General features: G+C 56.7%; 3 protein-coding genes across 10 annotated transcripts in view; 2 read left to right on the forward strand and 1 right to left on the reverse strand.

Annotated features, from left to right (window-relative positions):
* The first annotated feature begins 21487 nt into the window (after window positions 1-21487).
* Window positions 21488-30460, forward strand: UPK3A (uroplakin 3A). Of its 4 annotated transcripts, none has more exons than XR_005529388.1 (7): window positions 21488-21606; window positions 22513-22668; window positions 23776-24055; window positions 25866-25948; window positions 28433-28565; window positions 28878-29191; window positions 30158-30248. XR_005529388.1 is itself a non-coding variant. In XM_039237613.1 (6 exons), the coding sequence occupies exons 1-6, from the start codon at window positions 21555-21557 to the stop codon at window positions 30318-30320; spliced, it is 867 nt and encodes a 288-aa protein (XP_039093544.1). In that variant the 5' UTR covers window positions 21489-21554; the 3' UTR covers window positions 30321-30460. The 4 variants fall into 4 exon arrangements, 2 of the variants coding, with proteins under 2 accessions (XP_039093544.1, XP_039093528.1); XR_005529387.1 differs by lacking the exon at window positions 21488-21606 and adding an exon at window positions 21658-21821; XM_039237613.1 differs by lacking the exon at window positions 28878-29191 and having other exon boundaries at window positions 21489-21606; window positions 30158-30460.
* A 9965-nt stretch (window positions 30461-40425) lies between these two features.
* Window positions 40426-64085, forward strand: FAM118A (family with sequence similarity 118 member A). 5 transcript variants are annotated; one of them, XM_039235473.1, is made up of 9 exons: window positions 40426-40618; window positions 51130-51185; window positions 51933-52188; window positions 54706-54927; window positions 56484-56612; window positions 57689-57974; window positions 59432-59464; window positions 59976-60059; window positions 62983-64085. In XM_039235473.1, exons 2-9 carry the CDS (start codon window positions 51139-51141, stop codon window positions 63000-63002), a joined length of 1077 nt encoding a protein of 358 aa, XP_039091404.1. In that variant the 5' UTR covers window positions 40426-40618; window positions 51130-51138; the 3' UTR covers window positions 63003-64085. The 5 variants fall into 5 exon arrangements, with proteins under 5 accessions (XP_039091404.1, XP_039091396.1, XP_039091411.1 ...); XM_039235465.1 differs by having other exon boundaries at window positions 40427-40622; XM_039235480.1 differs by having other exon boundaries at window positions 40427-40622; window positions 51936-52188.
* Window positions 64086-65369: 1284 nt separating this feature from the next.
* The window catches only part of SMC1B (structural maintenance of chromosomes 1B), a 72456-nt gene continuing 69785 nt past the window's right edge, over window positions 65370-68040 (reverse strand). Inside the window, exons 24-25 of the mRNA XM_039234502.1 lie at window positions 67066-67176; window positions 65370-65914 (exon numbers count right to left, since the gene is read on the reverse strand). Coding sequence (XP_039090433.1) covers window positions 65813-65914; window positions 67066-67176 — 213 coding nt within the window. The 3' untranslated portion in view covers window positions 65370-65812. The remainder of the gene's footprint in view (window positions 65915-67065; window positions 67177-68040) is intronic.

Consider the following 68040-nt stretch of genomic DNA (forward strand, 5'->3'; position numbering starts at 1 on the left):
CGCTTCACGCCTGCCGGCGGGAGGGAGCTCCGCCTCCTCATCTTGGGGGTCTGTGCCCAGAATTCAGGAGGTCTGAGGACTTGGGTGGGAGCAACATCGCGTCTTTATTTTCACTCACTTCTGACTTCGAGTCAGCATCCCGTCCATCACGACTGCAGGCTGCAGGCCACAGAGTGTCACAGACCCAGGCAGTTATCTACAGCTTTGCCGGCAGCGCCCACACAGAGCCAGGGAGGGGGCGCCAGACGTGGCCCGTGTCCTCCCAGAGCTGTCCCAGCAGCCCAGGGAGCCCCCCAAAGGGACACGATCTCAGATTTGACAGTGCCAGGATGCGGTAGAGAATGGGAGTCAGGGAGGCCCCTGAGGGCAAGGAGGTGGCTGCATGGGGTCAGGGCCAGGAATCCTGGGCTGGGGGTGTCGCAGGAGGGAACAGGGAAGAAGACGGAGTCCGAAGGCCATGAGGAGGGCACGGCGGGAGGCCTTGGTGGCCCGTGTGATGTGTGGCCTCAGCCCCTGCCCCTCACCTCACCCACCCCTAGCTTTCAGGACTCCGCCCTGGCCTCCCCGATCAGCCCTTCTGGGCCCCGTCCTGGGCCCTCCTTCTCACTCCCATGCCGCCAGCCCCCCCCTTGAAGCCCTCCTTGAATGCAGCAACTGCCGGCGCATGCGTCACATCGCCCTGGGCCCAGCCGACTTCGGGACAAGTTCAGTGCCTGAAACGCCCGGACCTGTCCGTCTCCTCCTCCGCCTGCAGGCTCCACCCCTCAAGGCTGAGACCCCGGAGGCTCTGCCTTCCCCGCCCTCCCTCTCTAACCCAGCTGGCGACCTATCTTTCGCTCCACCCAGCTGGCACTGCCTCCGTCCACGCTGCTGCCTCTTCCGTCTAAACTCTTCTAACACGTATTTGTTTCCTGCTGCTGCGTAACAAAGCATCACAAACTTAGTGGCTGGTGGCCTCACAGTTGTCGTAGGTCAGAGGTTGAGGCCCGGCAGGCGGAGATCCTGGCGCCGGCAGGAGCCAAGGTCCCACCTGAGGCCTGTTCCTGTGGGCAGAATTCCTCTCCTCGCGGCTGCAGGACTCACGGAAGCACTGTCCCCAAGGCCACAGGACTGCATCCCTCTGACTTCCCTGGTCTTGAAGATGCCCTCTGAGAGCTCACCTGATTAGGTCAGGCCCACCCGAATAATCTCCCTTTGGATTAACTCAACTGATTAGGGATCCGATTTACACCTGCAAAATTCCCTTGCGACATCCAATGTAACAAATTACGGGAGTGATATCATCTCGTATCTATAGGTCTCGCTCACACTCAAGGTGAGAAGATTACCCAAGGGTGCTGGTGGCCATGTTAGAGTTCACATACAGCAGAGAGCCCTCCACCCCAGCCTCTGCTGGACCAGGGTGACCTCGCCTGTCTGTTTGTCCGTCTGCCCATCTATTCATCTATCTATTATTGATCTATCTTTCCTACTTTGCTGTTCTTTTTCTTTTTTTCAGTTTAACATGAAATATTTCAAATGAATCCCAAAACAGAGAGAACAGCATAATGGACCCCTCTTATACCCATCACCTAACTTCAAATAATTATTCACACCTTGCCTTATTTTCTGTGTTTTTTTTCCTTAATATTTTGAAGTCACTTTCGGACGTGGTGATCGTTCAGTTATAAATGTTTTAGTGTGTGCATCAGTTTTTTATTTTTTAATTTTAAATGTATTTAAATTCAAGTTAGTTGACATACAGTGTAGTATTTAGAGTTTAGTGGTTCATCACTTACATATAACATGTGGTGCTCATCCCAACAAGTGCCCTTCTTCTTTTTTTTAATCTTTATTTATTTTTGAGAGTGAGACAGAGTGAGCAGGGGAGGGTCAGAGAGAGAGGGAGACACAGAATCTGAAACAGGCTCCAGGCTCCGAGCTGCCAGCACAGAACCTGACGCGGGGCTCGAACCCACAAACCGTGAGATCATGACCTGAGCCAAAGTCAGACGCTTAACCGACTGAGCCACCCAGATGCCCCAACAAGTGCCCTCCTTAATGCTCATCACCCACCGAGCCCATCCCCCCACCCACCTCCCTCCCAGCCACAATATCATCACCTCCTCAATAAAATTAACGTTAACCGTCTCTTATCCCCGGACACATTCAAATTTCTCTCCTTGTCCTCCAAACATTCCTCACCAGCTGCTCGGAGTCAGGACCAGGCTGATCCTTCCAACCTCCAGTGTGAAGGTCTCACCTCCGGCTCAGCACCCCGTGGTGTCCCCAGCCCTGCCTGAAGCTGGTGGCACCCACCTGCCCCCCACGTCTCCTCACTCACCCCTGCCTCCTGCCCACCGGCCCTCTGTCTGCTTCTCAGCGGTACGTCTCCTTCCAGCCGCCCACCTTCACAGCCACTGTTTCCTCCACCTGGAACTTTCTCTGTACCTTCTTCTCTTCCAGTTCAGCCACCGTCCCCCCGGGGGCCCCAGAAATCTCTGAACCGGGTCCAATCCCCGCCTCCTCTGGTCTCTTGGAAGGAACCCTGTTTTTGCCCTGAATGAACCCCTGTCTTTCAGGGTACCCACCTCGGTCCATGATGACCCACTCACGGGCGTGACTTCTTGACTGCTCCCACCCCCCCGCCCAGCCTGGGACACCGGGGACTGAAGGCATCTGCTCGCTCACCGTGACATCCCCAGACTCTCAGCTGTGGCTCCAGTGGTTTGCGAGGCTCTAACAGCCCAGCACGCCCCTCCCCCCCAGGACCTCCAAGGCCCTGGAGAGAGAGGCCAGCGGGAACTAACCTTCTTTCTCTCGGGTGCTGCTCTTGGGGGTGTGTGGGGGAGGAATGCCTTGATGAGGGGGGCGCAGGCCGGGCGGGGGACTGGCACGGTCCGCGTGCTGGCCGTGGCCCCCAGGCTGCTCCCTTTCAGGAGCCTGAGCCACACTCCCAAGGCGCCTGCTGACCTTCCCCATCTCCCCCAGAACCAGATCTACAGAGAGACGCCACGGAGAGCAGGGGGCCTCCCTCTCGGAGGAGGAGACGTGGAAGGGGGGCAGCCTCAGGGCAGAGGGTCCCCGACCGGGTCGAGCTGGAGCCGAGGCCTGGAGACAGGAGGTGTGTGCCGGAGACCAAGTCGGGGAGAGGCAGGGCCCAGAACAGGCGGCTCCCAGGTGGGCTTCTCTTCGGTCCGCATGGCATGTTAAAAATACTTGAGTTTGCTGGAACAGAGCTGACAATCCAGAAATAGACCCACACGCAAACGGTTCAGTGGGGAAAGAAGAGGGTTCCAGCAGAGAGAGAGCACTGGATCAGTTGGATGTCCAGGTGCAAAAGCAAAACCAAACCAAACCTGGTTTTTCCCTCTGACCCCACACTACATACAAAAACTAAGTTTTGCGTCTATGAAATGGATCGTAGACCGAAAAAGAATCCTTAAAATAGGAATCGGCTACAAGAAAACCTAAGAGAATATCTTGGTGGCCCAGAAGGCTGCACACAGAAAGCACAAGCTGTAAAAGGAATGATTGATAAATTGGACTTTATCCAAATTTAACATTTTCCTCTCCCCAAAGCGTGTACCCGGCAAGGGCCCTGCATCTGAAGCCGTGTTTCCCAGCCTTCTTCCCTCCCCCCGCCCAGGACCCCTTGTCCACATTGCTCTCCCAATCACCCTTACGAGTGTTGAATCTCACAGACGTCTCTTTCCGTCCTCAATGTGTATCTGTGCTCTCCACATAAAAATAATGACTTTTTTCCCTCCCCAGGAACAATTTTCACCCCTGTGGGGGCATGCGTTGAAAATGTATGATCAAGAACACAAAAAGAACCCTTATAACTAGACAGTAAGTAGACAAACAACCTCACTTTTTTTTTAAGGTTTTATTTTTAAGTAATCTTTTACACCCTACGCAGAACTCGAACTCACAACCCCAAGGTCAAGAGTTGCACGCTCTAACCGACTGAGCCAACCGAGCATCACCCCTCCCCCCACCCTGCCAACTTCCTTTTTTACTTTTTTATATATATATATATATTTTTTTTTATTTATTTCTAGGAGAGAGAGAGAGAGAGAGAGAGACAGCGTGAGCAGGGGAGGGTCAGAGAGAGAGGGAGTCACAGACTGAAACAGGCTCCAGGCTCTGAGCTGGCAGTCAGCACAGAACCTGACGCGGGGCTCGAACCCACGAACCGCGAGATCATGACCTAAGCGAAAGTCAGATGCTTAACCGACTAAGCCACCCAGGCGCCCCCCAACTTTCTTTTTTAAATAAACCATTCACCAAGGAAGAGATAAGGATGACAAATAAGCCCTTGAGAAGAAGGTCTGAGATCTTTAGTCATTAGGGACTCCAATATGAGACATCACTACAGGCACACCAGAATGGCCCAAACCGGAAAGCGGGACCATTCCAAGTGTCCGCAGAGATGTGGAAGAACTGGAATTCTCACACGCTGCTGCTGGGGAGTAAATGTGTATCCACTCTGGGAAACAATTTGGCAGTTTCTTAAGAAGTTAAGCATACACCTCCCACAGGACCCAGCCATTGCACTCCTAGGATTTCCCCCAAGGGAAATGAAAGCACATGGTCATACAGAGAATTCTCCTGAAACATTCATAGTAGCTTTATCTGTGATAGCTAAAAGAGAAAAAGTGGAAGCAATCCCGTGTCCCACACAGGTCAGCGGATCACCAAGTTGTACATCCTTACAATGGAGTAGTACTCAGTGATAAACAAGAATAACTATTGATACAGGTAACCACGTGCATGAAGCTCACGATAATTACACTGAGTGAAAGAAGCCAGGCAAAAAAGAGAACATATCTTCGTATGATTCCGTTTATATGAAATTCTAAAAAAAGGCAACCAAATCTGTAGTGACAGGAACAGACTGCTGATCGGCTGGGGACAGGGTGGAGGGGAGGGGGGATGAAGAAGGATGGATTACAGACGTGGCCTAGGAAACTTTTGGGGGTGTTGGAAATCATTACCTTGATTGCAGTGATGGACTCAAGGACTTATAGATATTTATGTCAAGCTTCATACACATCACCAAAACACATCAAATCATACATTTTGAATAAGTATGGTTCATTCATTATACATCAATTATAACTCAAAACTCCATAAGTCAGTCGCCAATCTTAAAAATAGGATGATTCAATTAATAAAACAAAAGGCTGTATTGCTGGGGCGCCTGGGTGGCTCTGTTGGTTAAGCATCCGACTTTAGTTCGGGTCATGACCACATGTTTGTGGGTTTGAGCCCCACGTCGGGCTCTGTGCTGACAGCTCGGAGCCTGGAGCTGCTTCGGATTCTGCGTCTCCCTCTCTCTCTGCTCCCCAACCCCCGCTCATGCTGTCTCTCCAAAATAAATAAATGTTAAAAAAAATTTTTTTAATAAAAAGAAGAACTTTAGGGGCGCCTGAGTGGCTCAGCCAGTTGAGTGTCCAACTCTTGATCTTGGCCAAAATCTTGAGGTCATGAGATCGAGCTCCAAGTGGGCCTAAGAGTCTCTCTCTCCCTCTGCCCCTCTCGCCCATTCACACATGCGTTTTCTTGCTCTTGCTCTTTATCTCTAAATTAATTAATTAATTAATTAGGAGGAACCCTAAACACCAGGCTTTGGACTTAATCTGAGAAGCGTGATAGCTCGTCAATTCATGACGCACATCATACGTCGGATGTTAGGTCACCATCCCGTTCTACAAGGGGGGACAGGTGAGGGGTGAGGAGGGCGGCAGAACTTGTGTGAAGACTCCTTTGTACTCTTTCCGTGCTGGGTCGTCGAGCCTGTGGCTGGCCTGGAGCTCTCTGCCCACATGCCCCTTCTCCCCCTCTTGCTGGGGGGGGTGGGGGACGCACTTTACTCACATCTGTAGCTCAGCACCTCAGTCGGTCCAGCTGATGTAAATATTTGCAGAACTGACCCAGGCAGCATTAGCTACACGCCTTCCTCTTTTCCCTGCCTCAGTTTCTCCACCTCTAAAGGGAAGGTAGCCTTGATTCTCAGAGGATACACTTTACCCTCTCAGCCCGTCCCTCTTCGGAGCTAATAATTACCAGGATCGGTTAGGAAACACGAGATCTGAAGGCTCTAGAAATCAGTTCCATCCTGCGACCCAGAGTTTGCCCAGAGGTCTGTGCTCTTGTAGTTCAGCCAGATCTGGGGGACATTTGAGACCCCAGAAATCTCGGGGGGTTAGAGGAATCTTTCACCTTTGACTCCTCACTATTCTTGTGCACTGAAGCTGAAAAAGTAGATGATTTCCCTTTGTGCCCTGGCTTCCAGGAAGCTCACAGGCACTCCTTGACTGTAGAATGGTGGGGGACAGCCCCGGCTTTCCTACCTATGAGCCCCGGGGAATGAGGCGCGATGCTGGGACACGGGGGGCCACCTGGGAGAGAGAAGGGGCCCAAGGCAGGGACGGAGGGGAGGAACACACCAGGGAGTGGGGGCGCCGCGTGGCTTCCTAGCTGGGCTCCCTGCTTGCGCCCCACGGCCAGGGAGCCCCCGCTTCCAGCGGAGGAAGAGCCCGGGTCCGTCCGAACGGCGCGCAGGGACGCCGCCAGGGGGCGCCGGACACCAGCGCGCGGCTCCCCCGCGAGGTCCCGCTCTGCGCGCCGGGGCTCCGCCCACCGCACCAAAAGCGCACCCTGGGCCCCTCACCGCCTCTCTTCCGCCTTCTACACCCAGATGAGGTATCATCGCCTCCAGGAAGCCTTCCTGGGCTTCAGGCTGGACCAGGCTTCTCCCCCGGGCTCCCAGAAGCCCCTGGGCTCTGTCCACGCCATCAAGCACCGCTCCCTTCTCCGGGGGGGGCCTGGGTCACCCGCGGCTCCAGAACGGCCACCGTGGCTGTGGCACTCGGGCGAATGAAGATACGTTCAGGCCCCGCGGCGCGCGGAGCCGAGAGCAGAGCCCTGCGGCCACCGGCCGAGCGCCCGCGAGGCCGAGAGCGGGAGCGAGGAGCAGTTCTCCCCGCAGCCTCCAGGGGGAGCCCGGCCCCGCCGGCCCCGGGCTCCAGGCGCGGGCTCCGGGCGAGAAAATTAACCTCTGCTGCTTTAAGGCACCAGTTTGCGGTGATTTTTTTTTTTTTTTGCAGCCCCAGGAAACAAACACACCCACCTTTAAAATGGGTATAATAAGAGCTTCGAGGGGCGCCTGGGGGGCTCAGTCGGTTGAGCCTCCGACTTCGGCTCAGGTCATGATCTCACGGTTCATGGGTTCGAGCCCCGCGTCGGGCTCTGTGCTGACAGGTCGGAGCCTGGAGNCGAGCCCCGCGTCGGGCTCTGTGCTGACAGGTCGGAGCCTGGAGCCTGTTTCAGAGTCTGTGTCTCCCTCTGTCTCTGACCCTCCCCTGCTCACGCTGTTTCTCTCTCTCTCTCTCTCAGAAATAAATAAAATATTAAAAAAAAAAAAAAAAAGAGCTTCGACCACAAAGGATATGGTGAGGAACAGACCCAAGGAATAAAATTCTTTGAACAGCAGCTACTTAGCTCATAGTCGGTGCTGAATGCGTGAGGCCCTGACTCTCTCCTGGCCACCTTCTCTGCTGGGGGGAGGGGGCAGGGGGGATGGGGGCTGGGCGGGGAGGGGGGCCTGGGTAGGGACAGGCTAAACGAGACCCGACTCCAGGGACGCAGCAGGTGAGCAGGGAGGATTGACCCTAGGAAGCATCTCCTAGTCACGGTGACCTCCGCTCCGGTTCCGCAGGCCGACTCAGGGCCCTGCACTAAGAGGCGTGCACTCTGTCCCTTGTTCATCTAAGGCACTGCACCAGGCTCTGCAGACGTAGGGAGCCCAGTACAAATGGTTTTCGCTGCAGGCAGGGGTGGGCTGGGTGGGGGACAGACAGCTGAACACGTGAATTAATACACTTTTCTGAAGCCTGCGGATGGAGGGTCAGGAAAGGGTCCCCTGCTGGGGTGAGGGAGGGACATTTCAATCTCGATTGTCAAAGATTAGTAGGAGTCGGCCAGGGGAGGGGGAAGGGACAGGCGGGCTCAGATGAGGCCAGCAACCTGATGCAGAAGCTATGTGGCTGGAACTCAGCACGGAGGCCACTGTGGTGCAGGAGGGACCCGCTTTAGGGGCGTCCAGGGTGGCAGGGCCCACGCACCCCCGGCTTGGGGGGTCAGGGGAGGACTCTGGAATTTTCCGGAGATGAATGGAAAGCCATCGAAACCTTCCAACCCGAACAATGTGACCGCCAGAGTTTTAATTTTCAGAAACCTCTCTGCACAATGAAATACGTTTCGTGCCTAGGAGGGAGGCTATAACAGAAACGACAGACATTGGATAAGGCGTGTGGGTGAGGACATGGGGACAGCGGAACCCCGTGCATTGCTGGTGGGAGCATAAACCAGCGCAGCCGCCGTTCCTCAGAGGGTTGAACAGAGTCACCGTGCGTCCCAGCGGTGCTACCCCAGGTGTCTCCGCGAGGGAAAGGCGCACCCGCTTTGCAAACACTTTGCCCGGATGTTCACAGCAGCGTCTGCGCGCGACGGCCCCAAAGCGGGAACAACTGTCAGCGATGAGTGGATGAAGGCTGTGCGGGCTGTTGTGCAGTAACATACGGTCATCAAAAGGAACCGAGTCCTGACAGATGCCAGGACATGGATGAATCTTGAAAACACTGTGCTCAGTGAAAGTCACAAAAAGCCACATATTATCTGATGCCGATTGTGCGAAACACCCAGAATAGGCAAATCCCTAGAAACAGAGACTAGACCAAGGAGAAGGGGGGCGCGGGGTGCCTGGCAAAGGGCAGGGGGCTTCTTCCTGGTGTCATGAAAATGCCTGGTAGGGGTGAGGGCTGCACGGCTCTGGAAAGGCTGAGGACCACGGAACTGGGCCCCTTTACGTGGGACGGAAAGGTCCTCGGAGGGCTGTCTTCCAGCCTAGCCCACGCCGTCTTTTCTCAGACAGCACGCCACTGTGCCTTGCTTTTCCTAGAGTTATGATCATAATTCTGCTTTGTTTCCACGTCTGTTACCTGCTCGGCGTTCTCAGCTGACGTTTGCCCTGTAGTCCCAAGCTTAGGCCTCGAACCCACGTCCGTGAGCGCTCCGTGCTGGGCGAGCGGAAGACAGGACTCTCTTCTCGCACGGGGAGTTCACCACACCTGCACCCTCTCTGGCCGCCCCATTCCAGCCCTTCCCACTCAGTTCCTGCCCTGCGAGCCCTTCACCTTCACCCCAGCACCGACCCCGGGGATGCCAGCATCATTGATTCCTCCTGCCCTCCAGCTCCTCACTCCTACTCTCCCTCACTCCTTCCGTGGCTCCCCACTTCATGAAGGCTCCCCTTTATTTGTCTCCCCTTCCTCCCCTCCTGAGCTGACGCCCCCAGTTCCGCATCCCTGGGGCCTCAATGACTCTGGTGGACACTGGTCAACCCCGAGTCGCACGCAGTCTCTGGCAGTCCTGGACACAACCGATCTCCCTCAGCCCTCCAGCCCAGGACCCCGTCCTCTCCTGATTCGGCACCACCCCAGAGCGGCCCCGGAGAGCAGACCCCTTCTCCTCCCGGTGCTGTTTTTTGCCCCCAAGAAAAGGCTCAAAACTGAAAGCTACCCGGAATTGAACCATTATATTATCCACTCAAACCGAAAGCAAAAGGGAACAATCAAACTCACTGTTATTCATTAAGTGACTGCTTACACACCGCTCAGGGCGGGGTTGGGGGGGGGGTGTGGTTGACAAAAAAAAAAAAAAAAGTGCCCTAAGAGCTGAGCTCCTCGGTTCTGTGCTGCGGGCACTTGGGGCTGGATCATTCTTTGCTGCGTGCAGTTGCCCTGTGTTTCTGAGCACTAGACGCCAGCACCGCCCCCCCCATCACCTGGCTGGGACAACCCACCGTGTGTCCGGACGTTGCCACATGCTGGCCAGGGCAGAATCGACCCCTGCGGGAGGGAAACCCTCTGCTCTGGACCAAAGGCACTGGATAGCGCATCCTTGGAAGTGTAGCGGGGCCCTCCAGACAGACCCGGACACAGCAGGGTGTGTGTGTGTGTGTGTGTGAAGACAGAATGAGATTTTAATAAACTGGCTCAGTGGGGATGGTGGAGGCTTAGTTAAGTCCAAAGTTTGCAGGGCAGACCATCAGGCTGTAGACCCAGAAAAGATGCAGTTCAAGTCCAAAAACCATCAGGAGACAGAATTCCCCTTTGCTCAGGTGAACTGGTCTTTTTTAGTTCTATGGAAGCCTTCGACTGATTGGATGAGCCCCACCCACATCACGCAGGGTAATCTGCTTATACTCAGAGTCCACTCACTTAACGGATAATCGCATCCAAAGAAAAAAATGCTTTCACAGAAACATCTAGAATAATGTTTGACTAGGTATCTGGCCACTGTGGTCTAGCCAATGTGATGCATAAAATTCACCATTGCAAAGGGATGCAGGCTACCCGTAAACGGAATCACTTAGGAAATCTTGAATTTGATCTGGTAGTTTTCTTTCCTTCTTCCCTCCTTTCCTTCCTTCCTTCCTTCTGGTTTTTATTCTGGAAGAGTTATTTTGGAGCTACTTTGTTGTATTGCAAGCAAAAATACAACTAAGCATGTATGTTCGTGGGTCAGGAGTCAAGATTGCAGGTTAGAACATAAGTACCTGTTACAGAACCAAATAATGTAAGAATGTTAGAACTACATTCGAAATATGGACACAGACTCGTGGTTTTAAATAACTACATCAGCAACTATTAATGATGATTCTCTCTCTATGTATGTCCCTGTGTCCTATGGGTGGGCCTCGAGCTGCCTGGGACCCGTAACACCTCGGTGAGCCACAGGGCACGAAAGCTTCCAAGGATTCCCAGGGTCATGTCAAGAGGACGTGAGTGCTTACTTACAGGCCGAAGTTCTGACGATTTGAAGCCCAAAAGAAGAAAACTGACTCTATTTGATTAAAGCACACTAATGCTTCAAAACACAAAGCCCAGAGTGACACAGAACATGAAAAAGTTACAATAATGGGGGTGCCTGGATCTCTCAGTTGGTTAAGTGCCCGACTCTTGATCTTAGCTCAGGTCATGATCTCACGGTTCACAGGATCGAAGTCCTGCCTCCCGTTACACACTGACAGCAAGGGCCTGCTTGCCTTACTCTCTCTCTCTCTCTCTCTCCCCTCACCCCGCCCCCCCTCGTCTCCTCTCTCTCTGCCTTTCCTCATGCTGACTGACTTGATCTCTCTCAAAATAAATAAATAAATGTTTAAAAAAAGTTACCATAATGTCCTACAGAACGTGACCATAATAGAACTTGCTTCTGCTATCTTATCATTCATGTGGTTATTGTATCAATAAAGAATACTTTTGTTTGGGGTGCCTGGGGGGCTCAGTGGGGTAAGAATCTGACTTGTTCAGGTCACAATCTCAGGATTTGTGAGTTCGAGCCCCGTGTGGGGCTCTGTGCTGACAGCTCAGAGCCTGGAGACCGCTTCAGATTCTATCTCTGTCTCCCGGCTTGTGCTCTCTCTCTCTCTCTCAAAAATAAAATAAACATTAAAAAAATAATAATAATAAAAAGAATACCTTTGTTTGAAGACAGTTTCTACCCGGAGGCAAGGCCTCAGCAAAACAATCCAGTATTCTGTAATTTTCATAATGTAAATTAGGACCTGTTTCATAATAATCTCCAGGGAGGGGCAGGTGGGTGTGAACACAGACAAAGTAAGATTAACATAAGAGTCAATCATTGTCAGCGCTGGGGGATGGGCACAGAGATCCGTTGTGCCTCTGCTCAACTTTATATATTTATAATTTCCAGGATGAAATTTTTAAAAAAATTTTTATTTTATTAAAAAATTTTTTTAATGTTTATTTTTGAGAGAGACAGACAGAGCGCAAGCAGGGGAGGGGCAGAGAGACAGGAAGAAAAAGAATCCGAAGCAGCTCCAGGCTCCGAGCTGTCAGCACAGAGCCCCATGCAGGGCTCAAACTCACAAACTGAGATCATGCCCTGAGCCAGAGTCAGACGCTCAACTGACTGAGCCACCCAGGAGCCCCTAAAGATTTTATTTTATTTTATTATGTTTATTTATTTTTGAGAGAGAGAGAGAGTGTGTGTGAATGGGGGAGGGGCAGAGAGGGAGAGAGAGAGGGAGACAGAATCTGAAACAGGCTCCAGGCTCTGAGCTGTCAGCACAGAGCCCAACGCGGGGCTCGAACCCACGAACCGGGAGATCGTGACCTGAGTGGAAACCAAGAGTCAGAGGCTTAACCGACTGAGCCACCCAGGTGCCCCAGCACTTAATAAGTGCTTGTTGAATGCATATTCATTTGAAGGAAGGAATTAGTGAGGTGCTTTATCCTACAAGCAAGTGCACTTAAGGAGCTGAGTTTTAGTTTTATTTACTTTGGATGAACTGTGAAGAGCATGTGTCCAGCGCTATAGCGTTGGACACACGGGTCTAGAGAAAGCAGGAGGCTCAACGATATGGAAGGATTTGAGGAGCAGCCGCAGACCCGCCCCTCCCCCCCCAACCCCTCCTGTTATAAACCCTGCGGTGGGGTTATTTGTCTGGGGAAAACTCTGGTGTGCAAGATCTGCCCAGGACCTGCTTATTCAACATACACCGGCTCACTTAACCCTCACAATCAAGTCGTCTGTTAAATACATTACTTATTGATTTTATTATTTTTTAAGTTTATTTTTCAGAAGGAGAGTGAGAGGGGAGGGGCGGAGACAAAGGGACAGAGAATCCCAAGCAGGCTCCGAGCTCACAGTTCGGGGCTCGAACCCACGAACCGCGAGATCATGACCCGAGCTGAAATCAAGAGTCTGACCCTTAACGGACGGAGCCCCCCCCCCCGCTCCGCCCCCGGCGCCCCCTTACATTAGTTTACTTCATCCTTCGAGCGGACCCGTGAGGGAGAGGGTATGATCATTTCCAAGTGAGGACATCGCGCCGGGAGGTCTTGCCCGAAGCCACGGCCTGCAGGGCGGACGTGTCCCTTGGGCTTAACCTGGATGCCTCCCGCCTCCCCAGGGAGCTGTCTAGGGGGCCCGAGGCGGTCACAGCTTCACAAGACCTAGTTTGTCCCGCCCTGTGGGGGGGCTGAGTTAGGGTGGGGACACGACAGAGAAAACTCACCTCTCTCGCGGGATATGGGCAGGGCGCTCACATGCAGGCCTAACACCCAGAGGCCGGTGTCAGAAGACACCAGGGTGCAATTGCTCTGCATCTGGGCTGCCAGGGGGAGCAGGAAGGGGCCAGAGAGATAGGGGCGCAGGCACAAGTAGGGAGGGCAAGAACAGCCTGCCGGGCCGGCTGCGAGGCTGGCTGTCTCCAGCTCCGGGACGTGGATGCACGCGGGGGGCCCCTTCCAGGGGCCGGGCGGCGCCTGGGACGGGTGGGCTTCGGGAGGGGCTGAGCAGCAGTTAGGTCAGACCGAGGCCTGGAGTCCAGGCTCCCGGTGCCCAGCCAGGTCTGGGGGTGCCCCGCACCATCCCTCCATCCACTGCCCCCTCCTCCCCCCACCCCAAGTCCTGAAACACACACTCAGTGTAACCGAGCGTGCAGGCCCGGGGCAGGGGAAGTCACTGCAGCCCGTAAGTCCTGTTTTCTCCCCTGTAAGGGTGGGGGGGAGAGGGGTGGGGGGGAGCACCACCCTCCTCAAGCTCCAGCGGAGAGGGAGGGAGGGCACGGGGGAGGCGCTTGGAGCTGGAAAGTCAGGGCTCTGACCCACCCAGGTTGGCTGGGGGTGAGGGGCCGGTGGGGACTGAGCCCCGAAGAGGGAGAGCACTTCTGAGCCAACACAGGCAATTTGGGGCTGGGCAAGAAAGGGCCCCCAGGCCTGCCAGCCTCCAGATCCCACAGATAAAGAGCGATTAATGTCTAATCCGGTCTTCATTCCAGAGATGGACAAACCAGTTTGCCACTGCTCAACCGGAGAAGCCTCACCTTCCCCCAGGGCGAGGGCATGGGAGCTGAGGGTCAGTCTGAACTTCCTCTGCCTCAGGCATAGCCCTTGGCCTTGACTCAGTGGCAGGAGGGGGGGAGCTCCAAGAGCTTCTCCAGGACCCAGCGGTCTGATTGCCCTCAGTCCCCTGTGCCCTAAGGAACTTGGGGACATTCGGTAAATTCAGGTTGTAGATCAGTCCCCTCACCTCCTGCCGCCCTCAGGTGGCACTGGGTGGGAGAAGCTGCCGCTGGCCCCAATGGCCCCAAGAGATCAAAGCTCTAGGACAGAGGACCAGTCTCACAGACCCCAAAGTGGACGCCGTCGGGAGCAGGAAGAACCTTGCGGATTGCTCACCATGCTGGGTTCTGAGCGCTGGGCGCTGGGCGCTGGGCGCTGGGTGGCGGGGTCTAGCCACTTTCCTTCTTTGGGCTCCAGAGCCTCAACTGGGGAAAAGGGATTTAAAGAGTCTAAAACCGACATCTTGATTCCCTGTCCCCTCCAGACTCGCTCTTCCCATGCCTCCCCTGTCTCAGTGTACGGCCACTCCATCCAGTGGATGGTGGAAAGTGGCCCAACCTTCAAAATATATCCTCAGGGTGAACATTCCTGGTGCCCCGCAGATGCCAACCTGCCCCACGCCTCTCCATAGCTCCTTCCAGGAGAGAATCTGATATGAACCAGGATGCACTGGGCACCTTGGAAGAGTGTCCTGTCTTCTACTTACATTCATTTAAAAATTCTTTCGCTCAATCATTCAACACTAATGGGCACGTATCGGGGGCAGGGCACGGGACTCACTATAATAAAGAAGACTCCATCTCCATCGTGGCTGGGGAGGGGTTCCTATCCTGGGGCCTTGGGGGAGCGAGTCACACCGACGGCTTGATGTCACCAAAGCTACACAGATTGTGTGCAGGAGAGCCACCGAAGGAAGGCTTCCGGGGAAAGATGGATTTGGGCTGGGCCCTGGAGGACGGGGGACCTCTGTGCAGGCTCATGGGCACACGGGGCAGCGGGCACAGGGGAGGGGCCTTTGAGAAAGCCTCAGTTATTGATATCAAAGTTGGGAAGCACAGAGAAAGCTCTCATTTTTGGAAACACAAAGGGCAAAAGAGAGAGCATGGTGACCTTGGGGACAGGCCAGTGTCCCAGTGGGGCTGGTGGCAGGGCTGAGGGGAGCGGGGTGGGGGGGGGAGGTTGGCGGGAGCTGACCCACAGGCAGGGGGGAGGGGGGAGGATGGAGGGAGCTGACCCACAGGCAGGGTCTTGGACCCTTGGGCGCAGGGGTCAGCAGTGTGGCGTCTCCTGAACACCGTCAAGGCCCCCAAAGGGGGTTTTGCATGAGGAAGGTGACAACCAGATTTATACTTTAGAAAGTCCCCTCTTGAGGGGCACCTGGGTGGCTTAGTCGGTTAAGCATCCGACTTTCGCTTAGGTCACGATCTCACGGTTCGTGGGTTCGAGCCCCGCGTCGGGCTCTGTGCTGACTGCCAGCTCAGAGCCTGGAGCCTGTTTCAGTCTGTGACTCCCTCTCTCTCTGACCCTCCCCTGCTCATGCTGTCTCTCTCTCTCTCCTAGAAATAAATAAAACATTTAAAAAAAAAAAGAAAAGAAAAGAAAGTCCCCTCTTGAAAAAAAAAATGTTTCAGAGAGAGAGGCAAACCGTAAGAGACTTAAATAAAAACAGAGAACAACTTGAGGGTTGATGGGGGTAGGGGAGCGGGCGGGAGGGGGAAATGGGTGCAGGGCAGCGAGGAAGGCACTTGTTTGATGAGCACTGGGTGTTGTATGTAAGTGATGAATCACGGGAATCTACTCCCGAAGCCAAGAGCACACTGTGCACACTGTGTTAGCCGACTTGACATTGAATTATATTAAAAAAAAAAAAAAAAAAAAGAAGGCCCCTCTGGCTTCTGGGTGGAGGTGCACTGAAGGGGTACGGGTTAAAGAGACCCAGGAGGAGGCAGGCGGCGTAGTGGTGAGGGAGTGGGTGCTGCGGTCCCATGACCTATGTTTTTTTTTTTTTAATTTTTAAAAATGTTTTATTTATTTCTGAGAGAGAGAAAGAGACAGCATGAGCAGGGGGGAGTCAGAGAGAGAGGGAGACACAGAATCCAAAACAGGCTCCAGACTCAGAGCTGTCAGCACAGAGCCCCCGTGGGGTCCGAACCCATGAACCGTGAGATCATGACCCAGGCCAATGTTGGACGCCCAACCGATTGAGCCCCCCAGGCGCCTCCCATGACCTATGTTTAAATTCGGCTTCTTACTTGTACCTGGGGGTCACCAGACACACCCATGTGTCCAGCATATCGGTGTCAGACACCGTGCTGGGAGCCAGGGTCCGAGGCTCTGCTCCGGCCCAGAGAGATGCTTACCTTCTCGCGCGCAGATCCTCCACCTCAGTTTCCCCATCTGTAGACTGGAGGCAAGAATCATACCGCCTCCCAGACCGGATGTGATAAATGACTAAATATACGTCAAACGCTTATCGGAGTCCCCAGGGAGCTCCTGCTCTTAGTTACTAGTCCAGGCAAGAAGGCACCGGCAGAACCGATCGGGAACTGTGCTCCCCCAAATCCACAGGCTGAAGCCCTGACCCCCGGGATCTCGGAAAGTGACTGTATTCAGAGCCTGGGCCTTTAAAGAGGTAATTAAGGCAAAATAAGGTCCTGAGGTTGAGCCCTAATCCACCCTGACTGGTGTCCTTAGAAAAAGAGGTCGGAACACAGACGCACGGTGGACACAGTGGGGAGGGGGGTCTGGGCGGGGGGGAGGGGGGTCTGGGCGGGGGGGAGGGGGGCGCTCATAAGGAACCAAATCTGCCCACACTCTGATCTCAGACTTCCTGCCTCCGGAACCGTGAGAAACAGGTTTCTTTTTTTCTTTTTAAAAATTGTTTAATGTTTTATTTATTTCTAGGAGAGAGAGAGAGAGAGAGAGAGAGACAGCGTGAGCAGGGGAGGGTCAGAGAGAGAGGGAGACACAGACTGAAACAGGCTCCAGGCTCTGAGCTGGCCGTCAGCACAGAGCCCGACGCGGGGCTCGAACCCACGAACCGCAAGATCATGACCCAAGCGAAAGTCGGACGCTTAACCGACTAAGCCACCCAGGCGCCCCGAGAAACAAGGTTTCTAAGGCTTAAGCCCTTAGCAGGACCGGACAGGAAGACACGAACATGAGTCACTTGGGGGAGGGGGACGAGTGTGCCCAGCACACAGTAGGCCCTCGTTATCTGTTGAATGCGGTTGGATTCAGCAGGACAGGACCCCGAAGTGGGGACTGAGCTCAGCCGGGAGAAGGCAGGATAAATCTGAGGGGGCTGGCCCGAGGGAGACGAGGTCTCTAATCTCCAACACCGCCCAGCCCCCAGCCACAGAGCAAGCACTTCATGCCTCTGCTCTGCGAGGGGCACCTTGAGACCCCACATTTACCGAGAAAGAAACGAAGGCTTTGGAAAGGGGCAGGGGCCTCCGGGGCCACCAGGGTGGGCGCGCTGTGCAGGAGAGGTGGCTGCAGCCTGGGAGAGAGGCGGGAGCTTCTGGAAACAGCCTGCAGCTGGGGGTGGATGGGCCAGCTCCCCAGGCTCAGGTTACCTTACTTACATTTCATTTCATTTCGTTTTAAAGTGACTGGATCTAGGGGCGCCTGGGTGGCTCAGTTGGTTAAGAGTATGACTTTGGCTCAGGTCATGGTCTCATGGTTTGTGGGTTCGAGCCCCGCGTCGGGCTCTGTGCTGACAGCTCAGAGCCTGGAGCTGCTTCAGATTCTCTCTCTCTCTCTCTCTCTCTCTCTCTCTCTCAAAAATAAACAAACATTAAAAAAATAAAGAAACATTAAAAAAAAGAAATAAAGTGCCTTGGTCTCAGCACGTTGGAAAGCTTGGCTTCAGGACGTCTCAGGTGTGGCGCACACCGAAGGCCAGAGCTTGCTGCGCTGAGGATTACCAGCGACTTCTCTGACTTCTGAAGAAAACAGTCAAGGAAACCGGAGGCCCAGGCCTCTCTGGTGCTTGAAGAAACATGTCTGGGTCAAGAATTTCCAACCCGTAAATTCCCCACGTTTCAGATTCAAAGGAGATCTGTGCAGGGCGGGGGTTTGCATAACCTTTCACATCCCAGCGCTTCCTGCTCCGTGGCTTCCTGACAAGCGCGTCGTCTGGGCCAGGGTTCACAAAGGTGGCCCGATGCACCGAGGCGCGCAGGCAGATGTGAAGTCAGACTGAAGGCTCGGGATCAAGCAGGGAAAGTTTAAAAAAATATATATTTTGGGGGGGCAAAAGCGGTTTTGGACTGCGCACCCCGGGGCCGTTGAGCACAGGAACCCCCTGTCAGGGCCTCCGGGCCCCCCACCCCGTTCCCTCTGCGACCAGCATGGCGGCTGCAGGCGAATGTGTCGCGATGACCCCCCTCCTCTGTACTTGTCCCTCTTCGGAATTCACCAAACAAAAGTCAGCATCTTTGAAGTGGAGGCTTGTTTATGAACTCAAGACTTGTTTTTTTTTTTCCAGAATGTTTTGAGGCCTTAGCCGATTATTATTTTAACTCTTTTCCCCAGATGTTCTTGCCATATTTGGGCAAGACAGAGACAGGAGGACTTTACTGTTTTTTCATGAGAAACTTCAGGGTCTGGGAGAAGACCAGGGGTGCCTGGATCTTATCCCTCTCGTGGGCCATTCTGGGCTGAGCCTTCACGGACGACTCAGCCAGGTCACGTTCAAGTCCAGGGACACAAACAATCGTCGGACAAGAAATGTCAGCCTGTAAAAACTCTTGGAGATCTCTTAGGAGACATCCCCCCACCCCCCCCGCAGGGCCTTGCCCAAAAGATCCCTATCTCTGGGGCAGAGACATTCTGTCACTTTCTGTCCCCAAGATAAGGATCTGATCATCCACTCAGCATGTCAGGGCTCCGGGCAATGTGTCTTCTGCCCATTTCACAGAGGGGAAAGTGAGGCTCAGAGAGTCGGCATGTTTGGTTTTTAAACACATCTTTACTTGGACAAATTTCAAATCTATAGACACATTTCAAGAACAACACAATGAATATCCATAATTTTTACCAAATATTAACATTCTGTGACATGTGCTTTCTCACTCTCTCTCTCTGTCCCTTATGTATCTGCTCTCGTTTCAGATGTGGTGATATCGTCCGGCATGCATCTCCTTCCACGTGACTGCGACACTGTGACTGCATTCTGGAAACGGGACACCTAACTCAGATTATTTTCCAATACACATTCCATAATCTGGATTCCCCTCATTGTCCTACTTGCTGTCAGAGGGCTCATTGTAGGTAGTTTCCACCCAGGAGTTAATCAAGGGTCACAAGGGCCCTAGTAGTTATGTCTCCTGCATATGTTATGTTCCCGGCCTCTTGTTTTGTGTTGTGTTTGCCTCTGCCTTCGCCGACATTCACATTTTCAAAACACCCAGGCCAGCTGGTTTGCAGAAAGTCCCTCAATTTGTCCAGTTGTTTCTCTTGATCTGATTTAGGTTAGACTTTTGGGACGGGAGCTCTGCAGAGATGGTCCTGAGCCATGACTCTCAGAGGCATGACTCCAGGAAGCACATGAAGTCAGTCCACCCATTATAGGTTACCTTATATCTGATCACTTCCCTAAGTCAATGTCCCCAGATCCTGCATATCTCGTTCCTTAAAAAATCTTTCATCTATGGGGCGCCTGGGGGGCTCAGTCGGTTAAGCATCCGACTTCGGCTCAGGTCATAATCTCACAGTTCATGGGTTCGAGCCACGCGTCAGGCTCTGTGCTGACAGATCACAGCCTGGAGCTGCTTCAGATTCTGTGTCTCCCTCTCTCTCTGCCCCTCTTCCACTCACACTCTGTATCTCTCTCAAAAATAAATAAACATTAAAAAATTTTAACAAAATCTTTCATCTATGGTTTTAACATTCATTGAGATGATTCTTGAAATCAGTTATCACCAAGATGTTTGCAAAACGGTGATTTTGGGTTTGTCATTCTTTGTACCTTTATGAATTGGTGTTCTCCGAAGAAAAATGCTCTCTTCTCTTTTGCAACATTTTTTTTAACTTTTTATTTTACATTTAAAAAAAATGTATTTGTCTTGAGAGAGAGAGAGAGCAGGGGGGGCGGGCAGAGAGAAACGGAAACACAATACTAAGCAGGCTCCACGCTGTCAGCACAGAGACCAATGCAGGGCTTGAACAAGAACCACAAGATCATGACCTGAGCTGAAACCAAGAGTCAGGTGCTCAACCGACTGAGCCACCCAGGCGCCCTCTTTTACAACATTGTTTAAAGTGCCAGTGTTTCATCCAATGGGCTAGATGTCACTTCTATTAGCAAACTTTCCACCTCGACCCTTCAAGTCCCTTCTGTGCCAGCACTTTGGACATAGCCCCATCGTCTTCCAGTACTTCTTTAGTTTCTAGGCTCCTTCTGACAGTCTCTGTCCAGCCCGGGAGATATGATCTCTCCCAGGGGCCCTGGTGCCTTTCACTGGGGAGTGCTTTTTCAGGACCCAGAGTGCTAAGTGGGCCCCTTGCCCCTTGGGAGCGAGTGCTGCCAGGCCCTTTGAGTAGACAGAGCTAAGGAGTTGCTATTTTTCTCATAACAATACTGCGAATTCAAAACTCCATAAGTTCTCCTTCCCCCTTCCAAATCTTCCTCATCCTGTATTGAGGACCTAGGTCCTGACACCAGTTCTGGGGAACACCAAAGTGGCTGCAGAACTGCTCTGCCCTCCTCACCCCTACTTCACTGCTGTGGTCCGGGGTTGGTCTAGAGCTCTCTCTGCCCTCACCGGGCTCCCTGCAAGGGAGTAGTCAGAGAAGCCTTGTCAAGCCTCTCAGTAGTTTTCTGCACAGGGTTATGTCGTTCATGCTATACCTCGACTCCTTATTTTCTGTTAAGTTTCCAATCCCCGCCCCCCACCGGCTTACTCATTTCTTATATGTAAAATATAATATTTCAGGCACTCTTGGAGATTCCTGATGCTGGCAGGAACCATCTAGTCCATCAGTATTTTCCAACGCTCCCCTGGGAAGCAGGCCTTAAACCCCTGTGTCGTACTTTTGAAATTTCTAGGGGGAGGTACTGTGTTCTGCCAGTGTGTGCGTTTCCGAGACTTTCTGTGCGTCCCTGGAGTGTCCCTGGCCGTCCCCCAAGGGTCACACCGGGGTCTCGGGATGGCTCACAGGCCCCGGGACCTCAGGGTCTCCATGGCAGCGCTTTTTCCGACTAGCCTGTTTCATCTTCACAGGAGCGCAGAGAGTATCTGGCACTTAGTAGGTCTCCGTAAGTAGCTGCAGGAGTCAGCGGCCCATTTCACAGTGTGGAAGCCGAGGCTCCTAGGGGCGATGTCTTGTCCCCGGAGGTCTGATGAGGGAAGGGGCGCTGTGAAAGCGCCGCCCAGCTCCTGCACACAGTAGGCGCTTCGCTGGGGGCTTGGGGAAGGTCCCGCGGGGCGGGTCTGTGCCCGGGGATCCAGAGGTCTGGGCGGCCGGGGCGGGGCGTATGCAAATATCTCGCGGGGAGGCCGGGGATTGGCCGGCGCCGGCGGGGGCGGGGCGCGCCGCAGCGGGGTCCAGCCGCCGGGTGCGCGGACCCGGAGAGGCACGGTGGCCCCGGGACCGCCCGCCTCCTCCTCCCGCGGCGGGTCCAAGGCCATGGCCCCGCTCTGGGCCCTGCTCGCCCTCGGCGGCCTGCGGCTCGGCTTGGGTGAGCGCGGAAGGGGAGAAGGCGCCGAGCCTCGGGAGGGCGGGCCGCTGTGACCTGGGCCCCGACCCTCCCACGGTCCTCGCACGGGCCTGGATGGAAAGGACCGTTGCGACCGGGGGACTTGGCTCCAGGAATGGGCATGCCTGGCTGCTCTGTGCCAAGCCCTCGGGTGCGATTGCAGGGCTCAGGGATCACAGAGCCCTCTGATGGGGGCTGTGAGTGACGCACGGGGGGCTGTGGGAGAGCAGAGAGGGGCTGGACTAGACCCTGGAGAGGCCTGGACTGGAGGCGGTGGAGGGGCATTTCAGGGGAAGGCGCAGCCAGGGCCAGTTAAAGGAGGGAGGTCTATCCTGGGACCCTCCCGACCGCAGCGAGGCTGGAGCATGGGATGGGGTGGGGTGGGGGCCGTGCTTTGGGGAGAGGCTGCAGACCAAGGAAGCAAAGCCCAGAACCTCAGGACTCTTTGCCCCTTCAGAGGGGCTGTGCTGTGCTGGAGTACCTTCAGAAGCAGTGGGGAGCCTGGGAAGGGGCCTAGGAGAGAGACAGGGTCAGATTTGCATGCTAGAGAGCAGAGGATGGGGGAAGGGCTTGTTTCTGGGGTCCACGTGAAGACAGCCGAACCGCCCGACTGCGCTGAGTTCATGAACAGATGCGTAGGAGAGGCTGAACAGAGACGGGGAGCAGTGGGCTGGACTGCTTGTCTCATAAGAGGGGGCTCGTGGGGGCAGGGGTGCTGCCTGTGTCTGAGACCAGTTCCTTAGATGACCCTTGGGGAGGGGGACCCCAGTGCCTGGCGCACTCCAGGTGCTCAGTAACCGAATGCAGACATGGGATGGGGGGCAGTGTGCCCAGGGGGTGTGGGCACTTCTACGGGGGGTCAGCTCCTGCCCTCACTGCCTCCTCTAGGTGTGAACCTCCAGCCCCAGCTGGCCAGCGTGACCTTTGCCACCAACAACCCCACCCTCACCACCGTGGCCTTGGAAAAGCCTCTCTGCATGTTCGACAGCTCGGCGGCCCTTGATGGCCCCTGTGAGGTCTACCTCTATGTCCTAGTCGACTTAGGTAAAGCTTCTTCTTCCCCGGGCGGCACCGAAAGGGGCTCTGACCTGTCTGCAGGGAGGGGGACAGGAGGCAGGTTTAGCACCGTAATGCAACCACCCCCATGCCCCTCACTGGCACACACCCGAGTGGGCTGTGTGCCAGCCGTGGGCGGGGAGCTGCAGCCACACGTACGGACTCGTCCCCGAGAGGGACATCCTGTCTGGCGGAGAGATAAAGGCAGCACCAGTCACTGAGCACCTGCGTCATGCTGGGCACTGCGCATACCTTAGAGCTAATGTTTACGACTGGCCTGCACGACGGCTGTCGGGATGCCCATCACACAGCAAGGAAGCGAGGCTCACAGACATGGAATAACTCATGGGAGCCCCCAGGTCGGAAGGCGAACCCAGATCACCGTGGTGGCTCAGACCCCAGCCCTTCCCCAGGCGCCCAGGGTGGTTCGTGATTGGGGTTTGCAGGGAAACCGTGCATTTGGACCCACGTGCTCTGGCCCCACCCTCCCCTTTCACCGGAGCGATCCCGGCTTCTGATCGAAGGAACCCAGTGACAACCTCTTACATTTCTGGCAGCCCATTCAGAGCCATCATTTTATTCTTTCAGCCAACATGTCCTGACTGCCTACCTGTGCCCAATCTGTGCACACGCAGGGGGCATTCTCTCCCATTTCACAGACCAGGGGCCAGAGAAGTAAAGGAGGGTCGTCCAAAGTCACCCAGCGAGGAAGAAGGGAGCTAGGACCCAATGCAGATCTGTCTGCATCCACACTACTCCCCCCCCCCCCCCCCCCCCCCCCCCCCCCCCCGCCCAACCACAGGACCCTCCTTTCTCATTTCACGGAAGACCCAGTGCTCTCAGGCAGGGAAAATGACCGAAGTCTGCTGGGTGGGGAGGGGCTGTGGGAAGAGGAGGTGGGTGGGAGCCGGGAGCCCTGCCCCTCCATTGCACAGGGAGCCCTCGAAGCAGGGCCTGAACCTACTTCAGCCTGGGAGCCCAGGCCCAGCACAGCACGGGCTCCGAGAAGCTGTCCGCAGGTATTGGGTGAATGGCTGACTGAGTGACTTTGAGCCGGGGTGGCCAGGCCTCTCACCCCCGACCTTGTCTCTGCAGCCAGCTCTAGGAACGCCTCCGTGCAGGATGCCACCAAGGCCCCGCTGAGCTCCACCTTCCAGCAAACCGAGGGGGGAAGGACAGGCCCCTATAAAGCAGCGGCCTTTGACCTCATCCCCTGTGGTGACCTGCCCAGCTTGGATGCTGTAGGGGATGTGGCCCGGGCCTCGGAAATCCTGGATGCCTACCTCATCAGGGTGGGCGCCAATGTCACCTGCCTGTCAGATCCCAACTTCCACGGCCTCTGCAACCCGCCCCTGTCGGGGGCCACGGAGTACAGGTGCGTGAGCGACAGTCATGCCCCAGCCCTGACTCAGGAAGGCCAGGAAGGGCCACCTTTCTCGAGCCAGAACTGTCACAGGGCTCCTGAAGGGTCTGCTTCCGGGTGTGCGACCACGCCAGGGCCTCATGCACTCACGAGGACCCCGGCTTGGCTTAATTCTCTGCCATTGTCACCTTGAAATTCTTTTATTTTTTTAAATCTTTTTTTTAACATTTATTATTTAAAAATTTTTAACATTTATTTATTTTTGAGAGACAAAAAGAAACAGCACAAGTGGGGGAGGGGCAGAGAGAGGGAGACACAGAATCAGAAACAGGCTCCAGGCTCCAAGCTGTCAGCACAGAGTCCGACGCGGGGCTTGAACTCACTGGCCGTGAGATCATGACCTGAGCCGCAGTCGAGCATTTAACCGACTGAGCCACCCAGGCACTGCATTGGAATTCTTAATTTTTAAATAAGGAGCCTGAATTTTTATTTCACACCAGGCTCCACAAATTATGCACCGGGTCCCGGCTCATCACCTATGTGGCCCTTCCTACCCAATCCACTTCATCCACAGGGGAGGAAACTGGTCCAGAGAGGGAAGGGGGTCACCTCGTGAGAAGCAATGGTCCCATATGAACTAGAGCCCCACTGAAGGTTTTTCCAAACCTCATCGTCTGCCTTCTTCTGGCACATCTGCCTGCGTCCCCCTCTCTGCACCATAGCGGTCCCTGATTCGTGTCCACGTATATTTCCCGAGCACCATCTCTGTGCAGAGCTGGGGGCTCAGCTCTCATCCATGGCCACGGGGTCTCGCCTGGTGCCAAAGCCTCGGGTCCACCCACTCCCGTTACCATGGAAACGCCTAGGCTGAAGTCTCTGTACCATCCAGGCCCACGCGGGGCCGAGACCATCAATTGCCTGCCTTCCGGTCGGAGGCCTTCTCCTTGCTTTGGTTTCAGCCCTTGGGCAGGACAAGAGCCTTAGTCTCCCCTTCCCCACGCTCGACCTCTTACCTCTGACCTTGTTCTTCACGTGGGAAAACCCCTTCCTCTTCCTAGATCCCCACACCTCCTACCTGGGGGACACGAGGCACAGAATCCCGGCTTCTGGAATTCTCCTCTTCCACCTAAAGAAATAGGAGATTAGGCAACACACTGGATGCTGTAGAGATTTTAAGGGTCTTTTTTTTTTTAAGTGTTAAACTAGAGGCTGTTGATTTTTTGCTTCTCAGAATATCCACTGTTTGAAACTGACCGTGTATGAGACCTTCAACAGGCTCTGGATATTTTGTGCTAATATTAATTTATGATTAGATACACTTAGTTGGGGTTTACTACATAAAAGTACAGCCCTGTCCCAGGAAAGTTGGGTTGGGAATGAATATTATTCCTTTTTTTTTTTTTTTATTTTAAAGTCTCTTTTGTGGTACCAAGGACCAGGTTGGGAATAGTGGAAGACAAAAATCCTACCAGAACAAATGGGTTGGTACTCAGCCAGTATGCTACACTCCTCATATAGATAATCAAGAAATGGTGTGTGTGGGGGGGGTCCCAGAGGGAGAGCTGACGGGGGGCCATGGATCCCTTCCCGAGGGCTTCCTGGAAAGAGTCCAGGGGCAGGAATATGGGCCGATGGCGCCAAAGCCAAGTCCAGCGCTGTCCGTTGCCCAGAACCCAGAGCCCACCCTGTGGCCGCCTAGATTCCCACCTCTTAGAAGTAACCCGTCCGTCCCCTACACCTGCCCACCCCCCACGCCTCCCACCTGCCCGCGGCCGGGGGCACAGGATGAGTAGAAGTCACTCTTGGCTCCGTCTCCTTCCAGGTTCAAGTACGTCCTCGTCAACATGTCCACAGGCTTGGTTCAGGACCAGACCCTATGGTCCGACCCCGTCTGCACCAACAGGCGTAAGTAGAGGGGGATGGGTGGGGAGTTGCCCTTGGGGGAACCCGGGAAAGCAGACTCAGTCCGTCACGCGGAAAAGTCTCCCTGGATGTAGGCGGGCGATTGGGTTGATGAGAAAAATGCATCTTTTAAAAATATTTCTTAATTTTTTTTTTGAGAGAGAGAGACAGAGTGTAAACGGGGGAGGGGCAGAGAGAGAGGGAGACACAGAATCTGAAGCAGCTCCAGGCTCTGAGCTGTCAGCACAGAGCCCGATGAGGGGCTCGAACTCCTGAACCGTGAGATCATGACCTGAGCCGAAGTCGGAGGCTTAGCCAACTGAGCCATCCAGGCATCTCAGAAGATGCACCTTGAAGTGGTTTACATGCACCTTGAAGTGGTTTACCCTGACACGTCCCCTCCCCCTTCCCTGCGGCAGGTGGAGGGTTTGGTGGCGTGACTGAGGTGGAGGCATTTGCCTCCAAGGGCCATGGTGTTTGTCCTGCATTTCCATCCCAAACCCGCACGTGTTGGGTCCTTGCACGTGTTGAGTCCTTACAGCCACAAATGTCATCACCACGTAGATGGCTGGAGGCTAAGACTCGCGCGGAGACTGGCAGTGGGGGCGGGGGGGGGGCAGCCTGGGAGGAGCCAGGACTGCTGCCCACTGTCCAGCCCCATCCCTGCTCGGTCCCTCCTCAATCCTCTACCCGGGTTCTCAGGACGCATCCGAGGTTTACGCACAGAATCCTGCCTGCTAAACCTGAGGGCAACGGGAGAGGTCTCCAAGGGTCATCGTGACGACACCTGACCCTAGCTGCAGGGCCCCTCCGCCACACCTTGGCCTCCAAGAAGAGACTTCATGCTACGCTGAGCCCAGCACAGAGCCGAGAACTTTACCTGTAGAACCTTCTGTCTGTTCCCTCATCCCACCCCCACTGTAGGCTTATGGGGCACGCAATAGCTCTGAAAGGTAGCTTGAGGTCACACGGCTAGTGAGGAGTGTAGACGGGCAAGGCGCGAGTGCATGTGGCTCCCCGCCTGCCCACGCACTGTGCGCCCTCCCCCCACACCCCAACAGCGCTGCCTTGGGACCAAGAGTCCTGAGTTCAAGCCCAGCCTCCACTCCTCACTGCCGTGTGAACCCTTCAGAACCTCAGTTTCCACATCTGAGAAGTGGGAGGAAAACTCCTTGCTCTGCCTCCTCAGCAGGATTCCTTTGAATCATCCAGACAAAAGCACTCAGCCCAGTTCTTTTGGGGCGAGGCCTGAGGTCGGTTTGTGGGAAGACTGCATTTTGGGACTAGACAGACCCGTACGTGGACTTGAGCCTGGAGTCTAAGTGCCCTTGAACAGGAACTCAATCTCCCTAAGCTGCAAGCCGCGATCTGCAGAATGGGCGTCTCATGGCCATGTAGGGGACAATGGGCAGCAAGCAGCTGGCTCACAGTAGGACCTATAAATTGTTCACTGAGTTCTAAGAGGGTGACTTCGGTAGAGGGGTGGCCACGGTGCAGCTGGCTCCGTTAGACCAGGGCCCTTTGCCTCATCTTTAAAAAAAATTTTTTTCAATGTTTTTTAATTTATTTTTGAGAGAGAAAGAGAGAGTGCATGAGTGGGGGAGGGGCAGAGAGAGAGGGAGACACAGAATAGAAAGCAGGCTCCAGGCTCTGAGCTGTCAGCACAGAGCCCGACGTGGGGCCCGAACTCATGAACCATGAGATGATGACCTGAGCCGAAGTCAGATGCTTAACTGACTGAGCCACCCAGGTGCCCCTGCATCTTTAATTGCAGATAATCCGTATCCCATCCAATTCACCAGAAGAGTTGAATTAGTTTGTAATTTAAAATTATGCAAAAGGACAGGGGCGCCTGGGTGGCTCAGTCAGTTAGGTAAGTGTCAGACTTTGGCTCAGGTCATGATCTCACGGTTCATGGGTTCGAGCCTCATGTGGGGCTCTGTGCTGACGGCTCAGAGCCTGCTTGGGATCTTCTGTCTCCCCCTCTCTCTGCCCCTCTCCCTCTCATGCTGTCTCTCTCTCTCTCTAAAAAATAAATAAACATTTGGGGCGCCTGGGTGGCTCGTCGGTTAAGCCTCCGACTTCGGCTCAGGTCATGATCTCACGGTTCATGGGTTCGAGCCCCACGTCAGGCTCTGTGCTGACAGCTCGGAGCCTGGAGCCTGCTTCAGATTCTGTGTCTCCCTCTCTCTCTGACCTTCCCCAGCTCTCTCTCTCTCTCAGAAATAAATAAAAAGCTTAAAAAAATAAACATTTAAAAAAATACAATGATGCAGAAAGACAGGAGGAAGAGCCGAGGCACATGAGGTAGTTGGGAAGTGGGTGGGGGGCAAACAGACTTGGGGGGAGACAGACACTGACCCGGGCCCCTGATTCATCGTCCTGAGGTCTGCGGCTGCCAGGCCGCGGTTGGGGGGTGCCCTGCGTGTCCCTGGGGGAAGGCTGAGGGGCGCAGTGTGGGGGGTGAGCGGGTCCGTGTTCTGTCAGTCACCCCCTACTCAGCGATCGACACGTGGCCGGGCCGGCGGAGTGGGGGCATGATCGTCATCACGTCCATCCTGGGCTCCCTGCCCTTCTTCCTGCTCGTCACCTTTGCCGGTGCCATTGTCCTCAGCCTCCTGTGAGTAGCCTCCGGCTGGGGGGCACGGCTGGGGGGCACGGCGGGGGCACGGTGGGGGCACACCGAGCACGTTCCTCTGAGGGTCCTGCGAGGCAGGGGAGAGCCCAGAAGGCCGGGGCGCCGCCTTCCACCGGGGCGGGTGGGGTGCTGGTGAGAGGGGAGCAGTGTCCGGGGGGGTCCGAGGCCAAGTCGTTCAGCGGGGTGCGGAGGGGCTCAGCACCGGGCAGGTCCCAGCTCTGACGCCTCTCCTTCTGTGCCTCAATGTCCTCATCCGGGAGACGGGGACACTAGCAGGTACTATCCTCTTTGCAGCGTTTTGAAGGTTAAGGGGCATCGTCCCTACAAGTTTCCAGCACCTGGACGCGCAACAAACATTAGCCTTTGTCATAGTTCACCCACTCGCTGTACAGATGGGCACACTGAGGCCAAAGAGCCCTGGGCTTCTGACACTACCAACAGCTCTGATGTGCATCAGTTTGGATGAGCTCCCGTCTCCCGAGGGGTTCCGGAGCAGCTCACAGGGCTGCCTGGTGGGAAGCCAGGGGTGCACACCACCCGCTAATCCCGGGACCGCCATGCAGGGGGTGAATCAAGGCACCAGCAGGTGCTTGGGAATCCAGAGGAAGGTGAGGAAGATCCTGCCTGGTGCACCAGGGCGGGCTTCCTGGAGGAAGGAGCAGAGTAGGTGAAATTAAGTGGGCACAGAAATTAGCTCGGCGGAAAAATCCCTGTGGGTTGGGTGGGGGGTGGGGAAATGGGCAATGAGCTTGCAAATCAGGTTGCCCTCTGACATTTAAGTCCGTAAAAACACAAATAATGGATAAGATTAGTCACTAGGAGACAGATGAGTCTGGTCAGACCTGGAGGCGGTGGAGACATGGTTGTGTCCTTCCCTCCTTTTGGGCAACACATTAAAACTTTTTTTAATGTTTATTTTTGAGAGGGAGAGAGACAGCGTGAGCAGGGGAGGGGCAGAGAGAGAGGGAGACACAGAATCTGAAGCAGCTCCAGGCTCTGAGCTGTCAGCACAGAGCCCGACACGGGGCTCGAACCCACGAACCGTGAGATCGTGACCTGAGCCGAAGTCGGACGCTCAACGGACTGAACCCCCCGGGCGCCCCTTGGGCAGCACGTTAATCTGGCACCGAAGGCCCTGTTATCTGACCTTAGCCTGGGCCTCCCATTTATCTGGCCCCCGTCCCCGCCCCGCTACGCCAGCCTTCCCACTGATACCCCAGCCCTGCCTATCCGGTGCCTGGAATGCTTTCTCAGCTCTCACTCTCCTACTTCTGGATATATGAACTGTCCCCTCCTCCAGGAAGCCTTCCTGTCCTTTCTGTCTGGTCGTTCTTTCCTGTGGCCTGTCTTCCCGGATAATCTTAACTCTTTGGGGATTTGGGACAGTGGCCTCCACGTGTCCAGCTCACGGCAAGGTCTGTAAATCGTTTGTTCCCACCGTTCCAGAGCGGGCCCAGCACACAGTGAGCGCTCTTGCCAAGAGCAGTGTCTAAGCAGAAAGGTTCCCGACCAGCTGCAGGGGGGTAGACTTGCTCTGCACCCCTAACCCTCTCTTGCCTCGTCCCCTCGGTCAGGGACATGGGCGGTTCTGACGGGGAAACGACGACACACGACTCCCAGATCACGCAGGAGGCCGTCCCCAAGTCCCTGGGGACCTCGGAGCCCGCGTACACGTCCGTGAACCGGGGGCCGCCGCTGGACAGGGCTGAGGCGTACGCCGGCAAGCTGCAGGACTGAGCCCGGCCCCGCGCCTGGGGTGTGCGGGCGGTGGGTGCTCACGCCCTGACCACCACCCCTCCACGGTGGAACGGGCGTGTTGGCCCAGACTGCGTGAAAGCTGTTAATAAAATCTTCCCAAGAGTTTGAGTTCAAAATGAACGAGTGACAAGACAGATGAATGAATGAATGAATGAGACCGTGTCTGACGGAGAGGTTGGATTGTTTCTCTAGAGGGTGGGGGCAGGGTGGTAATTTTCCGTGAGTGGAGGGGGTGAGGGTTAGGAAAACCGGGTGTCGGAACACCGGAACGTCTGGTAGATGGGGGACCAGCACCTCCCTGATCGCCTCCCGTGGGCTGGAGGGGTCCTGAGAGACGGGGTGCGGGGTGTAGTCACTAGATGGTGTTTGCGGTTCACGGGCTACCGAGGTCCTCGAAGCGGAACTGGGCCCCATGGGGCAGCTGCTGTCAACTCCTGTCTCCCCCAGCAGCCACCTCCCTCTCTCTGGGGCTCAGCTTCCTCATCTGTAAAATGGGCTGAAATGGCTAATTTCAAGGCTCCTTCCCAGCCTTCCCTGAGGGCACTGCGGTGGGTGGGCGGAAGAGGCTTCTGGAAACAGAAGAGGAGCACCAAGCCCACTGTGGGGGTGGTGAAGGGACTCTCCCGCCCCTGTTCCTCGGCTCAGATGACCAGTTCTCTCTTCTGAACCAGGTAGCAGGACCACTTCCCTCTGGGGAATGGCCAATAAGAGTCATGGTTTTTCCATCACTGAAAGAAGAAGTTTCTCGGAGCAGGGCTGTGGGTTAAAGCAGGCACACTACCTGTCAGCTGTGAGGAAGACAACACTCCCGAGAGGCAGCCGTCTCCCTGCTGGCCTTCATTTGCAGTGGCTGATGGGGTCCACTGAGGCCACCAGATCTTCCTCTGGGGGTATGGACGCTGAGACAAGCAGATTCACCAGAGGGTTCCAAAGCTGGGAAGGCAGGAGGCAGAAGCTGTGAGAGGAAACCTAAAGGCAGGGAGGGGTCAGGAGAAGCCAAAAAGCAGCTGGGGGTCCATCGGGGTGTGCGCAGCCACAAGAGCAGAGAGGAACCCGGTCATCGGGCTGCCGGGAGGAGCGGCCCGGGAATGCTTGGCCCAGCTCTCCCTCCCTCACCACTGTATTCCGAGCCCAGGAGCTCTAGCCTTGGCGGCCACTGTACTTCTGTGCTTATACGTCCTCCCCAAGCCCTGCCTCCCTTAGGGCCATCCTTCCAGACCGTCTCCCGGAGAAACCCTGGCAGCTGCAGAGGGGAGGCGACACTTCCTGGAAAGTCTGCCCTTGATAAAAATTCATGCAAATTTGAATTGTGTTTTATTCCATTAAAAAAATTTTTTTAATGTTTATTTATTATTGAGACAGGGAGAAACAGAGCACGAGCAGGGGAGGGGCAGGGAGAGAGGGAGACACAGAATGTGAAGCCGCTCCAGGCTGTCGGCTCAGAGTCTGACGCGGGGCTCGAACCCACAAGCCGTGAGATCATGACCTGAGCCGAGGTCGGACGCTCAACCGACTGAGCCCCCCAGGCCCCCCGCCCCGCTTTCTGTTTTATAACCTGCCCGCGTTTATGTTAATTGAGCTGAGCTTCACATCACACACAATTAACCATTGCAAAGCCAACAGTGCAGTGGCATTTAGAACATTCTCCGCGCTGTGCGGCCATCACCTCTGCCTGGTCCCAGAATGTTTCCATCACCCCAACAGGTAACCTCGTGCTGATTAAGCACCCCTGTCTCTGCCTCCCCCACCCCAAGTCCCCAGGTCCCTGACAACCACCAGGTCTCTGGACATTTTGTGCCAACGGAATCATACAACGTGTGATTTTGGAGCCTGGCTTCGTTCACTCCGCATCATGTTTTCGAGGTTCATCCACACCGTAGGGGTGTCAGTGCCTCGTTCCTTTTTTACGGCCGAGTCACCGCCCGGCGTATGGCTCTGCCATTCATCCGTGAACGGACATGGGAGTCATTCCACCGTGTGGCCGCTGTGTCACCGCGAGCTGCTGGGAACAGTACTGCGCTGAGCAGGCGTCTTCACGTACTCGCCTGGACACCTGCTGCCGGTACCCGTGGGTGTGGCCCCGGGAGCGGGACGGCTCGTCGTGTGGCCGTTCTGTCCAACATGTCGAGGAACCACCAAATTGCTGTGGCTGCGCCACTTCGCATTCTTGCTACCAACGTCACCTGTATTCATTTTAGTACCAAACAGCCGACTGCATCGGTCGCTGTGGAGACAGCCCCAGACTTACTCTGGGTTTGGGTCCGGATCCCGCCCCCCACCCCTTTTTAAAGAGCAAGGCGCCCAGGTAACCAAGCCCCTCTGTGTCCCCCCATCTCCCCTCCGCCGTAGCGGGGTCAGCGGCCTCCTCCTGACACTGAGCGTGGCTCTTGCCACGGGCCTGGCTGACGGAGCCCCAGGGAGCCTGAGTGCCCAGCCCCCGGGACACCTGAGCGACATGACAGGAAGCAGGAGGAAGCAGGTTGCTGGAGCGCAGGTGGGCGGGGGGGCGGGCAGGTGCTGGGGCCGGGAGGAAAGCACAGCCTTTCTGGAATCAGAGCCGACTTACCTGTCGGCCGAGAGACGTTAGTGAGCCGTTTCGTCTCGGTTTCCCCATTTGTAAGTAAGGTGCCGTGAGTGGCACGCGGAATGCAGCTGCAGTGTGGTCACGAGGGTAGAACGGAGGGGCGCACGCCAACCGTCATCCCTGCGCCCGCCCCCCCCCCCCACTCACGCCTGTAACCATCGTAGCAGGGTCTGGACTGAGCCGGAGAGCAGGTTAGTGGCCCGATTCACTTCTCTGACCACCTCCCCCCCCCATCTCGCACATAGAAGGGCAAGAAGGGCAAAAGGGGAGTCGCTGTGACCTCTGGGGCCGCTGAGCACCAGCTGGCGACCTCAACCAAAATGGGAGCAAGCCAGGCGGGTCAGAGGGCATCGGGACTCTGGGGTGGCTCATAAGTCGCCCAGGACGCAGCAGCAGGCGGAGCTGAGCAGTAGGCGGTGGAGTCCCCAGGTCTAGAACCCGGGGCAGCTCGGTACCAGTCCCGTATCCGGTTTGGAGGGACCAGAGGAGCCAGATGACATCGCTGGCCAATCACGCAGCGCCCCCCACTCCGAAAGGTGGGCCCCACGCGGGACGTGCCGGGGCCACTTCTGAGCTCTTCTTTAGAGCCATCGGGTGGGTCCCCTCTCGTGAGAGAACCGCCCGCCAGGGGCATGGATGCAGAAGACACGTGGCACAGGGGCGCCTGGGGGCTCGGTCGGTTAAGCACCTGACTTTGGCTAAGGTCGTGATCTCGTGGTTCCTGAGTTCAAGCCCCACATCCGGTCCAGAGAGACACTGGGACTCCAGTGAGTTCACTTCGGATCCTCTGTCTCCCACTCTCTCTGCCCCTCCCCTGCTCATTCTCTCTCTCAAAAATAAATAAACATTAAGAAGAAGAAGAAGAAGAAGAAGAAGAAGAAGAGGGGCGCCTGGGGGGCTCAGTGGGTTAAGCGCCCGACTGGCTCAGGTCATGATCTCACAGTTTGTGGGTTTGAGCCCCGTGTCGGGCTCTGTGCTGACAGCTCGGAGTGGAGCCTGCTTCAGATTCTGTGTCTCCTTCTGTCTCTCTCTCTCTGGCCCTTCCCCACACACCCCTTCCCCGCTCATGCTCTGCATTCGGTCTCGCTCTCTCTCAAAAATAAGTAAGCATTAAAAAAAGAAAAAGACCTTGGAGCAGAGCCACAGCCCACGTGCAACGCACAGGGGAACTAAATCTGTGCCACACACCCCAGAGGCTTTGGGCCTGGCGCTGGAGGGCAGCTCCAGCTGATGCCCAGATGCCCTGCACAGATGCACATCGGCCACGTAGACGGGGCTCCCCCACAGCTGCCCTGTGACCTCCCAGCACGGGGAGCGCAGGAGGCGTGGGAGCCGCGTCACAGAGCTGTGTGCCCCCGCATCTTCCCAGGAGGCCGCCAGGGGCAGGCTTCCCATCCGGGTTCTGATGAGGGTTGAGGCTTCCCGCCTCACCCCTCCCTCCCTTCCTGTGGGTGCTGCTGTAGCAGGAGAGCTCCGTCCAGGAGGGCCCCCCCACCCACGAGCAGTCATCTGGCCCCTGGCGGTTGCGGGTCAGCCTGCAGGCTCGCAGGGCGCTGGGGTCTCGCTCAGCTTTCCTTTGCAGGGTCTAACAAGGAATTTCGTTTGTTCCCTGCCAGATCCGGATAGTCCTGTTACCCACAGAAGGCTTTTTTTTTTTTTTTAATGAGAAAGCTTTTGTTCTTTAAAAAAAATTTTTTTTAAATGTTTTATTTATTTTTGAGAGAGAGAGAGACACAGCGTGAGCAGGGGATGGTCAGAGAGAGAGGGAGACACAGAATCTGAAGCAGCTCCAGGCTCTGAGCTGTCAGCACAGAGCCCGACACAGGGCTCGAACCCACGAACTGCGAGATCATGACCTGAGCCGAAGTCGGATGCTTAACCGACGAAGCCCCCAGGCGCCCCCAGAAGGCTTTCTGATACGCTGAGCACGCACGACGTGGGAGGCCCGAGGACTGGCTGAGATCACTTAAGGGGGGGGTACAGGGAAGGGACAGAGCGTCAGCAGTGGGACCGGGAAGGAGGGACGCCCAAGGCGACAGGAAGAGAACTCACTGGAAAGTTGCACCCTACACCTTCTGTGACCCCCGCGCGGTCTCTGGCCTCTGTTCTCTGGCTCCGCCCCAGAACCTCCCCATCACCGAGGCAGTGACAGCGCCGCTCACATGTCCCTAAAACTCCTCCCCAACACACCCTTCTGTCCACAAAACTGCCTCTCTGGGGTTCTTTGGTTGGTCACCCCCATGCAGCACCGGGGGAGAGAGGGTAAACCAGCGTCTTTCAGAGGGTGGGCTTAAAGGCGAGGCCAAGGCTCTTCTAACTTCCAGGCAGCTCTACCCCATCCGAGCAGAATAACCACCCACGTGGGCGGGCGGAGGTGGGTGGAAGATGGTGTGCGTGGCACCTGAGTTCTGGGCCGCACTACGAAGGCTTCAGAGAAACTTGTAATTATAAACACCCACGGGAACCATTTTCCGAGCCCTCCCCAGCCTGCCCCACGGTTGACACAGCAGGGCCTTCAAACTGCGCTTTCCACCTCTGCGTAGACACCGTCCCTCCCACCCCAGGCGTGGCTCATCAATGAACTAATCACATAGACATGCTAGGGAGTAACCTCTCTGGGTGCCCTTGACCTCATCGGCGCAAAGAGGGTCGGAATGCTTGGGAAGCCTGCTCTAAAATAAGTGAGTTTGGGGGGTGCCTGGGTGGCTCAGTTGGCTAAGCATCTGACTCTGGCTCAGGTCGTGATCTCACAGTTCGTGAATTCGAGCCCCGCGTCGGGCTCTGTGCTGACAGCTCAGAGCCTGGAGCCTGCTTCGGATTCTGTGTCTCCCTCTCTCTCTGACCCTCTTCAGCTCACACTGTGTCTTTCTCTCTCTCTCTCTCTCAGAAATAAATAAAAACATTAAAATTTTAATGGGGCGCCTGGGTGGCTTAGTCGGTTAAGCGTCCGACTTTCGCTTAGGTCATGATCTCGCGGTTCGTGGGTTCGAGCCCCGCGTCGGGCTCTGTGCTGACGGCCAGCTCAGAGCCTGGGGCCTGTTTCAGAGTCTGTGACTCCCTCTCTCTCTGACCCTCCCCTGCTCACGCTGTCTCTCTCTCTCTCCTAGAAATAAATAAAACATTAAAAAAATACAATAAAATAACTTATTTTTTTCCCCCTGAGAACTGATCAATCACAAAGTGATGTCATTCAGTTCAACCCAATAGAGCCCTGAGCCCCAGGCTTGGGAAAGCCGGCCGGAAGACCAGATACGCAGAGGAATTATCAGAGCAGAGCCTTGGACAGAGCTCGGTCTGGCCTTCAACATCAACACACAGGTCAGGCTACAAGTACTGTAGGAATCAGGTGTGATCCCCTCCCCACCAATCAGGGCTGGAATAGTCAGAAGGGCTTCCTGGAGGAGAAGGTACTTTTCTCAGATCCCTATAATCTCTAACCCAGAACTCCCGAGCCCAGAGGTCATATTCCACGGCCCTGTCACAGGTAAATAAATGCTGAAGAAACAGGAACAAGGTCCTGGGATGTCGTATTTCTTGTTCTTCTGTTTTTAATGAAGATTTCTGAATTTTACCAGCAACACGGCACACAGGCTGCTTGAAAAGAGGGAAGAGGAGGTTGGGGTGCTTTTCGGCGAGGCCTCAGCCCCACGCCCCCTGCTCTCTCTGGGAGGACCACAGTCTCCCCCCGGCCCCTCCTCAGGGCCCTCTACCTGGTTGGAGGGGTGCTGCAGTCACTATCTCCCCTCCTTTGTGGGGCGCGTGACAATCAGAGGCCGGACACGGAAACCGCCAAGAGGCAGGGGCTGGTGGTCTGGGCAGCGCGGGTGCCTTGCTCATGCAGTCCCTGCCGAATGCCAGCTTTGGGACGGATGGGGGCACCCGCTGCCGCCCCTCCACCAATCAGGGCTGGAGGAGTTGGGCCCCTTCCCACGCCTGCGAGAGGCGATGCGCGTGGATGCGGTGGGCTGCTCTCACCCACTCCTCCCCGGCCGTGGCCATGGCGTTCACCCACCGAGGGGCTCTTGATGTTTCCGGTTTGGGGCTGTTCTGAACGGCGCTGCTGTGACTCTTTATGCGAGGTCTTTCACGAACACAGTTTTCATTGTCTCCCCCCCCACCCCCTGATGAATACCCGAGGGGGCAATTGGTGGGTTGCCTGGCCATGCACGTTCGCTTTTTTTTTTTAAAGATTTTTTTTTTAATGTTTTATTTATTTCTAGGAGAGAGAGAGAGAGACAGCGTGAGCAGGGGAGGGTCAGAGAGAGAGAGGGAGACACAGACTGAAACAGGCTCCAGGCTCTGAGCTGGCAGTCAGCACAGAGCCCGACGCGGGGCTCGAACCCACGAACCGCGAGATCATGACCTAAGCGAAAGTCAGACGCTTAACCGACTAAGCCACCCAGGCGCCCCACGTTCGCTTTTGAAAGAAACCGCCAAACTGTTTTCCGGCGGCTGGAAACCATGTACAGTCCCACCCCCCCCACCCCCCACCCCCGCACTGGCTGGATCATCTGGTTTTTCTGCATCCTTCCCAGCATTTGGTTTTCTCACTATTTTTTATTTTAGCCTTTCTGACAGGTGTGCACTGGTTGTAACACGTCACCTGCCCAGCGGCAGAGCGTGAGGGTTCCCGTTCCTCCGCACCCTAATGACACTCAGTATGGGAAATCCTCTTAATTTTGGCCATTTAATTTTACATTTGTATATAACGCTATCTCTTTGTGTGTTTTTTTTAATTTTTAAAAATGTTTTTAATTTATTTCTGAGAGAGAGAGAGAGAGAGAGAGACAGCGTGAGCAGGGGAGGGTCAGAGAGAGAGAGGGAGATACAGAGTCTGAAAGAGGCTCCAGGCTCTGAGCTGCCAGCACAGAGCCCGACGCGGGGCTTGAATCCCAAACCGCAAGATCATGACCTGAGCCGAAGTCGGACGTTTAACCGGCTGAGCCACCCAGGCGCCCCTCTTTGTGGTTTTGAGTTGCATTTCCTTGGCGGCTAAAAAGGTTGAGCATCTTTTCAGGTCCTTATGTGCCACCATGTATCTATGCCAATGAAGCATGTTTTGAAGTTTTTTTTTTTCTTTTTAACTGCGTTGACTGTCTTCTTACCATGAGTTATAGGAGCTCTGTCTATAGTCTAGATCGGGGCCTTGGGGAAACGCTTTGCAAACGTCTCCTCTGTGTATTGCCCTTTCGTTTTCACGCTCGTCCGTTCCCCACCCAACTTCCTTTTCTTTATCCTCATCACACCCTGACACGTATGTTTATTGCCAGTGTCCCCTTCTGCACTGTCGGCCCCATGGGTTCAGCGGGTAGTTTTCCTGCTGTGTCCTTGGCGTCCAGCACAGGGGGTACTCAGGACATACTTGTTCAGTGCCCATGCCGGCCTCCCTGGCCACATCACAGCTGCTGGGGGGTGGAGGGGCACGTGGGTTGCTGTGCGGAGACCTTAGAGCGGCTGTTGTAAACTTCCAGGTCAGCGGTGAGGAGGCCTGAGCTGGGCGTGGGCGGGGGTGGGGGTGGGGGTGGGGAAGAAGAGGGCCGGGGAGACTTTTCCAGGGCGCATTTGCCCATCTCCCTTCCTCCTTCCTCCTGCCGGCGAGGCCATCCCACCAGGCACACACCCGTGTCTACGATGTGCATGTGTAAGGAGGGGTACAGACGCACAGGGGAGGGTATGTGCATGCTGTGTATGTTGTCTACGAAGGGTGTGGTCAGGGTGTGTGATACACGGAGGTCTGGCCTCTCACACCAGCGCAGGGCATCTGTGTTATGACGTGGGTCCTTCCGCGCAGCAAGGCGACAAGTTCCTGTCCGGGATGGAAGGATGGTTGGCTGGTCTCTGCCATCTTCTCTGCTCACCCCTCCTGGGGCCCTGTGACTCCGTGCCCCCGGGGAATGATAATACCTACCGCATACGGGGACTGTGCGGATGAAGTAGGATGTGGCCCTTAGTAGGTGCTCAAAAAACAGCAGCGAACACACGCACACATAAGCATGTCCATTCCAAGGACGCGAATGCCTCACCGGGCAGCCCGTTGTGGGCCCGCAAGGGCACCGCTGGTACAGACGTGGATGGAGTCTGGTGCCTGGGCTCCGGGAGCGGAGTCTTGCTGTTTCACCCGCATCCAAGTTTACTCCTTTGTTCAGCACGCACTAGGACATGCTCATGCCAGCTGGGCGGAGGCGAGGACGCAGTTACACCCCGCGGTACCCAGCGCCCTGTGACACACACACACCAGTGCGCCAGCGCCGGGCCAGCCCCTTATCTGCCCTGGGAATGCTCAGGGCAGCCTGGGGGCACGACCTCGCGGTAATTTTCTACAACTTGAGAGAAGCCGGGCCCCTTGGGATAATAATGACCCACTTTCCTCACGGGGGCTGCTCTGAGGACTGACGGCAAGCGAGTGCCGGGAAGCCCACCTCTGCCTTGTTCGCTCCCCACAGTGCTCTGGGCTCTGCTCCGGGCCCCCCAAAAGTTCACAGGCTGCTCCGGGCCCCCCAAAAGTTCACAGGCTGCTGAAACACGCGAGCTTCCCCGGTGGGCTGGGGGCGGGTGTTAACAAGCCACTTTAACAGCAGGCCGGACAAGTATGCTAAGGCGGGAAGGAATAATCATCCACTCTGGCGGCTCGGGCAGGGCAGGGAGAGCGATCTGGGAGGCCTGCGCAGAGGAAGTGGTTTTTGATCCAGCTGGGTCTTTTCCGGGGAAGCCGACTTCCAGGGGCAAAGGGAGGAGGGGCCGCTTGAATAACAGGACCCGCAGGCGCCGGGGTCCACCTGCGCGCCCCTGTGCCGAGAGCAGCCACGCGCCATCCCGAGGCGGCTCAAGCACCCCGCTTTACGACGCAGACCCTGGGGCACGGAGGGGACCCGAACCCCAGCCGGTGGCACTGCCAGACGCTGGGAAGGGCACTTCTTGATGAGGGGAGAGCGCAGGGGTGTGGGGGGGGGTTCGCGCGTTCACAAACATCTGGCACTGACCGCCGGTTCCGGGCCAGCTTCCGGGGCCCCGGTTCTCTCGGGGAGGGAGGCACAAAGCAACAGACAGGTGGACGCGGTTTCAGGGACGGATGAGGGAAGAGCAGAGCGGGGGCTGGGGCGGGGGGTCCCTGCCAAGAGTCGCGCCGCGGAGTCTGGGGCGCCCAAGCGGCGCGCGAACGCGCTTCGGGGCGCGGCCGCCGAGCGGCGCTTCCGGGCGCTCGCAGACGGTCGCCGCGTCCCGGCAAAGTGCGCCTGCGCCCATTTTGCAGATGCGAGAAGCGAGGACGCGCAGCCAGCCCCGGCAGGACGGCGGCGCGGACGCCGGGTCGTAGGCGCGAGCTCCGTGCGCGCCCTCGTCCGCGTCTGCGCCGGAGAGCCCGAGGGGGCGTGGCTCCGGGGGCGTGGCCTCGGCCTCCGCGCCGCCGTTGGTTTCGGGGCGGAACCTGCGCGCGCCGCCGGGGGGCGTGCGCGGAGAAGGCTTTTTGCGCCCGGCCCCTCGGAGCGGCGCGGGTGAGGGCGGCGCGGCGTCGGCTCGGGCTCGGGCGCCGGCTCCCGCCCCTGCTGCGCGCGCAGCCCTCCGCCCGCAGGCCGCTCTCCGCCGGCCCCGCCCAGCGCGGGGAGCGCGCGGCCGCCGCGGGAGCCGGAGCCGAGGAGACCGCTGAGCGGGAGGCGGCGGCGGGAGCGCGAGCCCGGAGCAGCGGCGCGGCGGCCGGGCAGGTGAGGGGGCCGAGCGGGCAGGCCGCGGGGGGCCCGGGCCGAGAACCCCCGCGGGAACTCTGACGGACCTCGGTCCCAGGGACCCCTCCCAGCGTTTCCCTGGGGACCCCAGCCCCCCGAGACGCCCTGGAGGGCGTCAGCCTGCACCCCTCCGGATCCCTGGTCCCCGAGACCCAGTCGCAGTCCCTGGGCCACCTCCGGCCCCCGCCACTTTGAGGACCCCGGAACCCCGAGACCCTGTGCGGTTTCCCCTAGACTTCCAGACACCCCGAGGATCCTCAGTTCCAGAAGCCGCCCCCACATTGCCTGAGGCCCCCCTGGCCCCCCCCACCCCCCCCCCCCCGTCACCGTTCCGGTGCGCAGGGCGCCTGAGAAGCCCCTGGGCCAAGCAGGCCCTCGGGGCCCTCTCTCCGCACCCCGGGGCTGCTCCCCTGCCTCCCTCTACCACCTGCTCTGAGTGCCCCACTCCCCTTTTGGCTGGTCTCCGGGCCGGGTTTCTCAAACCGAGGGGCTGCGGACCCCGAGGGGCATCCGTGAGCCTTCGCCTGGGGTTTGTGAAATCCCGACGATAATACACGAGAAGAGGGGGCAGATGACCGGTCACCAGAGGAGCCTTTGTAACAGAGCGGGGGTGTGTGTGTGACCTCACCCCCCCACCGACCGTTTGTGTTTGCGGTTGCATTGAGGCCAGGGCGGGGACGCGTTTAACTTTTAATGCTCTTTGGTGCGACTCCTAGGGCCCCACGGAAGAGTCCAAAGAACACAGCTGGCAGGGAGGGAGGGAGGGAGAGCTACGTCAGGGCAAATCAGGCTTTGATGTTGTCTCCCCGGCTTAGTTTTTCCATTGGTGGAACGAGTCTCTTTTCCAATGCCTGATAATCAGGAGGAATGATCAGCGGAGCCGGAGAAGACAGACACTTGCTCTCAGGGCCCTGCGCTGGGGGGCGGGGGGGGGGAGGGGCGGGGAGGGAGGCTGAGCAGGTAGGTAGTTTCTACGCCCAGTGGCTTTGAGCCCAGCTGGGCAGCATTCTCAGGAAGTGGTGTTTCTGGAGGGCTTCTTGAAGCAGAGGGGGCTGATGGGTAACAGGTGAGCGCAGTCCTGAAGGGTGGGGTGCGGACAAGTTTGCCGGAGCCTTCCAGGGAAGGGGACAGCGTGTGAAAAGGCAGAGGCGGCCGATCAGGGAAAGAAGTGTGGCTGGAGCAGAGATCCGCCCTGGGATGGCTGGAGGAGCGGCGCCTCCCTTCAGCACGGGTTCTCAGGGTGGCATGGGAGGGACTCTGACGTGGGGGAGACTCCAGCTTGGTTCCCGGCTCGTGCCCTTGGCCCTTTTCCTGAATTGCTGCGTCTGCGGTCTCCCCAGTGAATGGTGATGAAGGAAGGTAGCACTTGGTGCATGGAGAGGAGGGAGGGGAACTCCAGGGAGACCGGAATGGGGGGAAAACCGGGAAGTTTGGCAGAGCAGGGGGGTTCGAGACATGGAGTGGCAGAGAAGGGGTGGGCGGCCCGGGCGGGGGTGGGGGTGGGGGTGGGGGTGGGCGGAGGTCAGGGTGAAAGCCGGGAGTCAGAGTTGGAGTGGAGGCCCACTGAAGGGCTTAAGGGGGGGAGTGAAACAGCCCCTGGTGGCAGAAGGGGAGGGAGTGGGTGTTGTCAGGATGAAGCCGGGTCCTGGGCCGAGGTGGGGACCGTGGGGTGGGGACCGTGGCTTGCTCCCTCAGGTCCAGAGCCCTCAGGACTGCTGTTCAGCTCTTTCCTGTCTGAGCTTACAGTTTTCTGCCTGGGAATTGACTTTGAACTTACTAGCCCCCGTAGGAGAGGTTTTGTCCTTTTTTAAACTTAATTTTGTTTCTTTATTTTGAAAGAGACCGTGCGAGTGCAGGAAGGGCAGAGGGAGACAGGCTCCCCAGCAGGCCCCTCGCTGTGGGCACATAGCGCGAAGGGGGCTCGATCCTACGAAACCGTGAGATCATGGCCTGAGCTGAAATCAAGAGTAGGGTGCTTCATCGCCTGAGCCGCCCAGGCGCCGCGAGGTTTTGTCTTTTGGCCCAAAGGATGGGTGGTCACTGGGGCTTCATCGGGGCGACTCTGTGTGTGTCACAGTGAGCCCAGCACCCACACAGGGGCTGCACACTCAGCACAGGGGATGCCCCGAAGAGGCTGATTCTCAGAGATGGAACAGCGTAGAGGGTTTGGAGGTTGAACTTGGGAGCCCAGAGAGAAACAGGAAGTCCTTGAAGGAGAGGCAAGTTCAGATATGTGAGAACTGTCACTCTGGAGACCGGTCCCGGGGGCCCGAAAGCGGGTGACCCTCAGTGCCTGAACAAGTGGCGAGGGCTCAGGCCAGTAGCAGAGGGCTTGGGACCTCATGTGGTGATGAAGATGTTCTGGACCCATGTTCTCCAGACTCTGCCTCCCGCAGCTGTCCAGCACTCACCCCAAGGCTAGTGTGACTTAGCTCAATGTGTAGATTAATTTAATCTTAACTAATTAAATCCAGGAGGACAGCCAATCCTATCGGGCCATGTGAAACATGCTGTTCTAGGCTATGTTCTTTTTTATTTATTTTTAAAAACTTTATTGTTTATTTTGAGAGAGAGACAGAACTGTAGCGGGGGAGGGGAAGAGAGAGAGGGAGACACAGAATCGGAAGCAGGCTGCAGGCTCTGAGCTGTCAGCACAGAGCCTGACACGGGGCTCGAACCCACGAACTGTGAGATCATGACCTGAGCTGAAGTTGGACGCTTAACCGACTGAGCCCCCAGGCTTTTAAGTGTTAACGCTTTTCATGTTTCTAGCAACGCCGTGAGATGTGAGATATTATTCCTCTTCTTACAAAGGAGATAGAGACTCAGTGAGTAACTCAACACTAAGTGGTACCACCAGCACCTAGTTCTTGAACTTGGAAGGCCGGGCTCTTCCTACTAGACCCTGCTTCCTTCCCGCATGGAGCCTAGAGCATCACCTGGCCCGAGAGGGAAGTCCTGGGTGGCGGTATTGGGTCCCCGCCGGCCCTCCCTGCCGAGGTCAGTGTGGATGGCCGGCGGTGCACACGTGTAGACCAAACAGAACTGTTGTGAACTGTTTGTTTTGCTTGCCGCTTCCTGTTGCCTCTTAGATCTTCATCACAGCGGCTTTTCTCAGCATTTCTGGAAAATGAGTCACATAAGCAAGTGAAACTGTAGGTCAGCCTAACACTGTGGCTTGTTGTTTGTGGGGATTTGGTGGTAGAAGGAGGTACCTCAGATGCAGTGAGTGCCGTAGGTGAGGGTTTGGGGTCACGGTGGGGCAGGTGGTGCCCAGGGTAGCGCCAGGTTACGGGCCGTGAGCCAAGAGGGAGCGTAGAGCAGGTCCCTGACTCCTTGGGGGCCTCCGCCAAGTCACTCTGAGTCTCTGTTTCCGCTTCCCTGGGATTGGGGCATCGGGCATCCCATACCTTTGGATCCTTCTGTAATGTTGCAATCCATTAGACGTTTACGTTCTAAAAAGAACGTCTCTTTTTGTTGGGTTGGATACCTGCTCGGGGTTCAGCCTGCCCGTGGCCTTGGTACTGGTGTGTCTTAACCATTGTTGGCTTCTCCTTAAGTAGCTCGTCTGTTTGAGTGCATTTGACGGTGTGCCATCTGATGGACAAACTGTAAACCAGCGGGCGCTTTATTGGGTGGCGGGCTTCCGGCAAAACGTCAGGTGTATCTGCCGTCCTGTCCGGGACCGACTTGCATTAGCAGAACACGTCATGGTGACTGGCCCCTTAGCGGGGTCAGTGTCGGCCTGGGCCAGTCGCGAGGTGAGAAGAGCTACTTCACGGGGTTATTGGGAGGGTTGAGTGAGGCAGTGCATGTGAAGTGCTTCGTACCCTCCCCTGCCTCTCTCGTGAGGGCACAGACAACGTCAATAACGAATGTCATTTCTGGACTACACTGTGACTTCTACGGTTTTTCTTGGTGGTGGGTTTTGTTGTTTTCTTGGTTTGGGAATTTATGCCCAGTTTCTGCCCAAGCGACTCCGGAGGCTTGGTTCATTTATAACAGCTAAAAATAACCATTCCCCCCCCCCCCCGTCATAATTTATTTTGACTGAATTTTAGAAAGTGATTGATTAAGCATCATGTGTTCATATTAATGTTTTGTGTCTTCTGTAAATTGAAGAAAACCAGTTCGTCCTAAAGATCCCTTGTTAGCAGCAAGGCGGGCACGAGGTTTAAGCAGCGCTGTGGGCCGATGAGGGTAAGGTGGCACTCGCTGCCTTGGCACCGCAGTGCTGCATCAGATCCCCCGGTGCTGAGGGAGCCGAGCCCCCTGCTCAGGTGGTTGACGGTCGTGAACTTTTTTTTTTTTACTTTTTAACACTTATTTATTACTGAGAAACAGAGACCGAGCATGAACAGGGGAGGGGCAGAGAGAGAGGGAGATACAGAATCTGAAACCGGCTCCAGGCTCTGAGCTGTTAGCACAGAGCCCGATGTGGGGCTCGAACCCACGAACTGTGAGTGAGATCATGACCTGAGCCGAAGTCAGACACTTAACCGATTGGTGGTGAACCTTTTACAGGTGATTGAGAACCAGTTAGATGATGGACTCACCCGGAGTTTTCCTAACAGTCCAATCGGTGGTGTGGAGGTGGTGGGATTCCCAGTTGACATATTTGGAGACTGAGGTCCAGAGAGGTCTCCTGGCTGGGATGTGATGGCGTTTTCTTGACTCCAGACCCTGTGTTGTCTCTGCGCCGCCCCCCACCGCTGCCTCTGGTGGGAGTTTCTGGGGTTTTGGGCTGGGGCCCCTCTTTTGTGGTTCTGGAAGCTTGATTGTTATCCATTTGCATCTTGTTTCTGGATCAGGTGAACCTAGTCATGCTCATCAGACTCCCCAGCTGTACATTTCTCAGTCCCAGGTGATTCATTTGCAGTTAGAGCGTGGCTATGAGAAGTGCTTGGAAGCTTGCCCTTTTTTTTTTTTTTTTAATGTTTTATTTATTTCTGAGAGAGAGAGAGACAGTGTGAGCAGGAGAGGGTCAGAGAGAGAGGTAGACACAGAATCTGAAACAGGCTCCAGGCTCCCAGCTGTCAGCACAGAGCCTGACACGGAGCTCGAACCCACAAACTGTGAGATCATGATCTGAGCCGAAGTCGGACGCTTAACCGAGCCCCCCCCACGCCCCTGGAAGCTTGCTTTTGTTGCCCAGTGATTTCTGCTTCTGGGCCCCCTGCCCTGCCCTCTGGTCCGCATGGGAAGCCAGGCTGCTGTGAAGAAGGCGGTTTCTGGGAATCACATGGTAGTAGAAGGAGGGGACAGTGTCTGCGGCGGGAGCTATAGGAGCCGCTGTAGGACGCTGCGCAGCGTGAGCTTTAGGGCTCCCAGACTTCCAGACCCTCCTGGTGCAGCCCAAGTACAGCAGGTGGATTTGGGCTCCTTTAAGGACATCCCAGTCCTTAGGAGCCCACACTGGGTTACACTTGACACTTACACTTGACCCTTGAACCACACCCGCTTGAACTGTGTGGGTCCATTATGCACAGCTTGTTTTCAGTGAATACATTGGAACATTTTTGGAGATTTGTGACTATTTGAAAAAACACAGACAAGCCACGTAGCCTAGAAATAGCGAGAGACTTGAGAAAAAGTTAGGATATGTCATGAATGCATAAAATATTTGTAGATATTAGTTTATTTGATCAGTTAACTACCGTAAAGCTTACACAGATCCATTAAAAAGTTAAAATTCATCAGAACTTGCAAACTGTACGTGACTTCATTCGCCATGAGAGGAGTGTAAACAGACGTAGACGTGCACTGTTAAAACTGCAGGAAATTCCCTGTGGTCATACTGTCCAGTCCTTATTTCGTTGCTACTTCTGGTTGTGTTGGTGGTGAGTTCAAGTCCTCCCAGTAACTGCTTAAGATGCCGTGGGCACTGATCCCCTGTGAACAGTTCAGCCCCCTGTGAATGTTGCGTCCCGATAAAAAGCGCTCTCTGGTGGCTCTTGCTCTCTGTAGTTACGTTTTGCGGGAGTCACATGTTATACCCAGATTTCCAACCATGCCAGGTGCCTCTGTCCCCTTAGCCCCGCCCCGTTCTCCTGTCAGCACATCTGCACACCTCGCTGGTCACTTTTGTAACTGTAGCAGCTGGCTGTGTTGATAGAATGTTTACTGGGGCCTGCCCTCCAGCCAGGCCTCTGTGGGACTCCAGTCATTTGTAGTCGTGGGGACCTGCGTCAGACTCCTGCACGCCTTCTGGGAGCACCTCAGTCCGTCACTCTCTGGGTCCACTGTGGCTGAGTTAAAAGCCAGCGTTTGGAAAATTTGACAGATGCTTGTAGGATCCCCTCCCCTGCTGTGTAAGAGGGATCTATTTTGAGTATATGTCCACGGTATACCCCCCTTCTGTGACCGGGCGCTTATAACTCAAGAGCTCCCGTCCCCGCACTCCTCTATGTCACTCAAAACCCGTGTCATCCGTTGCTAGGGAGAAAGGAAGAGGTTTATCTGAGATTTGTTTCAGGATCCCTCAGACCCTAATTCATGGTGTGTGCTGTAAAGTAGTTTGTAATAGAAAGTAATTAAGGTTCGTTGGAAGGTTTTTGTCGTGCTAACTTAATATAAGACCATTCTTGACAAACATTTTTCTCTCTCCCCCTTAAAACCACGGATCCGGGCACTTGTTGATCCGTTCTTTTTTCCCTTCTCTCGACACTTTCCTGTCTCTGTGCTCTTCGTGGTGGTGAAAACGGCGGACGGAATGAGCGTTTCAGACGGAGGTCGGTTCTGTAGGTCAGCGCCTGGCTTCAGCAGGGCCTCGGCTGGCCTCACGGGGATCACTCATGCAGCTGTCATGATCTGGCTGCTGGACTGGCCCCGAGTGGTCCCCGGTGGCCTCTTCCATGCTGGGTGGGTGGATGGTGCCGGTCGTCAGACGGCGGGCCTTGGCTCAGCGCTGGTGGCCAGTCGCCCTGCCCGAAGGCTGGACTGCACTTAACGAGGCCCGGGTTCCAGAAGGCTGCCTCCAGTGTCAGAGTGCTCCTCCCGTCGTCGTCGTCGTCGGTCAAAGAAGTCACGTGATGATGGGGACCGTCCAAGGGCGTGGTTATCAGGAGGCACGATGGTAGGGGAAGGTCATGAGCAGTCTGGCCCAGTGGGGTTAGGGAGCTGGGAGGGGGCTTGTTTCACCAACTGTAATAACAGACTGCGGTCATAGTTTATTCTCTTTTGCGTTGGACCCCGATTGATGAACATGTATTTCGTGCTAGATGCTGGGGGTTCAAAGGATAAGACCATCTCTGGCTCCTCTAAAGCTAGTTCATAAAACACTCATGATCTCAGATTTTAAGCAGAAAACATGCTGTTCAGACTTTTAATTTGTGGCTTTAGAGAAAATGGACGGGAACTGATCCTACAGATCCGTGTTGGCGCCTGATTCCGCATCCAGGAGGTGCTGATAGGTCCTTGAAGAAAAAAATGGGATGCCCTGGGGCTGCAAACTGTGGTGACGACATGGTCGCCAAGGAGACCAAAAGATGCAGCTTCTAAAAGGTCTCTGAAGGCTTTTGTTACTGCTGTCTGGCATCTGACTGGCTCGGTGCAGGGATGGGAACAGACGGGCAGAGGCTTGCCATCCTGCCCAAACTTCTAGGATCTGGCCCTAATTGCTTTGGAAACCCCCTCCTTGGCCCTTGGTGTAAGGAGGAGGAGCGCTTTGGGGTACTTCCTGGGTTATGGTGAGATTTGGTTCTGGTGCTGACAAGTCTGCTGAAAGCACAGGAAGTGAGGCAGGTCTGCAGCCCGCGTGCTCCAGCGGACCGTCGGCGTCTAAATATGGGCAGCTCTGCGCTGCCTCTGGTCCTTGGGCTGAGTTTTCCTACGACTGAGCGCTTCCCCCGTGGGCTCCTTTGATCCTTAAGGGTGCACAGCAGGGCCGCAGTCGGGAGGCACCTCCGTGCCTTGAAGTTGGAGCCCGTGATTCTGTCTGAAGTCCTGTCTGCGGAGCCGGCTCCTGACCTTCCCGAGCTCAGGCAGGGAAAGAGGTTTGAGCACTTTAATCCAGCAACAGAGCCCACGGGAGGGCAGGCTCGGGTGTGTTACGAAGGGCTCAGTACTTGCCGGGTGAGTTCTTCTGGAAAACTTTGAAATCGCCTAATTTTGGTTACATCTGGCCCGCCAGAGTTTAAATTGTTCATACTTTGCAGACGTGTCAATGCAGTATTTAGCATCCTGGTTCATAGCTAAGGTCCTGCCCGTGTGGGGAATCACAAGCAGTTGAACAGAAATTGGAAGAGTGACAGGTAGAAGGTTTTTTTAATTTTTATTTTTTACCATGGGAACAATTTGAGGCCTTTCTGAAGTCTTTGGTGGACCAGGGAATGTTTAACAAATATCCTAGGGGCGCCTGGGTGGCTTAGTCGGTTGAGCGTCCGACTTTCGCTTAGGTCATGGTCTCGCGGTTCATGAGTTCGAGCCCTGCGTCGGGCTCTGTGCTGACTGCCAGCTCAGAGCCTGGAGCCTGTTTCAGAGTCTGTGACTCCATCTCTCTCTGACCCTCTCCTGCTCACGCTGTCTCTCTCTCTCTCTCTCTCTCCTAGAAATAAATAAAACATTAAAAAAAATAAAAAATGAAAAATATCCTAAAGTGGGGCTTTAGGTGGCTTAGTCGGTTAAGCGTCCGACTTTCGCTTGGGTCATGATCTCGAGGTTCGTGGGTTCGAGCCCCGCGTCGGGCTCTGTGCTGACTGCCAGCTCAGAGCCTGGAGCCTGTTTCAGTCTGTGACTCCCTCTCTCTCTGACCCTCCCCTGCTCACGCTGTCTCTCTCTCTCTCTCTCTCTCTCTCCTAGAAATAAATAAAACATTAAAAAAAAAAATCCTAAAGTGTTGCGTAGAGAAGGCCGACATCAAAGTCTGTCCTCGCAGGAGTAACTATTTCAAATAGATGAGCATTATTTCGGGGGGAAGGGTGGGAGGCAGACCCAGCAGTCAACCAGCCGCATAAGCATCTCACCTTCACTTTTCAAATACGATTGAGTAGGAATGAGCCTCAAGGTCTGTTCTGAAGCACCGAGGAGGGTAAGGAGCCGCCTCCCTGGCAGGTCGGAGCCCGCACTGTTTGACGCACGGTCTGACCCTCCACACACGTTCGCAGGAGAGCGCCTCAAGCCTTCAAAACTTGGTTGGCACGAATTTTTGTTTTATAGTTGTTAAAACTGACAACTGGTGAATGGTTAGTCATTGATAACCTCGGGGCTGGGATCCAGGGTGCCTTCATATGGTGGAAAGCCCCGATATTTGTTTCCTTCCTTAGAAAATATCTAGTAGGTTAAAAAAAAAAAAAAAAAAAAAGATTTGACTCAATGGCTCTGATCGGAACTCCAGTGGGAAGGAGGAAGGGCGGGAGCCAGCCCCAACTTTGCCTGCCTTTCCCCTTGGATGGATGACAGGCATCCGTGCACGATTCCACTTGCCTGTGGGCTGTGATTTCTTAACATTCGAGGGAAGGGTACAGGCACCACTGGGATGTTGGTGCCAGGTCTGAACCCTTTCTCGGGGCCGGGGTGGGACAGAGGGGTGTATCTCCATCGTCCGGGCATAGTCTTCGGATCCCAGTTAGCTCTCAGATCTAGTGCTTCTAGACTGATTAAGCCTTGTTTACTTGCCCTGGGAAATTATTTTTGGTGACCTGATTCTAACTGAGATTAAAAACAAAAGACTACACTGTAGCGACTTCTAGCTCTGAATTACACTTCTAGCTCTGAATCTTTAATAAGAAAAGGAAAACGCTTTTCTTATAACACATGGGAAAAGAGTAGGGTATGACCTTTGGACTCGAATGATGGGAAAAATGTAAAATGTCTAGAGGGAAATGTACACGTTCCTAACAGTTCTTGCCCATAGGCAGCAGGGTTATGGGCTTTATAAGCTTGGTTTTTCTGTATATTTCTTTGTTTACAGAAATGTTAGTTCTGGAATTGGGGGAAAGTGATTCTGTAAAATTTGGAGAGTGTGGAGATAGTTTGGCCATAGAGACCTAGCTGGTGTAAGATGCTTGTTTCACGGAAGCTAAGAATGGACCTTTTTTACTTGGATTTCAGCCCGGCTGCGGGAGGGCTCGGTGCCTTGGCGGGGACTCTTCCGCCCCCTGAAAACGTCGCCCTCCTGGCCTTGTTCTGGTGCGCCACTTGCCATCGCTCCCCGTGACAAGTCATTTGCATGCATGCTCGCGGGCAGGGCGCCCGGCACTGAGCCCGCCCCGCCATCTGGGCCCAGCGCACGTTCCTTCCCCTCCCTTTCCGCCCAGAGTAGAGCTTCGGAGAGTATGAATCCGAGCCTGTGCCTGGCCAGCTTGGTCGCAGGCGTGGGAACAGTGGCATCTGGATGTGCGCTTTGTATGTGGCATTTCTTAGGTCTTCTGGTTTAACCGAGATCTGGGGCCTTTGATTTTAATCCCAGCTTCAGCCCTTGCAGGGTGGTAAGGAGAGAGCTGTCCCCCGGAGTTGGAAGGCACTGCTGACTCCTTCTTCTCCTTAGGATTTACAGATGGATCCAGTGGAAAAGACGACAAACAGAAGTGAACAAAAATCCAGGTAAACAAAGTCAGCTACGCTGCAGGCAGGGTTAGAGCACGCGCCCCGGGCCTCCTGACCCGGTGTTTGGCCCCCACACGGGGGACGTGGAAGGAGGACACAGTGTCAGGAGGGGTGCGGGGGGTGTGCAGCCGCCCTGCGCTTCAGCGTCAGAACTGTTCCCGAAGGCAGTTCTCTCTCTGCCCGAGGACGTGGCCGTAACCTGGTCTCCGGACCAAGCAACCAGTGAGCCCAGGGTCCCGTCGGAGACTGGCAGTGCCGTGCCTCCGGGAGGGCATTCTCCGGCCCTGCGGACGGCGGGTCGCGGGTGTTAAGTGGGGCTGGGTAAGGAGGTGCCAGCCTGGGGTGGGTCGCGATGGAGAAATGGCAGCAAGCCAGCTTGGGCCGGAGCCTTTCTTACCTGTCACCGCCAGCGGGGTCATTTTGTCATCGCGCCCGGCAGCGTCAAAGGAATTCAAATTGCCGGCCTTTTGTTACATACGTGTATCACTTAAATGGGTGCTTCCCTCCATGGGGCTCCCGGGATGAGCGAGGCACAGCTGTCCCCAGCTCCTCTATGGGCTGAGGGCAGAGCATGTGAGATGAACCCACGAGGAGGACGGCAGCCCCTCCCCCAGCAGCCGGAAGTAGGGGGCCAGGGGCGCACCTGGGTTTGACCTGAGCCCCGCAGGGTTCCTAGAGGTCATTTTCCCTCTGGTCACGGTACTTCCAGGATGACTTCCGCTCTCTCCTTCCTTTGTTTTTAAGTAGAAAGTTTTTAAAAAGCCTCATCCGGAAGCAGCCCCAGGAGCTGCTCCTGGTCATCGGGACGGGCGTCAGCGCCGCGGTGGCCCCGGGAATCCGTGCCCTGTGCTCGTGGCGGAGCTGCATCGAGGCCGTCATCGAGGCTGCCGAGCAGCTGGAGGTGCTTCACCCGGGGGACATCGCCGAGTTCCGTAGGAAAGTGACGAAGGACCGGGACCTGCTGGTCGTTGCCCACGATCTGATCCGGAAGATGTCGCCTGTAAGTCTGTCTGAGGGCCGCTCCGGGTCCCCCTGGGGAAGCTTGCTTCTGGGCCGGGGGTCGGTGGGTCTGATGTGAACCCTGTACGAGCCCGCGCTGTGTTATGCTCTCGGCAGAGCCAGGCCCACGAGCCGGTGTTCACGTCCCTTAGAACTTGAACCATCACTTGTGACAGCGGTGATGCCGGGCACACCGTGGGGCTCCTGACAGAGCCCGAGCCTAGTGGAGCCCAGGACGTATGTGACGTGGTGTCTGGGATGTCGTGTCCCACTGGGGACGGACCTTATGACTTCATTCCCTTTGCGCCAGGGGTGCTGGTGCCGGGGAGGATGGGGTGGGGGGCTCACCTTGGGCAGCACGGACGCCAGGAAGCCACACGATGTGGGAGAGGCCAGGGACGGGTTTCTTCTGGTTCCTTCTGTGTTTGTTAAAGCACAGCCGTCGTCTGAGAGTTGGGGGGGGACGTGTTGGAGACACTGCTCAGAGCACGAGAGGGTGTCTGAGGGTCATCGTGGAGACCGGGGGAGTTTGGGCTGCTGCGACCCAGCTGCCGACTTAATGAGATGACTGCAGCCCCGGGGAAGGGCTTCGGCTGCTGGCCGTCCCGGTGGCGGTGTTGTGTTGACGCGGGGCAGGCTGCACGCGGGACAGGGCTGGCGGGTTGCCTGTTAGGTGAGTACAGTTGCCGGTGCCCAGCCACGTGATCATACGTGTCCGTGGCTGCTGTCACACGTTGACGCAGGGTTGGGTAATCATGACAGAGACTGGGGCCCACAGAGCCTAAAGTCGTCGCTGTCAGGGCCTTTGCTGAGGAGGAACGGGGACGAGTCGGTGGACAGAGCGGTGTGGCGGGCGGGGCGCGTGCTGGTGAGGTGGTTCATTTGGAGGGAGGCCAGCGGGGCGGACACTCAGCCCTGCTGCGGGCAGAGCCTTCATCTGCTCTTTGGTTTAAACTTCATAAAACCAGAGTTAAAGTGAGGCCGGTGGGAACAGTTGTGTGGGGTCCCCCCCCCCCCCGTGGTCAGCAGGTTGAGAACAAGTATGTGGGGGGCGCGGGGAGGTGTCTGTCCCAAATGCCAGGAAGTCAGGAAGTCCCAGCCAGAGAGGAAGGGAAAGCTTAGTTAGGAGTCCCGGAAGGCAGGCTACCCCTGGGAGAAGGGAGGGGGGAGGGGGGAGGGTCTCTGGTCCCATCGGGGGTGGGCGGGTCCTGATGGTTTTGGAGTCGCCCTGGGCACCGAGGTGCTGGCAGGACTGGCAGAGAGGGGAGGCCCGGCCACAGGTTCTGAAAGGGCCCTGCTCCTGGTGGTGAGGAGGCTGGGATGTGACGGGCCGCATGGGGGACATGGGACACCAGCAGGGGAGGGAGGGAGGGAGGGAGGGAGGTGCCTGGAGGCTCAGCTGAGCAGGTGAAGGAACCGGCAGGAACTGGCACAGAAGTGCAGCCATAAGAGACCTAATAGGAGCCGGGACCCTGTGGGTGCCCCCCCCCCCCGTCTCCCCAGGCTGGGGCACATGAGGGCAGCGGCAGGAGGGGGACTCTCACGGCTGAAGATGTGGGAGTTCACTGGTGACTGTCCCTGGGAACAGGGGTGGGGGGCGTGGGGTTCCAGGCTGGGGAGGGATATGAGAATGTCGGAAAAGGGCATCGAGTGCTGTCATGGGGGTCTTGTGACCTGTGACCTCCACGGGACAGAGGGGACGTCTGATGGACAGTCCTGAGGGTGGGCTGGCACATTTGCTGTCATGCATCTTGGGGCGGCCGGGGAGGCTCGGCCCTCCGGAGCGCATGCTGCCACCTGACCCTGCGCCCCCTCCCAGCAGGGCTCTTCAAAAGCTTGTGTGTACTTGCGGCTCCCCCTCCCTCCCCTTGAGGCCGGGCTTTGCCCCAAGTGTGCAGGGAAGCAGCTCAGGTCAAGGCCGAAGGTGCCCTTTGTGCTCCCTCCAGAGGCCAGATCTCATTCCCGTCCCATCGAATCACTCAGCAGCAGGTGCCTTACTGTCCTCCGCCTAATTTAAGATGCTGCAGGACCGAGAAGACCGCACCCCTGCACCCTTCCAGGGGAAATCTGCAGTCTTTCCTGTGGCCTTCAGGGCCTCACACCGTCTGGTTCCAGGTCCCCTCGCCTGCTCACCCTCACCCCCGGGGGCCCCGGCTCACCCTAGGACCCACCCGTGCGGTTGCTACCTCAGTGCCTTTGCATCTGCTCTTCCCTCTGCTCGGGGTACCCCAGAGGCTCTCTGCTCCAACATCCCCGAACAGAGGCCCTTCCCAGTGCCCTTGGCCCCCAGCAGCACCATCCCCCCTTTTCTGCTTTACTTTCCCAGAAGGTTTGCCACTATCGACGTATCCCTTACACCTTGTACGTGATGTGTCTCCCTCGCTGCAGTTTTAGGGAGCTCTCCCAGGTCAGGGGTTCCTTCCTTTCCTTCTCAAACCAGCAGCCGGAACGTGGCCGCGTAGGTAGGTGCTCGGCCGAGAGAGGGTGTTTTTGTAACTCCTGTTGCACCTTTCCGTAGCGCACGGGTGACACCAAGCCCAGCTTCTTCCAGGACTGCCTGATGGAGGTTTTCGACAACCTGGAGCAGCACATCCAGAACCCGCTGGTGCTGCAGTCCATCCTCAGCCTCATGGACCGGGGCACCTTGGTCCTGACCACCAACTACGACAACCTGCTGGAGATCTTTGGGCAGCAGCAGAGCAAGCCCATGGAGTCGCTGGACCTGAAGGACAAGACTAAGGTGCGGGGCCGGGGGGGGCGAGAGGGGGGGGGTAGTGGGGGGGGCTGACCGAGCCCCCCTCTCACAGCAGCACATCTGCTGTCACCAAACCCGGAGGGTGGGGGCTCTGTGCCTTTGAATGCGTGTGTTCGCGGCACACGCGCCTTGTGGGAGGGGGTGTGGGCCCCGGGGTGTGGGTGGCCCCTCCCCTGCCTCACAGGTAGGGTGATGCCGGGTGTAACATCGGTGTCTTGTTTTTCCCCCCGAATACTGTGCTTGAGCATTTTCCTGTCGGGAAGTGGATTAGAAGCTCGCCTACAAACGGCAGTGTACCTGCGGGACCGAACCAGAATCGGGGCTTCTCTGTCCCTGTGAGCGTCCTTCCCAGTTGTGCGCAGCGCGGCCGGGGAGAGGGTTCACTCCCGCCGCCTCCTGCGTACTTCCGTAGCGCCACATCCCAGAGGAGCTGCGGGGTCAGAGGGTCGGAGTGTTTTAGACGATGCGAGGCACCAGATTGCGCTCCAGGAAGTGAGCCAGTCCCTGCTGCCGGCAGCTGCGTCCGCGCACGTGTATCCCACGTCTTGTTACGCGTGTTTCCAAGAGGCCACACACGATGCACGTCTCCCATTGAGGCGGACGTCGGCCAACAGTTTGCATTTTCGTTCCTGTTATTGCTGAGGTTGATCATGGTTTCATCTTGTCGACTGTGTTTCTGTTGTGAAGCGTTTGTGTCTGTTGTGTTTGCCTAGAGATGTCACGTCCTCACTGACCCTGCCGCTGGGCTCTCCGGGTCTCCGCACAGGAAGCCAAAGCGCATAGAGATCGCGCCTCGATGTTGAGAGCTGCTCTCTGGCGGCTCCCCCCCGCCCCCAGCGTGGCAGGGTTGATGCGTGCCTGGGGACGGCGCCCCAGGGCTGTGCTGGCACGGTCCTCACCGTGGGGGCGCATCCTCCCCCGAGCTGTTAGTGACCCGTGACCGCGCACCTGCTCTCCGCCCCCCGGCTACACGGTCACATCTGTGCGGCTCGCTGGCTGTTGTAAATCGTGTCTCTGGAAGTCACCTGCAAAGGGCCTGTGGCAGGAGCGCTGGCTGCCCCACCTTCTGCGTGGTGCCCGGCGGTGCCCCGCCTGCCCGCTGAGGGGACAGTGGCCCTGGCGTGAAGATGAAGTGGAGCGTGTGTGATGGGCATCTTTTCAGGGGCCCCATTCTAGATTGTGAGACGAAGTCAGTGTAGGGCTATTTGATAAGGTCTTTGGCCCCGTGTGTATTTTCTGGGCGTGACGACAGCGTATCCACAGCGGTAATAAGACCTGGCACGTGGATGTGACAGTGGTCCCGCTCGTGCCCCACGGCGCAGGTGTTTTCTGCAGAGCTGCCGTAAAGCACTTCTGTGTGGTCTCTGACGGAGTGGGCGGGGCCGGCCCCCGGCGTCTCAGGCTCTCCAGGTGTCATTGTCAAGTGAGACGTTTCTCGTTCTTTCCACGGCACGTTGCAGAAACCACGAATCCACCGTACGTGTTTCCCTCTTCCGTCTGTTTGAAATCCCCTCCCCCCCCGTGGGGGCTTGTGTCCGCAGGTCCTGCAGTGGGCGAGAGGCCACCTCCAGTACGGGGTCCTCCACATCCACGGCCTGTACACCGACCCCTGCGGGATGGTCCTGGACCCGTCTGGGTATAAGGATGTCACCCAAGACCCGGAAGTCATGGTGCGTTGCCCGTGTCCCTCGGGACTTGGTGGCCTCCGGGCACGCCTGCCCCCCTGGTCACCCAGCGGGCCCTGTCCACGCCTCTGTCTCCTGGGGCCGGCGCGGCCGCTCGGGGACGCGGGGCGCTGTCTCCGGCCGGGCCTGCGGGGCCCCGCGTGCTCCGAGCTGGTTTTCTGTGGCCCCTCCGCCCGACCTCAGGTGGGGTTTCCTTTGCATTCTTCCAGGCCTCTCGTCTCCTTCCTCTGCTTGGCAGCCTCTCCAGCTTTCAAAACCTCGGTTTACACTCGTTCCCTGTGAGGCTGTTTTGATATTCTGGACAAAATGAAGCGAGGAAAAGTTTTTGTAAACTCTTAAGTGGAGCGCTTAGAAAGCACAGTATTTTCTCACTGAGTCACCGCTGGGCTGGGGATGGGCGCTGCGGGCCACGCGCTGGTCCCGGCTCAGGCGGCGTGGCGGGTGGCCAGGCGGCTGGGCTGACGCTCCTCACTGCCTCAGTGATGCTCTTGGGGCCGGGAGGACGCCCGGCTGGCACCGGGCCTCCCTCCAGGGTGTCGGGTGTCTGAAGTGGCGACTTCCCGCCGCGTGCCTGAGTGAGAAAATACTTGCCGCCCCCTCCTGCCTGCTCCCCGGGGTCCCTGTCCTGGGCGCTCCCCCCCCCAGCTCCTCTGCTCTCACTCCCAGCAACCCAGCTCTGAGCCCAGCACCCCCGTTCCCATATGCGAGCCATGGAGACCCCTGAATTCCAGACCGTCATACGCACATGGTTCTGGATAGAAACAAATGGAATGTTCTTAGCTCACTTTAAAATTGTACTTAATTCCAGAAGATCTGATCGGAGGGACTGCACCGCAGCACGGCTGGTGGGTGGGCGTTGGGCTCTCCTTCCTCCAAGGCACGTCTGTGCGGGACATTGATCGGGACCTGGATCGGTGACCCGGGCTGGGCGGGGAGGGGCTTCCGTGGGAGCCGGGCAGGGACCGTGTGCTCGGCGCGGCTGGCGGGAAGGCCTGTTGCCTGGGGACGTTGTAGCGGCGTGGCCACGCGCCATCCCCGCGTCTCGGTCGGTTTCCCCGCAGGAGGTGCTGCAGAGCCTGTACCGCACCAAGTCCTTCCTGTTCGTGGGCTGCGGGGAGACCCTGCGGGACCAGATCTTCCAGGCCCTCTTCCTCTACTCGGTGCCCAACAAGGTGGAGCTGGAGCACTACATGCTGGTGCTCAAGGAGAACGAGGACCATTTCTTCAAGCACCAGGCTGACATGCTGCTGCACGGGATCAAGGTGGTGTCGTACGGGGACTGTTTTGACTACTTCCCCGGGTACGTGCAGGACCTCGCCTCCCAGATCTGCAGGCAGCGCAGTCCAGGTACGGGCCCCTCAGGGCGTAAACGGACAGCGTTCGTTCTGCTTTTCCCTCCTTGTTTGAGACCTGGTGTTCGCAGCGCCCCGTAAAACGGAGACGTAGTTTCACGGCCCGTTACCCTGACCGGCCCTCCAGCGCTGCTTTTAAAAAGGTCCGTGTGTCCTTTACAAGCTGGAGGCTGGGGCGGCGGGCCCGACGGCGACGGGTGCGAGCGGAGCCTGCGCGCTCAGCGCCCCACGTGCGGTGGCCCCGTTTGTTCCTGTTTCGGGGGACGCGACGCCCCCAGCCCCTCCCTGGGAGAGCGGGCCGCCCAGCGGCCGCCGCAGTCGGGGTCCCGCAGCCCCGCAAAGCGCAGAGACCTCGTTTATGCCCCTGTCGCTGTGGAGGCACAAAGTGATTTCACGAAGACTTTCCTGTCCTTTTGCAAATAATGTCCTTTCCCCGCCGGGCCCAGGGCAGCACGGCCTGTTGAATCCTTCTCGGCCCAGCTTGTGGGGACCTGTGACCTGCGCAGGAAGGGCCAGGGTGACTGAGCAGTTTTTAAACGGGCCATCCTGACGTAAGGGCGGGTAGCGGCTTTGAGTTTGGTGGCATAAAACACAGACGATGGCGGACGCGGAACAGTCTTCACTGGTTGTCATTTAATTGCAACCAGAGCCCATCCCCACGCCCCCCCCCCCCACCCTCCGGGCAGGGGACTTGGGTCAGCCACTTAACGGCAGGATGTGGCCGCCGTGACCTGGAAGATTGTGGGCCGCCGGATGCGTGGATCGCCCCAACGGCTTCGTCTTTCCCTCTAGTCATTGCGAACGGTTTGCGAACAGTTAGCAAACGACTGCTTTACGTTGAGGGCAGTGGTCTGTTTCGTGGTCAGAGGAGCAGCAGGGACGGACGCTCGTGGGGTCCCGCACCCCCGTCAGTTTTACCTTCTCCACCTTCACGCTGGGTCACAGGACTCGCGGCCGCGAAACACGATTTGATAGGTGGCGAGGCCAGCTCGGAGAGGCAGCTCGCTTGCCCAGTGAGCTGGGACTGGATCCTGTGTCCCAGACAGGCCCGCACCTCCTTGCCCTGCCCCTCCGCACGCACGGCTGCCCCGAGGACCAGGACCCCACGGGAACCCGAGTGGGCCCGGGCTCTTGGGGTGAGCCCTCGTGCTTTCCTGTCCCCACCAGGCCCCGGCAGCGAGGTGGGTCTGACGGGCTGTCAGGGCCGAAAGCTCTTTCGGACTTGTAAGCTGTGACCGTGTCCTTATGGACGTTTGTGCTTATCCTCGTGAAGTACCGCTCCCGACTGGAGAGGACAGTGTCCCGGCGAGGACAGTCACGGCCGCGGGTACGGCCGCCCGGGTGTGCCACACGCGGAGCCCCTGGGTCCTCGCAGTGACACTGGGAGGAGGTAAGGAGGGGCGCTTGGCGGCCGTGACGTCTGGGTTCTGCTGACTGTTCTTTCTTCTCCAGATGCTGACCGAGTGGACAGCACCACGCTGTTGGGTAAACAGATCTTGATTTTTACCAGCCCGGTTTTTGTTCCGTTGTCTGGCCGCTGCCGTTGTAGAAGCGTGGAGCGCTGCGGGCAGTGACCACGTAGCCGCTAGTGAGACGGCTCCCCCAGAGCCGGTGACGGCTCTGGCCAGTTACGAATCCACAAGACCAGACCGGGCTGGGTGGCGACCTGCGTCCTTCTGGGGTGGCCTGGGCACCGGGCTGTGTGGCCGCGGTGGCCCGGTGGGTAAGGGGGTGGTCTGTGCGGACCTGTGTCCCCGCCCGCCTTGCTCGGCGCCTCGCTTTCCGTTCCTGCCTCGTTGCCCTGCGCAAGGACACCTTCAGTGGGCCCTTCCCGCTCCCACGTGACTCCCAGGTCCACCCTTTGCTCTGGAGGAAAGCGTAACCGTGGGGTAGGGCCGGGGTTGTTTGGCCGGTGCTTCAGCAAAGTCCGATCTGTTAGTCCTTGAAGGGTGGATTCTAGGACGGATCGGCTTTTACAGAAGTTTTCACCTTGCAGGGAACGCGTGTCAGGACTGCGCCAAGAGGAAGCTGGAAGAGAACGGGCTTGAAGAGTCGAAGAGGCCCCGCCGGTCCGATGCCGGTACGTGCGTTCTCCGCGGCGGCCGCTTGGCCACACGCACCGGTGTCGTCGCTGAGTTCTGTCCGCTCGTGGGGCCCTTGCCGCGGGTGGGAGGGGCGACCGCACGGAGGCCCCGCCGAGGACATGCATGTCTGTCGAAGGCTGCACGTGCTGGAGGAAGCGCTCGGCGGTCGGGCCGGGCGTTCTCGCCCCCGCTTCGAGAAGCAGCCATGTTGGGAGCCTGTCCCCACCCCCGGCACCCAGGGCTGGCCACCGTCCTGCCTTCCGTCCCCTCGGTCCACAGAGAAAACCGCTTCAGATCTCCTGTCTTGTTCCCTGTGTCACCGACGGAGAGTTACAGGACCGTTGATTTAAGCGGACAAACGTCTGTGGCTCCGGGAGAGGGGACCCGGCGCACTCACGTCCTGCCTCCGGGTGTCCGTGGCCCAACACTGGCTGCCGATCCGCCCTCCGCGCCCCCTCGGCCACCTCCCTTCCCTGAGCCGCTTCTCTGCGGAGGTGCTGGTCGCCAAGGTCACATCATTGACCGTGCCCTGCGGTCTGTCTAGAGGTGGTGGAATCTAAGGTTGGAAAACAGAAGCAATTACTTTATTAAGACCACACAGCCGTTGGTTTTCCTGGCCGGCCGGCCCCCCGGGGGCTGTGTGACCGGGCCGTGTCCGTGCTGTTCTCAGTTCAAGGGCAAGTGTGTTTTTTCGCTTGTTACATGTTGGTGTTGCTAGTGTTGCTTTTTATTTTTGGAGGAGTTTCTAAATTTCTATTTGCCCTTGTCCAGAAAATAATGTCTTGGGGTATTTTTTTTTTTAAAGTTTATTCATTTGAGAGAGAGAGTCAGAGCTGAGGAGGAACAGAGAGACAGGTAGGGAGAGAAGAATCCCGAGCAGCCTCCACAGTCAGCACCGAGCCTGATGCATGGCTCGAACTCAAAAACCATGAGATTATGACCTGAACTGAGTTAAGAGTCAGACACTTAACCGACTGAGCCCCCCGGCGCCCCACGGTATTTTTCAGTGGCTCATCCACTGTCATACTGGCCTTCCCTTCCTGTGACATCCGGCCTCTGCCCAGCTCCGGGCTGGTCACTCTTGCCATGTGGGAGCTCTCGCTTCCCAGGCCACGGCCCCGAAAACCTTCCGGCCTCCTGCCCCCGGCCACGCGGCCGGGACCTCCTCGGGGGGCCGCTCGCAGCCCCGCATGTGGGGGGACTGACACCTCGAGGCCCGGGCTGTGGGATTCTGCCAGGGACCCCGTTCTCAGTGATTTGTAGGTGATCTGTTGCCTTCCTTTCTGGAAGCTTTCAGGACCTTCTCTTTCTCGTGTTCGAAATTTCACGAAGATGTGTTTAGACGGAATTCTTTCTCATATACGTTGCTCCATCTTCTTCCTGATTCTCCAGTCCGGGGATACCCCCCGTCTCCCTGAGTACATCTTTCCGTCGTGGCCCCTCGTCCCCGGCCTCCTGCCGCCCGGCCTCCTGGATTGCGTTCCGAGGTCTTGTGTTTTCTCTGATGTCTCCCTGCTCCATTTGTTTTCAGTTTTTCAAAAACTTTCTGGGAGATTCTCAACTTTACGTCGTAGTCTGCGGGTTCGGTTTTTATTTTGAGAGTGTTAAGTTAATTTTGGGAAGCGCTTTGGTTTTCTGACACATTCTCTTTCATAGCATCTTTCCTCCCCTCCGCCAAGACTGTGCTGTCTTTTCAGATCCTGAGAGGCTACCAGAGGCTTCTCTGGCTGGCTGACTCCATTCCTGACAACACTGGGATTGCAGAGTTTTAAAGCAGAATTTAGGTGTTTTTTTTTTTTTTTTAATTTTAAATAAGAAAACCGAAGCAAAAGGCTCCTAAACACCTCATTGTCCACCAAAAACTTCTAGGCCCGAGGGAGCACGTAACCTACCAGTTCACCCACTTCCTTGGCACCTAGAAGCCCGCGTACTCCCGGCGTCTGCCCCCCGCGGCCGAGAAGCCGGCCCTGCGCAAGCAGCCTGTCGTGGGTACAGTGGTTTCACGATGCTGGGTGCAGATGACGCTGAAGTAAAACGAAGCGATTTTGGAGAGTGGCTGCGCGCAGTGGCGTCACCGGAGTAGGGCTGGTGACGACGGGACACGGAGGCCGTGGCCTCATTCACACCGCTGGGTGGACGCCGGCGGTGAGGGCCTCCGCGCACTTCCCTCTAGAGGGAGAAGGCTGTTCGGGGCGTTTCCTGCTTGGTCTTTCCGCAAATATTTGGAATGTGGATTCGGCTCCCGGGCACGAGTGTAACCCGGTGACAAGGGAAAGAATGAAATGAGCGTTGACTTGTTTCCTCCAGGGCGGGTGGTTTTTTCCACTGGTGTCTCTCCTCCGATTTCCCCGTCTGTCCGGGGCTCCTCAGTCGCCTGTGATACTTAAGAAGGCGGATCTTCCGATCGTCTCTGCGGATAGTGTTTCCGCCGCCACAGTCGTGCGTGCGCCGCGGCTCCCGCCCGGGGCCCCCGCGGGGCGGCAGGTGCGCACCGGGGGGCAGGGCTCACGCCTGGCGGACGTGTCGGGGGCAGCCAACGAGCCCCACGTGGCGGCACCCACGCCAGCAGCTGCTTCTCCCCGGGCGGCCGCGTCTGCTCAAAGCCCTCCGGGCCGCACTGCGCGGGTGGGGGGGGGGGGCTCCGATCGCAGACCCGCCCGTCCTCCAAGAAGGGAAGGGGCGCCCATATCCACGGGGTGAGGTTCCCATCGATCTTCGCAAACCCAGCGCGGTGATTTCCTTTGTTCCCTGACGCCGTGCACAAGTCACGAAGCCGTATCTAGACCGCGGCCTCTGCGTCGGAGTCATTCTCAGGGCCTGGAGCGCGTGCGCACGGCCGTGGGCGCCGGGACGCCTGCCGCAGGCCCCCCTCCGGGCCGGGCCTCACCGTCTCGGTCTTGTTTCTCCTTGTTGCTACAGATGACGCCGCGGGGTCTTGAACTCTCTGGAATCAGTGCGTTCCCGCAGCCTGCAAACCAGCCTTCTGTAACCGCAGTGCCGTACCCCGAGCGACGAGGAACTCCGCGTGGGCCCTCTCCCCCCCACATCCGCCCCGCACCCCGGAAGAGCCGTGCGGGGGGGCGGCCCGGGGCCTGGGGCACCACCCGCCGTGCGGTTTGAGCGCCCGGGAGGCAGAGCCTCGCGGGGCCGACGGACAGCCGCCTCAGGGACCGGAGCCCGCCCGCCGGGCCCCCTCCGTCCAGGGGGTTTTTCTAGTAAAAAGGGGAGGGTGAGGACTGACCAAGCAACAGTAGTTGCCAGAGGAAAAAAAGACACATTTACGATTTTTACGTGGAAACGTGTTGCTGTAGGAGAAAGTTGAAAGTCTGCTCGTCGCGCTCGTCGGCCGGTAGGGAAGGACGAGCGGGTGCTGGGCGGCGGCGCCAAGCCTGCGGCGCAGAAAGGTCGGGTGTGAAGAGGAGAGCGCGGCCCGGGGGGGGTCCCTGGGGTTCCTCAGGTCCGTGACTTGGGCTCTGGGGAGCGGCGGGCCCAGCGGCCGCGGAACCCCGGAGCCAGAGGGCCTCCCACGAGCGCGGCTCAGCGCCCCGCGGGTTCCGTGTGGCGAGGGCACCCGAGAAGTGACCAGCAGAGCACAAGACCGAGCTTGCGACTTTCAGTGAGAAGGGAAACCCCACGCTTTCGGAGACTTTATTCTACGGGGAAGGTCCAGGCTTCCCGTTTCCCTCCCAGGAGGCTCTCTCCCCGGGGCCCGCAGACCAGGGCAGGCAGGCTCGTCAAGGGCGTCCGGGTTCACGCAAGGCGGAGCGCGCCGGGCCGGGGGCACGGTGGCCGTGGCCGTGACCCCCGGGACCCTGCTGGGTTTCCTGCCAGACTCCGTGTCGCTCCCCGCGGGCGGCGCTGGGCTCCCCCGGGTACGGAGAGAGTTAGGAGCAGAAACGTAAGGTTGGGACGTGTTGAGAGAGAGAGAAGCTGGAGACCTGCTTACGACATTCTTTTCCTTTGCGAGGCATGAAAAATCAATCTTTTATGTTACTCTGGTCATAAATAAAATTTTAACCTCAGCTGCGCGTGCCCAGCGTTAGTTCCGGCAAAGCTGACGTCGTGCGTGTGAGGAGCCCTTTCACCTTCAGTTCTCTCTCCAGTGAGCAAGTGAGTCCTGTGTGTGAATCTTTTAACAGGCAGACAGAAGTGTGGGTTTTTAAAGACACACTTACAGTGGCACCAGAGGGGCGCCTGCACCCGGCGACTGGTTGGACACGGGGCGGACCGAGGTGACCGGCCTAGGAAATGACGGGGAGGGAAGAGCCGCCGCGCTCGCGGACGTGGGGCGTCCTTGCCGAGCTGCGCGGCCGCCTGCAGTCAGGGCCGCTGTCCCCGATCGCGCTGAAGGGCCAACTCGTTGCCACACGGTTGGTGTGTGAGAAGCGCTTGGAGCAGGACTCGTTTGTGTGTCATTCTGTGGGTGAGAAACCCGGCTCCCCGGCCCCGGGGTCGTGCCCCCAGCGCGCATGTCCCACCGGCCCGTGGCTTTCAGGAATGACGGGAGACCGTACCGTGGGGGCTCCCCGACACCCCGGGTCCAAGGTGAGCGAGTGAGGACAGCCCAGGGTGCGACTGGGGTTGACTCTGAGCTCACGTGGCAACGGGGACGGGCCAGCGAAGTTGTGACGCAGAAGTGGGGGGTTGGCGGCAGCGGTCCCTTTCTTAGAAGCGAACGGAGGACACGCGCAGTGGCCCCTGCTCGCTCCACGCGGTGAGCGGTCGGCTGGGTGAGGGTGGGGGCAGGGCTTTTGTGGCTCGATGTGGGCGCACAGCGCGCTCTGTTTACGGGAAGCAGTGAGTGTCCAGAAGTGACCACGCTGCTCCCGTTACACTTGGGCCCAGCCCGTCTGAGGTGGAGACCGCCAGCATCTCGGAACTCTGTGAAAGTCTGAGAGCACACGCGAGCGTGTGTGCGCGCACACGCGCACGGGAGGGGCAGAGAGAGACTCCCAGGCAGGCTCCCAGCTGTCAGCGCGAAGCCGAAAGCCAGGTTCGATCTCACAAACCACGAGATCACGACCTGAGCGCGAGCCGGACGCGTAACCGGCTGAGCCCCCCTGGCGCCTCCGCTCCACACTGTTTCCGGGACTGCAGACCCACGTGCGGCGGGAGCTGCTCTCCTCTGCACAAAACTTCTCCGTTTGAAAGGGAAATGGTGATGGACGCCACTGCAATTTCCTTCCTCCCCGGAACCACGTATCGGGGTGGAGGAGTCCGCTGTTACTCGGGAAGCTCGTGTCCAACATTTCCTCCTCAGGTTTTACTTAGAAAACTTCAGATTGCACTGGAGTAGACAGATTGGAGACATTGCAGTTAGAATGTTCTTTATTGATATTTTCTGCATTGCCATGAATGCCTCTGAAATAACTTCCCATGAAACCCGGCTTTAACACCTATACCTCGTATATTTGAGAACCAAGGGTTTCCCTGAAAGATTACCGAACACATACATACTAGGCAAGGCCTCAGTGAAAACAATGCAGAAGTCAACATTTTTCTGACTGCCTTTCAAAATGACAGTTGAAACTATGGCACAAAAATGAACCTTCCTTTGACGACTTGGTCCGCGCTAACTCACAGGAACCTTAGCCACGGGACGGGGGCCTGCATGATGGAAGCGAGCCGCCGCGGCACAGGCTGCTCCAGCAACTTGTCCTTCAAGAGCGAGAACCAGGCAGCCGTGACCCTGCCCGACTGGCCCGTTCGCCCGCACACTCCCCCAGGGGCTCAAGGGGCCCTCGCGGTCTTAACGTGACTCTCGGTTTCTTTTGGTGCTTTCTCGGCCTTCAGTGTCTGGATACTGAGAAAGATCTAGGGTCAAAACTCTGCTGAACATGCAGTCGTTGAACTGAAATGAGAAAAGACCGCTCAAGTCACTTCTCTACTGAGGGAAAACGTGTTATTAAACATAAAAGGCCACTAGTGAATCCGGATCTGCACTTAAAAAGGAACATCTATAACCACCGGTCTCCGTGCACATCAGCTTTATGGTGTATTCTCTGGTAAAAGGAACAAGCGTGTGCCATCCCGACATCCTCCTCTCCGGCACACGGACTGCTCTGAGCGGACACAGAAGACGCTCCAAGGACCGGGCTCCAGGCTCCATTCACAAAGGAAAGGGGTGCAGATGGAGGAGGCACCACGGGCCTTACTAAGCGACTGCTGCTCATCACAGTTCCCCTCAGCTGCCCCCTGATCCGGGAGCCCCCACCCCTGTCCTTGTATTAGCCTGGGATGGTGTGTAGCGGGAGGTCTGGCCGGCGGCCGTCGGGGTCACTCTTCCCCTGGGTGTGCACGTGTCCGTGCGCCACGCACGTGTCAATAAGCTGTTTTCCTCTTGTTAATCTGCCCTTTGCCGGCCTGATTTACAGCCCCCACCCAGGCCAGGGAACCTGAGTGCGGAGAGGAAAAAGGTCTTTTTTGTTCCCTGACGTGGGTGACAATTTCCAGAGGCTCCCAAGAAACTTGTAGGCACAGGAAGGAAAATTAAGTTTGTTCTTCATTTAGATGAAAACTCAGCAAGTAAAGCCTACTGTCCCCAGACTGAATGCTCTGAATTAGCTGCTCTACCCCATTTGCTCAGGTAAGTATTTTGAACAGTTTAAGGTGTGTTTGAATTCTAAGTTACTACACAACTTGGAATGTCCAGTGAATTTGGGGTTTGTCCCCCGCTCTGGTCCTTCCTGAAAGCTACATGGGCCCTTTAGCGCTACCCACAGTGCATTTGGTCTAAAACACTGAAACATTACAGAAATACGAACTACACTGTGAACGGTTTACTGTGCGTGCACCTTACTGCTCCGTAACTATCTTTCACTTAAAGTCGATCTTAAAATTTATGTGTGCTGCCATAGAAAAATATCGTGAATTTTAAAAAAATCTTATTTGATTCAAAAAATCATTTAAGCCTAATATTTATCAAACAGTATGTGCAGACTCCACTGGGACTTGTAATTCACTCCAGGACACAACGAGGTGGCGTCAGGGGCCCGTCTTTACCTCTGGGTAGATGCCTATCAGCGCGTCGGCTTGGGAATAGAACTCCTCCTTCAGGGAAATGATGATCATCTGAAACTGCTCCTGAGTCTGCTCTTTGATGTAACTTGAGACCTGGGGAGCGGGGAGGACAAAACACACATTTCACCAGCAAGGAGGCGGCCTCCATTCTGGGCCCTGAGACAGTTGGTGACTGTGCCGGCTGGAGTCGCCCATTGTAGGGGACAAGGCGCTTACCTGCCTTTCTGGTAACTCAGTAAACCCAGTATAAGTGCAGAAATGGAAACAGCTCAGATTAAAATAAAACGTTAAAAAAATTGTAAATCTTACTTAACGTCTAATAAGAATATTTTAAAGAACAAAGCTCTAACTTAAGATACCATCAAGTGAATATGCAATCAGCTTTCATCACAAGATAAAAACTACCACTCAGACATTATCAGAGTGAGGAAGGACTGGTCTGTAAATCTCCAACTTCCTATTTTGCTAATAAATCAAAGCCAGATGTGAGTGAAAGATGGCAATTATATATGAATTCCTAATCCACCCTCAAATTATTTGGTTAGAGTTGAACTTGGTGGCTCCTTCAGGAAGCTCAGATCCAAGGAATGAGAGTAAGAACAAAATTGGTCAGAAAGGGGTCTTGTTGAACAGACCATGCAGAGAACCCAGAGAAAGATGGAGAAGAGCTTGGCCAGTCTCCCAGGGTATTTGCCAACTCCCTGCACGTCTCTGAGGGGCTGGAATGGCTCTTGTCCGCGTGCCCGAGTCCTGACCGCGTGGGGACCGAGGTTCCAAGGACCAGTGCTGGGAGGGGAGTGGCCGGGAGGGGAAATGGCTTTTGGCCAAGAGGCTGAACTCCCAGGCAGAGGGAACTCCGCGCTGTGCTTGTGGAACTGCCTGAGGGGTGGGGGGGTGGGGGGCTGGGGGGGAGGGCACCCTAAGCCCGTGGGAGCCGCTCACCCCGTGTCCGCCCAC

Source organism: Hyaena hyaena, unplaced genomic scaffold, assembly GCF_003009895.1.
Source record: "Hyaena hyaena isolate Hyena2069 unplaced genomic scaffold, ASM300989v1 scaffold_4, whole genome shotgun sequence".
In the NCBI taxonomy this organism is placed as follows: domain Eukaryota; kingdom Metazoa; phylum Chordata; class Mammalia; order Carnivora; family Hyaenidae; genus Hyaena; species Hyaena hyaena.

What these genes read in the sequence shown, in the direction of transcription:
- FAM118A (XM_039235473.1), top strand. Translation starts at nt 51,139, where the DNA reads ATGGATCCAGTGGAAAAGACGACAAACAGAAGTGAACAAAAATCCAG. An exon ending in TGATCCGGAAGATGTCGCCT is followed by an intron (nt 52,189 to 54,705) that starts GTAAGTCTGTCT and finishes ACCTTTCCGTAG; the next exon opens with CGCACGGGTGACACCAAGCC. An exon ending in CCCAAGACCCGGAAGTCATG is followed by an intron (nt 56,613 to 57,688) that starts GTGCGTTGCCCG and finishes GTTTCCCCGCAG; the next exon opens with GAGGTGCTGCAGAGCCTGTA.
- UPK3A (XM_039237597.1), top strand. Translation starts at nt 21,740, where the DNA reads ATGGGCATGCCTGGCTGCTCTGTGCCAAGCCCTCGGGTGCGATTGCAG. An exon ending in CTATGTCCTAGTCGACTTAG is followed by an intron (nt 22,669 to 23,775) that starts GTAAAGCTTCTT and finishes TTGTCTCTGCAG; the next exon opens with CCAGCTCTAGGAACGCCTCC. An exon ending in GCCATTGTCCTCAGCCTCCT is followed by an intron (nt 28,566 to 30,157) that starts GTGAGTAGCCTC and finishes CCCCTCGGTCAG; the next exon opens with GGACATGGGCGGTTCTGACG.